This window comes from Dermacentor albipictus, chromosome 6 (genome assembly GCF_038994185.2).
Source record: "Dermacentor albipictus isolate Rhodes 1998 colony chromosome 6, USDA_Dalb.pri_finalv2, whole genome shotgun sequence".
In the NCBI taxonomy this organism is placed as follows: Eukaryota; Metazoa; Arthropoda; class Arachnida; order Ixodida; family Ixodidae; genus Dermacentor; species Dermacentor albipictus.
This window is the reverse complement of record NC_091826.1, coordinates 119,198,589-119,270,677: the sequence shown is the minus strand read 5'-3', so window position 1 is coordinate 119,270,677 and position 72,089 is coordinate 119,198,589. Positions and strand designations below refer to the sequence as shown.

Genomic DNA, 72,089 nt, shown 5'->3' with positions numbered 1-72,089 from the left:
GTCAAACTACTCGCATACAAATCATTTGTCAGGCCACAACTGGAATATGCCACCGCCATCTGGAACCCTCATCAAGCATATATCATCAATGCACTCGAGTCAGTTCAGAATCGTGCTACTAGATTCATCCATTATTCATATTCATACAACATCAGCATTTCACACTTAAAGGCACAATCTAGCTTGGCATCTTTTGCTTTTCGTTGTCGCATCGCCCCGCTCTCTCTTTATCACAAATTTTTTTACAGCTCACTAAGCCGCCCGCCTTACGTCACGCCATCATCTTCACGCATCTCACAGCGCACCAGCCATCAACTCCAAGTTTCTCGTCCTCGAACACGAACTGTCACTTTTCAATCATTTTTTCCTCGAGCTGCCAAGGACTGCAACGACCTACCCTTTAATGGCGCTGCCGTCACATGTCATTCCCAATTTCTAGAAACTGTTGAAACTTGTATTTCAATGTAACACCTGCCTTTTCTTGTGTCCACATGTTAACCACTCCTTATGTAATACCCCGACTGGGGTCTTTAAGGTAATAAAATGAAATGAAATGAAATTTGCCCAATTTGTTTTCTTGCCAATTTTCATCCTGCATCATTAGTACCTTGGACGAGGCGAGATATGTAACCTCCGAAGGAAACTTGTGCAGACGCAACCGAGTTGAGCCAACCAGAAACTAGCTATTGCCTTTGACGTGACGAGGGCCTATTTCTGCGTATTTTTTTATCCCTAGACGCCAAGATTGCCACTGGACGCTCGCTTCTATAGTCTTTTCCTTTTTCCATATACAGCTGGCGCACGACAACGAACACGGCCCGCAACGCAAGCGCTTTTTGCGTCGGCGCCTTTGATCCGACCTTCGGCCGACCAGCAACCTAGGAGCACAAACCTCCAACCGCCAAGTTTTGACCACTCACTACCGACCACGAACTCGAGCGGAAGAGTCCGAGACATCGAATTCGCTTTTGAAGACGCCTTTGTCCATTTCTGCTCTCTCTCTCTCTTACTCTCCCCTCGCCTTCTCTGCTGCGCGCGCTTCTGCGCAGCATGTGAGGCGGAGTCAGCCGAATGCTTCGCTTGAACATCTTCTTGCTTCCTACACACTCGGCCCCATGGCGTCTCAATCGAGCAGTAACCACAATACGTTTTTCAGCGTACAAGCACCAATAGCAAAAAGAAACGTAAGAAGAAGAAAAAAACGTGTCTTCATTTTTCATGGCAAACATTTATGACCAGACCCGGCGAAAAACATCAAGTAAACGAAAATGCGAAACACCACGCTCATGTTCAACATCGCAGCGTCGCCACGGAAATGAGATGTGAACGGGCTGTGAAACGCGGACCGATTTTACAATCTGTCACTCGCATAATGAGCACAAATGGGCCTTATGCATGAGAAAGGCGCCTTGAAGGCGTTTATTAAGGTGATTTTTTTTTCCGATCGTCCGATGGTTGTAAAGTGGGTTGGTCGCGGTGAAGGGCTGGATTGTATATAGACTGTTTCGCTGAGGTAAACGAAAGCATCAGTGCTGTTTCACTCTGGGAATGGGCCCAAAATCTTCGCTTACACTGTTTCTCACACTGCCACCATGGATCACTTGCTAGTACATGGTCTACTTAGTACGTGATCTAATACAAGCATAATAATGTACAGACAGATAGGTCCACAACACATACCCGAACACAAGGCGGAGCCCAACGAGGGCACTGTAGAGGTTGCGTAAGCACTATAGTTTGCGAAGTATTTTCGTTGATGGACAACGTGCATCGGCCTATCGTAGCTCAACGTCAAAGGAACCCCGACACACTGTTTTAATACTTCATATAATGGCCTAATTATTACAGGATGTCGTCTGGGGAATGTGATGCCGGAAACATTTTTCGAATTCTTCAACTATAACTGGATTTATGGCACCATAGCCGGCTTCACCGCTCTTTTGGTCTGCGCTAGCGCGCTGGAGGCTCCACAGCGAAGCCGATAAGGCACAGCCCCGGCCAGGGTTCAGTGTCGCGGCGGCGAAATAAACGGCGAAAAGACTCGTTGCGGCACCCCGTGGCGGCTGCGATAAACAACACTACGCAGCACGCCACCCCCGTTTCGCAGCTCCCGCGCAGCGCACGCAGCTGTGCGCAAAGCAAATTTGAATTTTTTTCATGTCTGTTTTAGTTGCCTGCCATATGTTTTTCAATATTTGACTCAAATTGGCAATTATGCATTACTGAGAATGCTCTCACGATCAGGAAATGAGCCAATATCATTGGCTGGTCCAGCTGCTTTCAATGACGCTGCATGACGGCAGTGCCGAAGTTAGAGCAAGCAATTTTCAGTTCTGTTTGCTTGGAGATTGCCGATTCCCTGTTACATGCAGTGCCAAAACATTTGGCTCACACAGCAGCCTTTACGACTCATTGGCAGCGTCTTCACTGTGTTCAACAAATGTTTTCGGGCAGCTTTAACAAAACTGGATAATCGGAATATGCAAAAACCCAGCTTACATTCAAGTTGGTGACGCACATCCGGGATGTGATTTAATTGCTATGTTGATCCAGCCGCAAGACAATATTCGTACCTTGTGCTTTGAATCTTCCTGCTAAAACATTTATCTAAAGTTTCGTTCAAGTTGAAGCTTGTTTATCGGAGAACATAGCTCAAGTGACTTCATGTGTTTTTGCAATGCTGCGGTGCAATTTTAAGTAATCAGCAAACAACAATAGTTAGAATCATCGATAAATACCAACAACAGTAAATGCTCATGGTTTAATTCGCGAGGTACACCCGAAGTTGAGACAAAATACCAAGACAGAAGTCTGAGAACGGGACCTTGTTTCAAAGGTCTGTTAGATAACTACGAAACCATGACGAATGAGATGAACATACACCACAGCTCTTTCATTTTAGCATTGGTATCATGTGAAACCTTGCCGAAAGCTTTCGTGATGTAAAATTTCTCAGCGTCGATTTAACGATGATTAGATATTTAGGGCTACCTATCTCATAAAAACATATTTCTTTCCACTGACCTGTTTTTCTACAGGCTGTGCTGTTGGCGTGGATCTGAGTAAATACTGCATACTGGTGCACATGCAGCTTGTCAGGGCAATGAACGCCTTGTGCTCACCGCTAGGTGTTTCTTGAGTGCTCACGGTGGGAACGTACCGGGTTAACTTGACATGTTTAACGACTGAGTGGAATACATCACGAGAAGCGCCCTGATTGGTGGTCGCCGCATTCTCAGCTGCCTAATGACAGCGCAGTAAAATGCTTGGAGCGGAAGTGTTGTGCCACGGTGAGGTCGCGTTGCCTGGACGGAGATCATGAAACACTAGGTATATGCTTGAGCTCATTGGAAAATATGCCTGCCTTACTTTCTTGTTGCAAGATACGTTTCATTCACTGGTTAAAGATAACAGTTTCGTTCAGAGTGCAGATAAATGTTCAACACCGCTATAAGTACGAACGACAATAGTACCGTAGGAATGCTCCTTTAACGATACGTTGCTCTAAGAGTTATGGATCAGCTCTGCTGTCGTGTCTTACCTGGCGTGGCGACTTTTTCGGAAAAGCAGTACGGACCTGTTCGCACTTCTCGCCATATGTGCGAGTTTCACAAGCAATGTGGCCTTAACAGGCGTGATACAGCATGCTACGCCAAGTTCGTTTAAACGTGTCAACTACGAAGTATTCCCTCTTTAATATCAGACTGGTGAGTTTATTACCACTGTACCCTGCGTGCAATGTGCATGAAGATACTGCACACCTAATCTGCGCTTGGAGGCTATATATACATTGTTCACCAACTGTCATCTTTTGAACTGAAGATAGGTCATTGAACCATAGACAAACACTGCCAGTGCATGTGACGCAACAAAATCACCTTTGTGTTTCCTTAGCGACACTGGTTTCATTGAGATGCTTTAGTTGAGCTTTAAGTGTTGTTTTGTGCATATTGTGTATCTTTGTTGTCAACCTTGCAAGCCATTTCACTTTTTTCATTATATCCATCTGGAGTAGCACGCTAGGCATGCCACGAAAGAAACTTTTCCAGGATTCATTAAATTTGTCTCTTTCTCTCCGTTAACGAACACTAAAGATACGCTCCCTAGCGCTTACTAACTGCATGCGTTCAGTTCACTGCACCAGTTCATAAGTCATACTTCGTGCAAACGTAATTTTCGGTCAATGAAATCTATGCACCCCGTCACGTGAGGAGTCCCCCGTCGCAGTTATCACATCGTTACAGTAGCAGTTTGTCACCGGAAGTTTTGAACGCGAGAGCCTTTTTCTTTTTTTGGCTACACAGTCGCACCACTTCGCCCTGTCTATGTGAACTTGATAAGACGCCCAAGTAGAAAAAAATGCTGGCTCTCCCGTAATCGAGAATATATGGAAGCATGAAGTGGCCACCGGCCAAGTAGATTGGTTGGAGATGATACTAGCCACAATCGTAAAATGTGTGTAGTGCATGGTCGCAACGGCACACCTCACCGCACCGCACCACGCCATACTATGCACTGGTACGTATGGACGCAATTGTTTTCTGTCACAGACAGTGACTGGAAGCTATTGCGTCTATATGGCTTCTTTTACTGCCTGCGGTACCGCCGCCTTCAACCGCTTTTTACTGTCGCTTCGAAGTGGTTGGCTGCAATTGTGTGGCCTCAGGCTCGTGGCCTTCGTGAACGGCCGCATAATCCTGGCGTTGTCGGCTCAGTCGAGCAGTATTCGGCTCCGGCGTATAACTCGCTAAGCTATCGGTTTGCGGAAGACGCTTCCTACATACGATTGCATTTTTCTGCATTACTCGACTTGAAAATTTGTGACCGGCGAATTCATTGAAATGAAAAACGATCAAGAGGCATATGCGGTCATGGCGCGACATAGGCCTGAAAGCTAACTGAGCCGAAATGAACCTTTTGAACTGAACCTCATTAAAAGTCTCGTCTAGGCCAAACAATCAGCAGTGGCATGCCAGACGTTGGTGCTGGTAGCAACTTTATAGTAGCAGGAAGGAAAGGAGGGGGCCTGGCCGCAGGCAGTGCTAAGGGGGGGCCCATGGGGCCGCAACTTTCACCACCCACTCTGCCAGCCTAGCTTGGAGTAGATGATTTGAAGTTCCGCGCACGCGCTCCCAGGCCTCCCCGGAGGGGGCCGATCGCATGAAGTCACCCGGGGGTGAGTTACGGGTGCACCCCAGGTTATGTGCTCTTTCCCTGCCGCCGTCAAGCCGCAATGCGCGCATCCGGACGCGCTGTCATCTTTGAAAATGGCCGCCAGCCTGCGGGCGTTCAAAACACTGTGTGTCTGAGCGCTCCGAATAGGTACCGCTTGGTGTCGTTCCAGAGCTACGTGGAGATGGATACGTGAATCGCTTCTGGCGATGTTTAAGCCTATTCTCGTAGCTCTTTGAAGCCTCTTCTCGAGCGCCCGCGCGAGCTGCCCCTTACTTCCCGGTTCGTATGTCCGCGACAGGCTAGGTGAGCGGCTTCATTGCCCGAGTTGCCTTCGTGCCCTGGGACCCAGAGAAGTCTGATGGTCTCTTGCTCTCATAGTTTTCTAGGCTATTTTTAATGGCCGTCCTTGAATCCGATACTATATACCATGTACCAGCGATGTTGGTGCCTTGAGTGGTGGCAACCCCTTCCGCTTCGAGTATGGTTTGCGCTCTGATGGTCTTTGTGTGTATGACCATCAGCTCCTGCTATAGCATGCATCCCACTGTCTCTGGATGCTGCATCCATGAATGCGGCTGGTTTGCCTGTCAGGGTGCGTCAAAGAGATTCTGCGCATGCTTGACGCCTGTCCTTGTTTTGTTCATCCATATTCGTAGGGAGCGGTGGGATAACATTCTCGTCTCTGATTTCGAGTGGTATTCTGGCCCGAGGAGTGATACCAGTGCTTGGTGAAAAGTTTAGCACCTTTAGGACATCGTGTCCATGCTGTGTTCCTGAAAGCCTCCACCACTGTGTTGAACGCTGAGCATGAATGATTTCGACAACAGTATTTTGTGTAGCCCGACGCTGAGTAACTTGTTAGGCCCACGTGTGGAATCCGGCTGCTATTCTATAAAAGGAGCAGATCATCCTGTTGATTTTGTTAAGGTGCGCTCTGCGCGGCTGCAGAAAAGGGCAGGCGTCGGCTATTCGACCGATGAAGAAGGCATGGATGAGTCTGCGTGCCTCCATTTGCTGTAGTCTGTGCTTCTTATCCGTGATTCGCCTGAGTAGGCCCTGGATTTGTCGGGCTGTGTGCTCGAGGCGGCCTTCTCTGTCTAAACGTACGACAAGGATCATTTCAGGGACCTTTGAAATCAAAAGGGAAACATCATCTTCATGCAGAGCGTGTCCAAATTAAATACAAGACAACAGACAAACGTACTTCAGCAAGTCATGTACATAATTATGACGGCTTCACGAATAAAACTAGGTAAGGAAAGAATTTATTTAAAAATCCATATAATCAAGTAAAGAAAGGTGAAATATAGTAAATTAAACACGCGGCTCCGACCAAAGTGAAGTACATACAAGCAAAAGACGTTACGGCTCTTGTACGTGAGCCTTGTTCACAATGAGAGCAAACTGTGCAGTGCACTCATTCAAGTATTGAAGTACGTGTATATATGTGCTGTAGGCATCGCGCATATACGGGTGGGTATGTGCTGCCAGTATCAGTAGTTTTGATGCCTGCACCACGTGATAACACGTTCTCAGATGAGTGTACACTTTCAAGTTAGCTATCATTGGGATTAAGGCTCCCGTACTGGAGCCGAAGCGACGTTTGCTTTATTATATCTTTGTCGCCGTTATGTGCTTCTTTGTCAGTGATCTTTGCTGACCAGGCGGGATTCCGCCAGATCTCTGATTCTAAACAGTGGACCAGGTGCACAATGCGTGGAACAACCCTAAGTCGGAAATGAAATAGTACTTTCAATTAAGACTGGGTTTAATTTAATCAGAAAGAGTCATGGAAGGATGCAGCTGCGGTTTATATTGCATAAAAGAATAAGTTCGAATACCTAACAGCTAATTTATTCCTATAAAATATCCGACAGTCACTCGTGCAGCAGTGACAGTTGAATCATTGGGATCACACGTAGTTCTGCCGAGCGAGCTTAACATTTCTTGGGGATATTAACTCTGTATGCCAAACAGTGCCTTTCGTTGAAGGCCCGTGTGGAGACGTGTCAGCTTGGCTGCCTGAAACATTTGCTGACGCATTCCACTTCGGTGGGGAACAGTGCAGCCGGGTCGACACAACGATGACCAGTGAGCGTGGACATGTCGGCACGGTAGCAGTCACCGGTTGAGCCAAGTAGCTCGCTGTAGAAGTACGCGTGCTTCATGAGGTCGGCCGAGCACGCCACCAACTCCGAGGGCCACTCGCACTGAGGTTTATGGCCTACTCTCGCGGTTGTGCACTCTCTTTCGCAGTCCGTCTGCAAGTAAAAAAATTAAGTGTCTGTAACGCTGTTTCCCCATACCCGTGTGCACTATCAGCAATGCTAGCAACAGTGCCACCATTGTTCAGATTTAATTGAAGCATAATTATCGAATGTGCATAATTTTCTGCTTAAAACACTTTACGTTTCAAATATCGGAGCTAAATGCCGTGTGAATTTGTTTTCATGAACATATACCGAAAGAATGCCAGTGTAAAATAGTCTCGTTAGGACATGGAACACCAACCTTCCTCATTGCTAGCAAGATATACGTGAAATGTTAAAAAAGAAGACACATTTAATGGCCTTCAAATTGTGCGGAGCTACCGAAGTTGAAGACGTTTCAGAGAGGTAAAATGGTGCATCACCTGAGAGTAGTTTTTGTTATCTTTCGGTCGATTACTAATTTTAGAGCGCAGCTCTGAGACGCCCGTTCCCGCGGCGAACGTCAGCGTCGGCGTAACTGAGTGAACTAACGCAACAGCAAAGCACGAAAGAGCGAACGCGGAGCGGGATATGAAAGAAGCGAGCCGCGAAAGGCGGATACCAATGAGAGCGGCCCCTTCAGCGACTTGCGCGCGAGAAACTGATATCATGCGGTCCCACCCGACCATTCGACACGTGCACGTATCTCCGCTGAGCCGGACCGCTCGTTTCGTAATATCGCCCGCTCGCGTCAGCTCTCGCTCACGCTTCTCTGTTTCGCTCGGTTTGGTCTCGTTCACGCTTGTTTCTATAATCATGGTTTGACAATGATTAGTCTAAACCGGGACGTCTTGATGGAAAGGATTTTGCATATAGTGCGATATATCCGGTTCTGTACGACAAGACGGACTCTGAATACAAGGACGCGCAGGCAACACTCTGTACCCCATTCTCTTTGACTTTGGAACGCGGCGACGCCGCTACACATGGGAGCATACCAACATCATTTGGTGGTGTTTCAATTGCGTAAACAACTTTATATATCATTGTGTTGCTACGCTTTATTGCCCTGCACTCGACGTTGCTATTTGCTAATATTTGTACAGTTCGTGCCTCTTTTCTTGTCATTTTTCTGCCTCTACAATTACTACTCTTCTTTGTTGCTAGGTATATGATACTGTTATATACTAATATTTGTACGCGTTGTTTGGATATATCTTTATGTACTTTCGCCCTTCCTGCTTGGGTCCTCTATCGGGCCTGCAGTATTCTGTAAATAAATAAATAAGTCAGTGGCAACGACGTCGTCACCTTCATAACACAAGACTTTCATTAAGAACGAAGGACAAAGATCTTAAACGACGGCGCCAACCTTTCAGTAGACAGTAGAAAAAGCAAGCGACATCTCGCACCTACAGAGAGGAGGCGAGATTTTCATGCTGTCACATGAGTGCTGCAGCGGCTCGCCGCCAGTTGGCGTGGCGGCTGTGCCGCAGCTACGTTTTATCGCCGGTGGCATGCCGTGCGCGTTTTGTCGCTAGTGTGAATGGGGCTTTTTGTGGCGACTAGAGTGTACTAAACAACAGTCCAGTGGATTGGACGGCGCTATCCCGCTGAGGCAGCGCGTATGGAAAAATTTTGCGAGGGCGCTGCGAGTGGACTAGACTGGGGCGGAGGTGCGCTTCGCGGCATAGTCAACGTAATTTTGCTGCGGACGCTGACAGCGATTGCGCGCGTGCTCTCTTGTAATGGCGCTTTATTTTACCTGCGAATTTATATCGACACCTTTTTACTACGTATACATAGTTGAGCCATGGGTTATACAGCAGGACGTCTTCAAGTTTGCCGTGCGTCGTCTGATAGCGAGCGCGTGTTCGTTCAGCGGACGCCCAGTTTCACTCGCAGAAAGTCTCTGCAGTACAATTTTTTATGGCGTTACTTGCTGTGCCCGCGACCCTTGTAGGTGGGTACCAAGTGTGCTTGTAGCCAGGTGAACTGCTTTTTCTAACACCGTTTTCTAAATGTAACACGTAACTTGTGGCAACGAAGCCGTCTATCCGCAACCTTAAGCTACGTAAGAACATTTGATTGATATCGTATCATATTACACGCGTTTCTTGCTGGTAAAATATCGATCAGGGACAATGATCAAAGGAAAAAAATTAAATTATGGGGCTTTACGTGCCAAAACCACTTTCTGATTATGAGGCACGCCGTAGTGCGGGACTCCGGAAATTTAGACCACCCGGGGTTCTTTAAAGTGCTCCTAAATCTAAGTACACCGGTGTTTTCGCATTTCGCCACCATCGAAATGCGGCCGCCATAGCCTGGATTCGATCCCGCGACCTCGTGCTCAGCAGCCCAACACCATAGCCACTAAACAACCACGGCGGGTGTGATCAAAGAAAAAAAAGAATAAATTATGGCTTTTTACACACCAGAACCACGATCTCATTATGACAGACGCCGTAATGGGGGGCTCCCGAAATTTCGACTACCTGGTGTTCTTAACGTTCACCTAAATCGGAACGTTGGCTCCCACTTTTACCTTGTTCTTGTCTTGCTCATCATCTTGAATTTCCATCTCCCGCCTTCCCCTTCTTCTCTCTGGATTTCTGGATTGCTTCATTATCGTCATTATTATAGTTTACAGCCTAACTGAAAGCAGTCGTTTATAATGTTGGCGGCTAAGATTTACGGAGTCGGCATCTGTCGGAAGCGCTGCGCTTGCGAACTGCGAGTGATAACGCGGCGCACTCCTCCTAGGTTTGGCTGTCGGAGCGTAATAATAACAGCACGCGTGAGCCCTCCTGGACATTTCTGTAAGTACTTTCAAAACGAACGAAGTTATTTAATGTCAAAATAATATCCTCAGGCCAACAGAAAGTACGGAATGGTTTACAGATGTTCTCTTTAGTCCCCCGAACCTGTTTGGCGCGTGAAAGGAAGGCAGGAAATGGCTGAAAGAAAAATACATTTTTGTTGTGCACTGCCTGTATGGCCAAATGTATCATAACACAATGAAGCCTCAATGTAGCGATCGCACGGGTTCGGAGCGACCAAGTTCGCATCCGCATGCACGTCCGCGCACAATGTGTCGCTTTCGCTGCGAGTGCGTTTTCACACCGTGCCGTGAGGTTCAGGCGGTTGAATATGAGCGTTTGACATTACACAATCAGCCATTGCCGCGCGGACGCTATCAGGAGTGGTCAAAAATAATTTCGTTACAACTAGGCACTTCGACACCACCGGCGACTTCTAATGTGCCGTCGCGACGATTCGCTCATTCTTTTTGATGTTGTAAATTTTTGGACGTTTCAGTATCAGTATTTCTCAAGTTGCATACCAATGTATGCTTATCGGCTTATTCAGCGAAAAATTTCCTGCTGCTTCTTTTTCTTTATCCAGTACATTCTTTGTTTGGTGCTAACGCAAACATCAGCCATGCCTTGTTTTAATGTGCTTCTTACCATTCCCTTTCCATGACAGTTTTCATAAATATTGAGCGCGAGCAAAGTAAACCGTCTATTTGCTGTTCTTTCGTCAGGATATTTTGGAAATTTTCAGAAAAAGTGACGCGCCAGTAAAAATAGGCTATATTTATTTTTCCAGCAATAAATAATATTTTCTCTTAAATACAGGTGATCATTACGCAGAGAACGCAAAGGCAGTGCAAGTAACACCTTTTCTCTTCCACGCGAGATTTGTCATCTGATAAATGAGGAAGAGGTCGCTCAGTTTCGAGTCACTCTCGCTGGACATCCTCATCCTCGAACACGTTTACTTGTGAGCCTGTTAAGAAGCTCGCCTCAACCTTTTGCAAACAAAAACCAGCTTCGTTCACAAGTGGCGGATGGCGCAGGTAAGTGCACCAAACTAGACGCCACGGGCGTCGGTGGCTGAGCTAGTTCCAAGGTTTTACCGCCAGGCTGACGGTTACACTTGCTTCGCGGCATAGAGTTTCTCACTAAAACACCTAGAGGGTAATTTGGCGGCACCGTCTACGGGATTTTCTTAAGGGGGCACCATGCCGTCATGGGAATGATGGTATATGTGTCTGCGAGGCTCGTGTTGGCTGGTGTTGTAAGAGGCTTCGCCTAAAACGTGGATATGGCTGCACAAATAACGCGTTTTCAAAGTAAAACTTTCATAAAATGTTTCCATTCACGCATATTACATCTTTACTCACCTACAGTGCATGACCAAGCGAAGAAAGCAAGAACAGACTACAAACTGTTTCAAAGCGAGCGCAAACCTTGTCGTCTGTCCTGCAACTTTAGCGGCCCGCTGGTACTTTTTACGTAACCTATAATCGTACACGCAATAACAAGTTGTCATAGTTAAACAAAACACGTCTTTGCGTAATACTAAAGCCAAAACAGTTTTTCACGTGCTATTTTCGTAGAAAATGAATCATTGTGACAGACGGAACGGTGCTTGCTAAGCGCGTCTTCAAGGTGTCCTGTCTCTCCCAGAATCTCCCCCCAACCAACATATGCGCAGTGGGAGGCGATCCTCCATCGCTCCGAGCCTCAGGTCTGGCTGGCCCTGATACGACGAGCACGAGCGGTAGCGACAGCCATTGGGGCCCTGGACTGAGGGCCCCAACCACATAAATCCTTTCACTTTAAAATAAAGTTTCTTCTCTCTCTCTCTTTCTCCCAGAACGATGCCAATCCGAAGTCACAATATACCGGCATTCCCATGCATACCACAGCATAGCAGCGCCAGATTTCCCTCTAGGTAATGTAGTGAGAAACTCTATGCTTCGCGGAGCCCCAAACGCCAGTGCTGAACGAAGACCCAGAAGGCGTCCAATATTGCGCAGCGTTTGAAAGCCACGCGGCTTTTCCACAATGAAAGTCAAGGCATAAAAGAGTTCAATTGAAGAACTTTCGTCATCGTTCTTGTCTTCGCTTCGAGAATTGTATGCTGCGCAGGCAAAGAATCGCAAGTATAACTCGACGTAGAAATTTTAATGGGTGTTTCATCTTAAAGCGATAGCGTCAGAGTCCGTACCACTGAAAATCCAGTATCGGCGACGGCGCTTCTCGTCTTGCGTGGCACGTCGTTTCGGCAAAAATATTTTTGCACTACCCATCCCTAGGCCTTCCATATGAGGCAGGGAATTTACTATACTAATTGAGCTTCTCAATCTAAAATATGTGGAAAAATTGTACACTACCACTTACACACAATCTACAGACATGATAGCTTTCCGATTGTAATTTGAATATACGAGGAAACAACATTCTATTACGCACAAACTCGAACAAACCGCTTTTCCTGTATTTCTACAATGCATATACTGTAGACGGCGTCCGCCATTTGCGCACGCCGGTGCGTAAATAGCTCAGAGACCATGGAGCGGCGCGCCCGCTTCCTTGAAACACTTCCAGATGGCGCTCGCCTGCGCCGCGTCGTGACGATGGAGAGGGAGCTAGAAGGAAGTAATATCGGGTTTAATCTCTCATACAAACAGGCAGGTACAGTAATAGAGCAGCAACTCCCAGGTTTATTTTATGCGGACGACATTGTGTTGCTCGCTAACAAGCAAAGTGATTTGCAACGTCTGCCTAATATCTGTGGACAGGAAGGCAACAATGTAGGTTTGAAATTTAGTGTTAGAAAATCAGGTGTTATGGTATTCAATGAAAACAGTGAACAGACAGTGGAGATACAGGGCCAAGAAATACCTCGGGTAACAGAATATAAATACCTTGGTATATGGATAAACGAAGGCAATGGATTTATGGAAGCACAGCAAAAAATCATAACAGTCAAGGGGAAGAGAAATGCAGCCATAATGAAGCACAGAGCGCTATGGGGATACAATAGGTACGAGGTCCTACGAGGTATGTGGAAAGGGATAATGGTTCCAGGACTTACTTTTGAAAATGCGGTTGTTTGCTTTAAATCAGGGGTACAATCAGGGCTCGATGGGAACCAAAGGTCAGTGGGTCGCCTCGCATTGGGCGCTCACGGGAAGGCTACAAATGAAGCTGTGGGGCTGGACTAGTTTTGAAGTGAGGGAAGCTCACAGTAAAATTGAGTATGAAGAACGGCTGAGGAATAAGGAAGAAAGTAAATGGGCTGGGAGAGTGTTCAGGTATCTGTACAGGCAAAACATTGATTCACAGTGGAGGAAGAGAACTAGAAGCTTACCAGCAAGTATGCGGCCTGTGGGGTGGGCAACACAGCAACAAAGAAGGTCAAGCGGAAAGTGAGAGAGGCTGAGGTAATCTCATGGGTGGCGGCAATGGAAAAGAAACCTGCCGTGAGTAACTACTTAAGAGGAAAAAACGAAATCAGGAAAGAAACCATTTATGATAACTCAAAGGGAAGCTCATTACTTTTCGAAGCGAGATCGGGATGCCTTAGAACACGCACCTATAAAGCGAGATATAAGAAGGAAGAAGAAGCATGTGCTTGCTGCGGTAAAGCTAGGGAAACGACGGAGCATATTTTATTAGAATGTGAAGACGTCTACCCAGCGGTCGATTTAGGCACCACTGGCCTCCTTGAAGCCCTTGGGTTCAGCGGGAGCAGTGGTAAAGCAAACAGGTCCGCAATAGACATTAGTAAGAGGCGATTGGAGGATTGGTGGAAGAAAAGTAGGGAAACGACAAACGACGGAGACGTACAAAAACACAGTTCGCAATAGGGGATCAGAAAATTTGGACGTGTTAGTTCATAGTGTTTTTTTTTTCTTTTCTTTTTTCATTGGTTAACCTAGGGAGGATATCAGGCAGCATAGTAGCAAGAGCTTGGTGGCGCAACCCACCGCCCCGTTCCAAAGGGGACGCTCATAACATCCATCCATCCATCCATCCATCCATCGGCTGGTCTGTGCGAGATTTTGTCATGAACGGACGTGTTTTTCCAGAGCTCCGTGGCGGCGACAAATCAAATTTTTTGTGCAAGCTTTGAGCTTGGTTCTGTTTTTGATTTGCAGATTTTTCAGTTTTAAAATAATAACTGGGCAGCTTTCTTTCTTTCTCTCTTTTTTTGCGTGCGCGGGTGTGTTTCGTGTATACTTGGTTTTGCAAGATAGTCAGAGCGTCCTTTCGCGCCTCGTGCTTCAACACGTGCAACCATGTGGGATGTCAAGTCTTTATAGCCTTTACATAGTAGCTTGGAAGTGGCGAGACCGGTAGCTATTAGTGGTTTCACTGTGTGTGCTTTGGTAGGAAAGTGAGAGCGTGGCCGCGAGGTTTAACACGTGCGAACACGTGTCATGCCATAAGTCTGTGCTGCATTGATTGCTTTTAATATATTGGTAAGAATTACATTGCGGCATTTTCAAAATTTAGATTCTGTGCGCATCGGTTGTTGCAGAAGGCACGTGCTCTGAAACCTTCGCTATTTGCATTAGAATAAGCCGTGCAATTCTTGGCAAGAAAGCCGGGAAAGCGTGCAGTGTGCGGAGGGTCCCTCAAGGCAGACGAGGGGATGGATGAAAATGGAGAAGGAATCGAGTCAATCGACCAACACTGTGATGTCGATGCTAGGCTGAAAAAATAGAGGTTTTCACGGTGACCTTGTCAAATAGGCCGAAGAGTTCAAAAATGAGCTAACTATAGAGCGTCATGCACAGAAGGTATGCGGGAAACGAGTTCAAGCAGCCCAAGAAACATTGAACCGCGCCGCCATTGTGATCGAGAATAGTTGTGACAATGATGGACGACAATGGGAGAATGGTCGTAACAATGGGAATGGTCCCGATGTGAGAGGAACGGGAGTGTGAGCAAAGCACATGGAATGCGTGAAACGTGGGTAAGGGGTGCAGGAGTGCAGGAGTCAATGCGCTTTTTCAAGCCTGAATCATGCGGAAAAGGACAAAGGGAAGCAGAGAGAGGTTGGAGAAAGTGAAATGGTGATTATCGCCGGTGACTCAAGCATGAAAAGGTGCTCAGAAGAATGAAAAGGTGCTCAGAAGCACTGGGTTCAGTCATGGAGCGAGCAAAAGCAAAGCTCGCGCAAAATGCCCACGTGTGCAACCTTGAGCAGGTGTGCTAAATGACGTCCTAAGCAGGAAAGTGACAGGACTAGCCCAGCACTTGGCGAAGGGAGTAGACGACTTGCGCGAGCTGTCCCTTCAGGCGCAGATCGTGGTATGCACGCTGCTGGAGGCGCCTGTACGTGGCACTCACTTACAAAGAGCTGTAGTGGCTGCTAATGAAGCGATATGGAAAATAAGCCGATAAAAAGATTTCGAGGTTGTCGAAGTAAACAGAGAACTGAGAAGTGATCACGGTGGTTTTGAACGAGACTGCATCCACTTCAATTACAGGCTTGGAAGACAAGTGGGCTGGCGGCATGCTGGTCGCATGGTTGCTTCTTTATGGGGGCCCACGGGCACTCAGGAGGCCAAATTAGGTAGTAATAAAGAAAGTACCCTAGGCAAATCTCAGAATAGCACCGCCGTCAATAGCAGAAAAAGGAGAAAAACAAGAAAGAGAGCTCGCCATGCAATAGGCTACATAAACGTGCAGGGCGGCAGAAGAAGGGAAAAGTAAGCATAGATCAAGGAGCAGCTAAACAAAGAACGAGTAGCGGTGTATTCGGTTACAGAAACGCACCTTAGACACTCTGGAGAGCTGCCAGTAAATGAGAATTGTGTTTGGGAAGGGTCCGACAGAACTAAGTCGGAAAGAATGGGAGGGGGACTCGGTATGCTCATTCACCAGGGAGCTAAATGGAAAAGAATAAATTCAAAATGTCAACAGCATCTTTCGTTTTCAGGTACAATGAGTGGAAACAAAAGTTCGCTGCGCATAACATATTTCTGGACGAGAAATAATTGCACAGAGAAGTTCGCTGCGCATAACATATTTCTGGAGGAGAAATAATTGCACAGAGAAGAATCAAGAGTTAGGGGAATGGCTAAGTGCTGATATTAAGCGTTTCGGGAATGATGACAAAATTATCCTACTAGGAGACGTGACTGCCCACATACAGTATCTAGATGGTTATACCGACAGAAAGGGGAAGTCAATGCTAGATCTTTGGGAGCAACGTAATCTCGTTTTCGTGAATACATGGCCCATGTGTGAAGGGCATATCACGTAGGTAGTGGGAAACCGGCAATCGACCATTGATTACTGTCTGATGACACAAGGAATTCATGATAAGTTGAGAGAAATGGTCAGGAAGGGTATAGCAGCGTAGGGATTGACGATAAATCCATGATTTTGAAAATGGGATATCTAGTTGGGAAAGAGAGCAAGGAGTGCAAAGTAGCTAGTCAAAATTTGACCGCTGAACAAAAAACATAGTCACAAGAGTCGAAGAAGAACTTTGCAAATGGCCAAGTAAAGAGTGGGAATATAGTGAGCTTCTAAGCGTAATAACGACATAAATACGGGAAGAGAAGCAACATGTTTGTTGGAAAGGAGAAAGAAACGGAAAAGCTGGTGGAACAGGTATATACGAGAAGCGATCGCGGAATGACAGCAAGAATCCCGAGAGCACAGGCAGGCAAAGAAGGCGCAGTTGCCGCAGGATGAATAGCCAGTAAATGGGAAATCTGCCAGGAGAAGAAATGTATGGTTCAAATACTCAAGCAAAGACAAAAGGTGAAAGTGAACGTTTGTTGTCAGTAATACGGGAAAAAAAAGAAGGCTACATCTAGAATTTTTTGGAACCACATAAATTTATTAGGCAGGAAGTCAACTACGACACATCCTAGACGAAGATAACATATCCTAGAAAAACCGGAATGCAAAGCGGCATGAAATTACATCCGAAAATTAATAGCCGAATCTTTCCAAGGCAATGACGAGGTTTTTTCGAAGAAAATGGAGCATGAAAGAGTACAAGATGAAAATGGAGCTGGTGCTGACAAATTTCAACTGGGAGAAAGCGGAAGTGCATAGTCACAGGGCTAGGCAAGGTTTCCGTTAGGCTGATTAATGAACTAGGACCAAACAATAAGGAAGCTCTGGTGAAAGAAGTGCTAAAAACTTTAATGTATACATGAATGCCAGACCATTGGCGACAAAGTAGAGTGAATTAAATTTATAAAGGTAAGGGGCCGAAAGATAGAATTCACTTGTATAGACCGTTGACCATTACATCGATAATATACAGGTTAGGAGGCAGGCAATCAAATTATTGTTGCAAGCATGGGCAGAGAATAATGCCATTTTGGGAAAACTTCAGAATAGCTTCAGAACAGGTAGGCATTCGGGTGATAACTTATTTATTCTTACTCAGTGTATTCAAATATCAAGAGTGGGAGCAGGCTGTTATATGTGGCCTTTTTAGACATTACAGGAGCGTATGACAAGGTCGATCGCTACACTTTGTGGGATATTCTTGAAGGGGGAAGCTTAGGCGACGATTGTATACAGCTTTTGAGAGATTTACTTAGAAAATACCGTTTCCGTTGAAGGGGAAGGGATGAGGAGCGAGATGAAAGTTGATATCAACAAGGGGCTGAGGTAGGGATGTGCTTTATCCCTACTGCTGTTTATGATGTACACGTTGAGGATGGAGAGGGCGCTAAAAGGAAGTAATATCGGGTTTATTGTCGCATACAAACAGGTGGGTACAGTAGTAGGGCAGCAGCTTCCAGGTTTATTTTATGCAGACGACATTGTGTTGTTAGGTGACAATCAAAATCATTTGCAACATCTGACTAATATCTGTGGAGAGGAAGGCGATAATTTAGGTTTGAAATGTAACGTTAGAAAATCAGCTGTTATGTTATGTTATGTTATCAGCTGTTATCAGCTGTTAAGGAAAACAGTAAACAGACAGTGGCTATACAGGGCCGGGAAATACATGGGGTAAAATAATACAGATACCTTGGTAAACGGACAAACGAAGAGTAATAGATGTATGAAAACACAGCACGAAACAAAAACAGTAAACGGGGAAGACAAATGCAGCCATAACGAAACACAGAGCGCTATGGGGACACAATAGATATGAGGTGTTACTGGGAATGTGGAAAGGTTTTCTGGTTCCAGGACCTATATTTCGAAATTAGGTTGTTTGCTTGAAATAATTGGTAAAATTAGGACTTGATGGCAACCAAAGGTCAGACAGACGCCTCGCATTGGGCGCTCACGGGAAGACTACAAATGAAGCTGTGCAGGGTGATATGGGCTGGAGAAGTTTTGAAGTGAAGGAAGCTCACAGTAAAAGTCATTATGTGGAACGACTGAGGTATATGGAATAAAGTAAATAGGCTGGGGAGTGTTGAAGTATTTGTAGAGAGAAAACATTGATTCACATGGAGGAAGAGAACAAGCAAACTTACCAGCAAGCATGCGGCCTGTAGGATTACCAACACAGCAACAAAGAAAGTCAAGCGGAAAGTCAGAGAGGCTGAAATAATCTTATGGGTGGCGGCAATGGAAAAGAAACCTGCCATGGGTAACTATTTAGGAGGAAAAAACGAAATCAGGAAAGAAACAATTTATGATAACTCAAAGGGATGCTCGTTACTTTTGAAGCAAGATCAGGATGCCTTAGAACACGCGCCGATAAAGCGAGATATAAGAAGGAGCATGTGCTGCTGCGATAAAGAAATGACGGAGCACGTTTTATTAGAACGTGATATCTGCCCAGCCGTCGATTGAGGCACCACTGCCATCCTTGAAGCCAATGGATTCAGCAAGAGCAGGGGGAAAGTAAACATGTCCGCAGTAGACATTAGTATAGGGCGATTGGATGATTTGTGGAAGAAAAGTAGAGAAACAAATAAAACTTAGACGTACAAAACCAAGTTCACATTAGGGGGTCAGAATATTTGGTTATGAGAATTCATCTTGGGTATTTTTTTTTCTTCTTTAGCCTGGATAGCACATTAGGCAGTATATTAGCAAGAGCTTGGTAGCGTAACCCACCACCCCGTTTAAAGGGGACGCACATAACATCCATCCATCCATTCATCGCGGCCCACGCAAGAAATACAAGAGCGCCCACCAGCACGCATGGCGTTCACCTTGAGCGCTTGCCGGTAAACATTACGGTTACATACGCTGCAGTTGCCGGGAGGCGTGAGAAGCCGTCAGGTACCTTTGAATGCTATCGCGTTCCACTGCATAAGGCGAATCTTAAGCGTCCTCCATACTGTTGCCCTTCTCTGCTGAGAAGCATGAACGAGAAGCGTTTCTCTTTTTTGCGAAATGGCTGCGCGTTTCTTTCCCGGCCCTTGCATCTCTAGACACTTGTGCGTTAGCATAGTGATGGCGACAGTCGGACGCCGACGGACGAGCTTCGAGATACAACGGCAGCGGCGGGCAGAGGATACACAGCAGGAATAATCATGTGGGCAGCGCTTCAGGCACTGTACGCTTGTCATATTTCGAAATGAAAGCGGTAGATCAGTTTTCATCTACGATTATCGTAACAACAAATAGAGTTTATAAAATTACGCAAATTGATGTCGCCTTCGGCACCGCCATCCGGCAATACTGTCCGATACATTATTCGCATGAAATACAGCAATAAGAATTTGCTTAACCAGTTTTAGATAAATAACCAACACACTGCGGCGGCTAGTCGTAAATGTAGTGTCCCCGTGCTTAACGTACGTATAGCGAAGAAATCATTCTCACGATCTCTCCAAGGTTCTTTTCTTCTACTATTTCTCCTTGCATGAAAATAGGTAGGCCAATATACATTTTCTTGTTTTGTTCTGCGCAAGCCTAACTGCATCCCACAATGCTGCGCATTGGATGCGACAACCGACAGGCTGTTACTTACTGATACTACTCACCTTGGTATTGTAGCCCGATCCTGCAGTCACATTGGGGCAGGCACCTTCGGGGTAGTCCCACTCGACGCAGTATCCGGAGGTCGCGTTCAAGAAGTACCAAGTGCGGGACAGGTCTTTGCTCGAGCACGGACGTAGCGTCGTCTGAAACCCAGCGCAGTTCTTCTTCTGGAAGAGGAAGCACCGGGATCGACACTCGCGTTCGGTGGCGAGCTGGCCGACGAACTTGGGGCATACTGCGTAGTCATCGTGCTCCGTTGAGCGGCACGTCTGGTCCCTGTAGTACCACCCGTGCACCGCCCTACGGCAAAAGAAAACATCAGTGTTCAGCTGGCACGCTGGTTCATCCGTCGCGGTCATCTCAGTCGTCATCGCAGTGGTTAGAATCGCTGGTTGTGTCTCGCCGAAGACCGGATCCCTGCGCGCAAGGTGACTTAGCTGAGCCGGCGTCAACGTCGTCTCGACGCTAACGAAGACGCTGCGCGAGAGCTCGTCGTGACGCAAGACGGCCTGGATGTTTTCCAGACGCGGAGATGATTTCTTCATGGCCTCGCGCGTGGACCACACCATGGTCGCGCCCAGAAGAAGGAGCGTCAAGCCGAGCGTGGACAGCGTGCCGACGCAGCGATATGCCAGGGTCAGCCACGGTGATCCGACGCGTGACGGCGCCCTTTCGCGTTGTGCGGGAGCAACGCTGACCATCACGTCGGCGCCATCTGAGTGCCGGCTGTTTTGAATCTCTGCACGAGCGACCTCATCCGACCTTGCTTGCGAAGCCACTGCTGGCGTTCTCGAGATGGCTCTTATGAGCGTTCGCGTCTCGCCATCCATTCCCGGCATTTTTGTTCTTGTCTCCCAAACAATGACACCTGCCCACTACGGCGGATCGGCCAGAATGCAAGTGGTTTAAAATGTGTTTCAGTGAGTAATATGGCAACCAAACTAAACTTTATAATCATAAACCATGGGTTTGCATAGTTGTTAGAGAGACATAAAAAATGGCTGTGGCTTAGCTAAGGTTAAGCCCAGGATGCGAAGCATACTAGCCTTTATTTTAACGCGACAGCGTTAAGGAGCTCGTGTCGCAGAAAAGCCGGTGTCGTCGGCGTCGGCTCAGGCGTGCGGCGCTTGCTCAGGCGCACATTTCGTTGTCGCGCCGAACGCTGCGTTGCTCGACGCTCACCGCGTCCGATGCGGGGGGCGACGGCGCGAGTTGGAGCCCCGTTGCTTCTCTGTCGTGACGTCATGGTGTCACGTGGTATTGAAGGCGACACCGCCGCGCCTGAGGAGCTGGGTTGAGCTCTCGTAATATGCTTCGCATAAAAATATTCAGCTGGGAGCATCAAGACCACGCGTCTGTCCTTCTTTCCTCCAGATAATCTAGCAACTCAGTAGACCAAAGCGGTCATATCATGTGGTGTTTTTTTTTTTGTATCGCTGGGGTCCGCAGTAAGCTGAATAGATAGAAAGAGAGAAACAGTTTATTCGGACGTTTTACAAACCGCTCTGCAACTTTCTAGTTGGAATTATTTTCCTAGCTTCGTTGCTTCAGAAGTTGCTTAATTATTCTTGAGTAATTATCTAATTAGGCCAAATACAAAAAAATTGCATGACACACTACATAGAAAAGTGAGCAACATACATTTGGTCACGCGTCTTAGAATGCATCGGCATATTTTTAAGCTTTGGCTAAAATTAGCTGAAACACCCTGCATATACGCAAGCGTATGCTCAACATTGCAAACAGCTTCAAACGCGCAGCACGCCAATCGCAGCCTGTTATCAAATATTCTAGCAATGTTTATTTACAGGTAGTGCTGACTCTCTGCTATGGATTAGCCAATAATCAGGCAATTCCAAAATTTATTCCAATATTAATACTAGGGACTCGTAAACTAATGATCACAGAACTAGGAACATTAAAATATGTGGTGCCCAGATATGGCTAATAAATTATCTTAGCAAAAGAAAGTAGGAGGACCCTTTGAAAACTTCACATTGTATTCATTTGACGCCTAAGATACAGATATAAATGTCAATACAAGCATTCATACAGCACTGTGTGCCATCGAAGATGCCCCGAGGAAGAGGATAACTAGTAGAGAAAGGGTAAGCTCAAGCTTGTGAAACGGAATTTCGAAACAACTCCTTTCTTTAGTTTGAAGATCGGCAATCGAAATTAAAAATGTCTAATCAGAATCAGAATCATCGGAATAGCAGGATAGAGGGAGAATATGGTTCCAGAACAGACTAGAGCTGCAGTCATCTGGCGTTCTGTTGTACTTAGGTGCTACTCTAAGCCAATAAAAATGCAGTGGCTCGCATGACGATGTAAACCACACTCCAAGTGTGCGGCTGCCAGTGACACAGTTTAAAGTGATAGAGATGACAATACATAGGGTCATTCATATATGTCGATATCTTTATATTATATACTTCTGTGATGTTTAGAAAAGGGGCTGAATTTTGCTTACAAGTAAATATATCTATGCAACAAATATCGACAGTCTCAGAAAGAAATGAACGACATCTTGCTTCAAAAGAATTATCACCGGAATATCGTACGCTGGAACACCGTAGGATGAAACTTTGCACTTAAAAAAAAAATTACTATCTCCGCAATCCTGATCGATTACTGTTTTGGAATGGCGTGCTCGAGCCCAGAAAAGCGAAGTCGCACTCGATCAGCACCTATACTATCTACCACTAACTTCTAGGCTCAACATCTACATCTACAGCAGCAATGATGGAATCAATCGGCACTTACAGCGCATCCATAGACGGAGGACACTTGATCGGTGACGTAGTTCACAGCGGCACGCGCGGACAGTTGTAAGTTCTGCTGCCGTAGATGTAGTAACGTTTACACTTTGAATTTAACTGTGAACTACTTCGCTGGAACGACGAAAGCGGCTGCTGTGCTGCTAGGCGAGGTCGAAATATCGGTATGTATATGTATGCGGTCTTCGTATGTCTGGTGCAGTAATAGCCGGGTCAGTTGCTTAAGAGCCAGGGCCGGAAGATGATGATCATGATCGTGTGCTGCTTACTGGCGCAAGGGCCACACATTGCCAAAGACCCCAAGGGACGGCTGACTGGTTTTTGAAATTCCGGGAATACCTAGGTACTCTTGAGCTTCTCGCAAGCACCACAGAGGAGATGAAGCCTTCGGCGCAGATGCAGCGTGTGCGCCAGCTAACAATAGCAAACCTGTTCACAGAAAAAAAAAGTATTTACAAAATTTAGTGCAAAATATGATCGTAGAATCTACGGTATTCGGTTGTCACAGCTCTCGAGCGAACACCGTAGGTTATACGATCGTATCTTGCGCCATGTTTTCTAAACCGGCACACCCTATATAATGTGACGGTATACGCTCTTGACGAGCGCTAATCACTCACGAAAATGTCGCTTGATATATCTCTTCAACAGGGAAGACATTCGTATAAAGAACGACTATACTACTTAGGTGAAAAAATTGTGTAATAAGTTATTTACTCGTTTTATGCCGACAGTATGCCCGTGGAGGGGAAAGATTACCGTATTTTTGCTCCAATTCTACGTTTCATTGGTGTTCTGAAATATTCGAAAGATATTAGCCGTTATGAATAGTGACTTTTCCGTTCGAAGACCGAATCGAATTGGACACTATTAAATTCGTTATTCGAAAGTTTCGCGTACTAGCACACTCCTAAATTATATATAACCCCTCAATTGGGGAGACATACTTCCTAAAAAAATGTGATCCTCAAGGGGTCAAACAAGAGCAGTTGGAAAGTCCATTCATAATTAGGATAAGTTAAGACGCATAGGCTACCTAGCGATGGTCTATGATAACCTTGTAAACTGAGTAGTGCTCATTTGAAGTAAGGTATCAGGAGACACTTGCACGTTCAGAATGGGAGCTGTGGACACGTCCCGTGGTCTATAAGAAGCTTTAGACAGCGGGGAAACATAATATTTATAATATAGAATAGTATAAATATTTATACATGTGGGGAAAAGCCGCATAAATATTTTTTTGCCATATCTTACAAGAAAAACTCATAACGTGCAGGCTAATAAATAGGTTAGGTGCACGGAATGAATAAGCGTGTTCTAAACATATTGTTGACAGAGATATCGACAACTCTGTCCCTACTATTGCTTTGAAATACCAAAGAAAAATGTCACACACTGAAAAGCTACTGTCTAGCATCACTTGAATCTCCTTCAAGACAGTGGCAACTTCAATTCAATGTCGCCTGTTGAAATTGGTGAAACTACTTTGTTTTGCGTTACAGAACCTGGTGGGCCATTTAAATTGCTCAAATCGGGTGCAAGTGCCGTCCCTCGAGTTAAACAGTAACTGCACTTGAGCATAGCTCCTCCACAATTCCTGTATTATAATAACACTTTCAGGCAACTTAAGCATGTCTGCCATGCCACTAGATTGGTAGCATGATTCACAGACAACTATTCATTACAATGACAGCCAAGTAGCACTTGTAATGCACCTCATTCTGTCTTGTGGATCCCCGAATGAACTTCTGGCAGTGAAGGCAACTTTTAAAGTTTATATGCAGCTGATCGCGAAGGTGTTATGCTATGTTCAGACTACGTTCGTAAGGCGCCGATTTTTCGTAACATACGTAAGCGGAAGCGCAACAAGCGTATGCGTCTAGTTCAGACTGCGAACGTAAAGGTACGAACGTGCGCAATTCTCGCAAAAATCGTGGGTGAGAGTGTTGAAGGGTCGGCAACATTTACGACTGTTATGTTACGACCGTTGCGACACAGCCAATGACCGATAAGCTTTCGGCTTTCAACAACCGGTGACGACACTTCCGTCCTCCCGTCTGCAGACAGCTCCGGGCGCGGGAAGTGCCATTCCGCCATTCCGTGCGCACGATTGGCTGTGTTCGTGAAAATTTTTGCAGTGCGCCTTGCGAGACCGTTTTCAGTTCATCTGGTTTATCCGCCGAGGAAATCGATGGCCGCAGATGCGTGCTCCGAACTTCGATGAGTGGTCTCATTAGGTTTTCAAGGAAGCGGAACTGCTGGGGCGACATGCGCATGATTTTATGAAACATTGCAGCGTCACCAACTCGGAGCTTGGCGAAAAGGTTGTGAAAATCGCCGTCCGCGGCCCTGTCGATAAATACTTGCCGCACCCAAACCCTTCTGCGTCGCCTTCGTCGTCTTTGGGCGATTGAATACATGACTATAAGTTTGTTTTGAGCGTGAATTTCTTCGATCTCGGCCAGCGCTCGCATGTTGGCAGGAGCCATATTGGACCGCTGGTGACGTCCATTCTGCAGCTCCAAATTTGATTGGCCTGTTGTAAAAGCCGTAATTTAAGCAGCAGTAAATGTGAACAAAGGTGCCGGCTTAACTGCCGTAACGTTTTTTACAGCCGTTACGTTCGATACGCCAAAAGAGCTGTTACGCGCGTTAAGACCGTAGTGTGAACATAGCATTACGCACTTAATATCATATTAACAGTCTTTCCAAACGGTAGGCTATTGTAGCACACAGTTACACACACAGGCAACCTAAAATTGATTTGTTATGTTAATGGCAAGTTGCTAATTTATTATATAAAATGTGAATTCAAAAATTCTAAAGGAAAGCATGTACAATACTTGCCTATAACAGCATTCACCTCGATGGTGTAAACAGCCTCTTTTAGCCCCTTGGTGTGGTTATTTCCAAAGGGTAAATGACCCATGAGCTCCTCCTCTGAGAACATACGGTGAAGCAAGGCCCTTGCAAACTTTCCTGGTCTACCATGGCAGGCCATAAGAAATTGCGCCAGGGTAACCTCCTGAATGCGCACTCCTCCAACCTGCCTGAACCTGAAAGTTTAATTATATGTTAGCAAGGCATTTTTAAGCCGTTTCAGCACATTTACAGAACAGCCGTTACGCAAATAAATCACAACGCTAGAGCCTGTGGCAAATCTAGAATGGTAATCTTACTTGACTAGTTTCATAGCTTCTTGGGCTCGAAGAGGAAGATGACTGTCGATGTTAATAAGATTGCCACTACACATCAGATTCGCTTGCTCTGTTCTAGAAGTAATCTGCGAGATTCCACTCTGCTGTATGAAGTGTAAATCAGTCACAAAGACAGCGTGCACCGACCACCACCTCATAAATTAAATTAATTGACTCGCAAAGCCCAGGCTGAAAAAGATCACGGAGCAGACTCAGAAGTCTCAGAAGTATGTGGACAAGCACAACTTCGAGACGCACACAACCCTTGCCGCCATCAACTTGCAGTCGGTCGATGTCCACGCCAGGGACTTCGAAGGAGACTCAGCCATCTCCTCGACGCGCGTCATCCTGCCCTGTATCACAATTCTCTCTGTCTCGTCAGTTCCACCATCATAACCATGCTCATAACGTATCACCACTAATAACAAGTAGACACTTATATCTAGCATATTAATTACATATCTATGGAGAATGCTTTGAGCAAGAATTTTTTCAGAGAAAATGAATGCTACAGCTTTAAAAAGCACTAAAGAAAAATTAAATTAGACACTTTCTGAGGTTTTATGTGCCAAAACGACAATCTGATTCTGAGGCACGCCGTGGTAGGGAACTCCGGAATAATTTTGACCACCTAGGGTTGCACAGTACACGGTAGATTTCCATTCCACCTCCATAAATATGCGGTTGTTTTATTCCATGACCTCGTGCTTAGCGGCACCATATCAACACCGCTAAGCAACCGCGGCAAGTGAGCTCTTAAGAGAAAAATAATTTCAGATGTATCTGTAAATTATCTTTCAACAATACAAAAAGTATTCACCCATACCGTGACAAGAGGCAGAGTAAACTGTAAAAGACTCAAGAGGAAATATTTGCACCACTGCTGCCTTGACGTTCCCGGACAAGCTTGCTTTGACGTCACGGATTTTGATAGTGTCTGCTCTGGTATAGGTAAATTTTTGTAAATAAAATTGTTCTTCATTGTACTCCAAAAAAGCCAGAGACGGAAAATAAAGCAGCAGGCGCCGTGTCGCGTCATCAGAAGCCCCTTCATCACACGAAGTGCGCATGCTCGACCAAATGCGCACTGCATAAAAGCAGCCACGCTGTCTTCAATAAACCATTCTTTGGCTTCCGCCTGCTGTGTTTGTTGCTGTCACTTACGTTTTTTTTTTCATTTATTTACCCTAAAGGCCCAGCTTGGGCATTACATAGGCGGGGGGGGAGAACAATTGATATACAATATAAAATGATATACAATATACATTGTAAGTCGACTATCCTTATATGAAGTAGTACATGCTATACAACCTTTACATCACTTCTAATTCGACAACATCATACGCCAATAATTATTAAAATCTGAAGAAAGGCAGGAAGAAATGTTAATGTTATTAATTCACGAATGTTTCATTAAGCGCTTGTTTGAATATAATATGGTCAGTTATTTCAGCTATATTACTTGGGAGATGATTCCATTCCGAAATGGCTAAGTGCAGACACGAAAACTGCAATAGTTTAGTACATGCAAATGGTTGTTCGACCTTAAATTCGTGATCAATTCGTGAGAATTTTCTTTTGGCTGGTAAGATGTGTGCCTGAGAGAATATATTTGGGTTATGAAAAAGCTGGTGGAAAAATGTTAGCCGAGATATCTTTCTTCTAGTCTGCAATGGGATGAGTCCTAGGTCATGTTTTATTTTGGTGATACTTAAGTGTTGTGAATAGTTACCTGTAATAAATCGCGCTGCTTTGTTCTGAAAAGATTCTAATTTGTTAATAAGATGCGTTTGGTGCGGGCTCCATATAAATGAGGCATACTCAATCTTTGAATGAAGTACGGTGGTATATGCAAGAAGTTTAGTATCACTATTAGCCTAACGAAGCGTTCGACGAATGAAGCCAAGAGATTTGCATGCAGCGGAAACAATACAACCCACGTGATTATGCCAATCATAACGTTACTACAGCAGCAACTTTTACTGAACCAAACTACCCAAGTTTAGAAGCAGTTGAAATACATGATGCCACAGTAGGCTATCAGCTCGGAAGTTTTGGGATGATAGTCAGAAAATTCAACTTTGAGTTGCATTTATTTTAATAATCAACCTACTACCAGAAAAGTAAATGAATTAGATATTTAAAATGATGCTTTACATTGATTTAGGATACTTACTGTATCCTTAATACAAAACAAGGACTGCACTTGACCGAATAATAAAATGACATGCATCACTGGTTCTCGTTAAGGTAGGGTTACCAGTATAGCGGACAGCATGCACTTGCTTATCCAGAAGGGAGCCCTGCCACTTCCCCCCAACTTCCGAATTTCCAATTGTTTTATGAGCATTGATCTCGTTTCTGCATCTTAAAGAGACACAGTGCTAAAGAGGTTCATACCGCGTTGGCTAGAGTATGACCGGCATAATGCACACCGTTCAGCTTGGCAGAAACCTATTCCGAATTTGGCCCTTGAAATGCAGAAATCCAGGATCAATTCGCACACGCTCCGATGCGCGTGGCGGAGATAGTGCATCCCCACCCCGAAAGCGTCGCAATGGTAACGAGCAAGGAAGTGTATCGTTGTCGAAGCGCCCTACTAACGCTAGCTTAGGGGTGGTCGCGAGCTGTGCGCGTTCCCGCAGCAGCGCGAGCGCACGAGCTAAACCACTCGTCACTGCAGCGGTGGTCGCAGAACGCCAGGGAAGAGGCTGGCGACCAAAGCGGCGTGATCGAGGCATGCAGAGCGTTCACCAGATCATCACCAACGCGCTGAAGAAACTGACGTATGCAAAGTATATTACTGAAAAGGTACGCCGTTTCGCCCTACATTTCCCGAGTCTTGGGTTGTGCGCGGCATTATTTAATAAGGAAGCGTTATAACATTGCGGCTCTTGGAGCTCTCTATCGGTTGTTCTATCGGTTGCATGTACCGGTAGTGCCCATGCGTGCACCTTAGTTGGTTTTTGCTTTCTACTTGGGACAGCGCTGTTGCATCGGTAATATACCTCTTCCCAGCAACCCGTCCATGCTTGAGAGAGCCACACAGGCACGATTAAAGAAAGGTGGGTTTCAGTGATGCCAATGTTATTTGCAAAGAAAGCGGATGAACGCAGTGCTCTTTAGCTTATGAGCGCTGCAAGCGACTGCCTTGCCGGAGAGCCCAATGGCTTGACTTAACGTACAATTGTACCGTTACGGCATATTTCGTTCAGCGCGGCCACTGAACACTTATCTTATGAACCATGCACTGAATGTACTCCACGGAGGCTCAGATCAGCAACATTTACTATGCAGTGCGCACCATGGCAACGTCCACGTCTCCTACTTTCCTTCGTTGTCAAGCTCATCACCGCAAAGATTTTTCTTATTCCTCGTTTACGTAAGTTGTCGGTGAAAATATATGGCCAGAAGACCTGGATGATATTGACGGAAATTTAGAGGCACCTCACGCAGCAAGCGACGAAACGGACATTGTGTGCTTCGTGTCGTTCATGCAAGCAGTGCGACCGAGTCAAATGTCAACTGGCGAGAACTTGTCCCCGTGGTTTATTTGCTGCTGAATTTATTCACTACCGGTAGGACAGGGAACATGCTTAAAGAGCGTTCCGAAGGCACGTGTTGTGAAGGCGCTGTCGGGGGTCAAGCGCAATGACAGCAACCACTTGAACATGTGGTTTAAGTGTGTGGAATTAAGTGTACACCGTTCCTGTTTTTTTTTTTTCGTTTCGCGCTAAAAACCTTTCTGCTTATTATAAATTTCATTCGCTCCAATTGTAAAGGATCCCAAAAATGCAAACGGTTTTGCGCTCCGTACTACTGGAAAATGACTATCCGATTATTATTATTATTATTATTATTATTATTATTATTATTATTATTATTATTATTATTATTATTATTATTATTATTATTATTATTATTATTATATTATTATTATTATATTATTAGTCGGCAGCGATACAGTGGCCTGTTAAACTGATCGCCTGTACTTCCACAGATCACCTGGCCTGCTGAAGGTTTTCCCGCTGGATTGGCAGAAGTACGCCCATCGACGCCTACCGACACTGCTCGGCTGATTTCATCGCCTGGATTCTGCTCTTCTGGCAACGCTGACCCGGCGTTTCAGCATAAAACGCCCACTCAACCCAGACCGCTTCGCAGTCGGCAGCGATACAGTGGCCTGTTAAACTGATCGCCTGTACTTCCACAGATCACCTGGCCTGCTGAAGGTTTTCCCGCTGGATTGGCAGAAGTACGCCCATCGACGCCTACCGACACTGCTCGGCTGATTTCATCGCCTGGATTCTGCTCTTCTGGCAACGCTGACCCGGCGTTTCAGCATAAAACGCCCACTCAACCCAGACCGCTTCGCAGTCGGCAGCGATACAGTGGCCTGTTAAACTGATCGCCTGTACTTCCACAGGTATATTTTCCTTTGTAATCTTTTGCTTCCCATTGTATGTGAAGTGCTGCCGACTGCCAAGCGTTGCTCTTATAACGTGTTGCGATGTCCGAAGACAGCCTTTGTATTGCCTGTCAAAAAAGTCTGCCTAGTGATGGGCGTATTATGGCGTGTTGTGAATGCAAATATTCATATCATCTCGGACAGACTTGCTCGGGTATTGCCCCTAATACCTTTAACACTATGGGACTGGCGAAACGTGAGGGTTGGGTATGCAAGACCTGCAGAGCGAACAAAAAGCAACCTTCTTCATCCCAGTCGGATTCAGCGCAGGCGGCAGGCAACAACGACGCTATTTTAGCTCTTGTTGCGGAAATCAAGGACGTAAAAAAAAGCTTAGAAGTACTACCGGCACTGCATTCTAAGGTTGACTCGCTCTTGTTTCTGAAAGCCGAATTCTTAAATCTGTCGAAGACCGTCTCTGACCTTGAAGACGCCGTCACTTTCTTGTCAAAGCAGTACGAGACTACACGTGAACAGCTCAAGTTGTCTGAAGAAGCAGCCAGGACCAGAGACAGAGAAATTCAGAAGTTAAATGAGACTGTCCGTGTTCAGGCTGAGATTTTGCAACGATTGCAGCACGATCAAAATGAATCTGAACAGCACAGCAGAAAGGCAAATTTGGAAATTCGTGGCATGCCAGTTGCTGATAAGGAAGACTTGAAAAAAATACTGCATGATCTGGCTGATAAAATTGATTTACCCGAATTTTCTGTGGATACTGACGTCGTTGCTGTCCACCGACTTTCTGGCAAAACAGACACTGTCCCTACAGTCTTGGTTCGTTTCTCAACGGTAAACATGAAAGAAAACTGGATGAGGGCTCGTGGAAAGCTTCGACAGCTCTGTGAATCCAAAGTACTTCCGAAGCTCTACTTTAATGACAATCTAACCAAGGCAAATCGGCATCTGTTCTGGCTTGCCCGGGCCGCGGGCAAGCTACACAAGTACAAGTTCGTGTGGGTGAGAGCAGGCAAAATCTTCGCTAAGAAGGACGAAGTCTCTCCACTCATTCGCATTACCAATGAAATGGATGTTGAAAAAATCCAATGAATATGTATCCGTCTGTTTTGCTTGATTTTCCGAGCTTTCGAGCTTTTAAGGACAGCTTCGGTCCGAATTCCGAATCAGACTTTACTTTGGTCAATATAAATATTCGCAGTCTACGTAAATACTGGGACGAGTTTAAACATATTGCAGAAGATGCCAGAAATTTTGTAGATGTATTTGTGCTAACCGAAATAAATATTCCCGAATCAAGCACACAATTTTTTGCCATAAAAGGTTATAGTGAAAAATTTATCACTCGTTTACACCGTCGAGGGGGTGGAATTGCAGTTTTTGTGAATGAAAAGTACACAGTATCATGCATTGATGTAGATCTGGCTCATGCTGAATGCCTGTGTTTAAATGTAAGCTTTCTTCAGACCACTCTTACTTTGTTAGCGATCTATCGGCCTCCTGCAAACAGCGTTAGTCGCTTTATAATAGAATTAGAGACTGTTTTGAAGCGTTTCAGTTATGAGGAGGTGTTTTGCCTCACCGGTGATTTAAATATTGACGTATTATGCCCAGGTAAAGCTCAAGTGTCAGACTATTTATCTGCCCTTTCTGCTTTTGGCCTCGAAAGCATGGTCACCACCTTCACACGTGAAGAAATTGTGAATGGCCGAATAACGCATTCTTGTTTAGACCACATCGCCGCACGGGCGCCTAATCATGATCTGCATTCATGCGTGATTACGCAACGCTTAGCAGACCACTATTTCACTGTCTGTCGTTTCAGCTTGAGGCGTCTTTTTAACACACCTCAACGTTGGAAAGTAAATAGCTCAGATAGGCGGACGCGCGTTATCGTTGTTGATCAACGCAAATTGGATGAAATGATTGGCAGGTTCGACTGGTCTTCACTGATTGTTTCCGGAGTGCCAGTGTTTATTTATGAACAATTCAGTTCGAAAATACGCAGCTTTCAAGAAGCCTGCACTCGAATTGTTCTAACTAAACAGAGAAGAAATCATAACTGGCTTACCGTGGATATAATGAATGCAATCGCCTACCGAGACTTGCTGTGGAAACGCCTTAAACGAACTCCTAACAATGCTGAGCTTCGCGCTAGCTACAGAAGCGCAAGGAATAAAGTCGTCGCCCTTATACGATGCGCAAAACGCCGCTACTTTCAACGTCAGTTTCAATTATCCGTTCGAAATCCGGCAAAGACGTGGTCACTGATAAATCACCTACGCGGGAAAGACACTAATAATTCAAAGCTAGCTGACACTTTCCCATGTGATCTTGCACAGACAGCCGCAATCTTTAATCAACATTTCGCGCGCGCTTCGGGAGCAACTTCAATGGTGCCAGCTGGCCGCTCTGGAAAAGAAAAAATCTTATCGGCTTCCGCGTTCTTACCAACGATAACATTCGACACACTCGCAAGAATAGTTGCTGGGTTTAGGCGACATAAGCCAGCTGGTATAGACGGTATATCGGCATCTTTGCTCCAACGAAACTTCAACGCACTATCGCGTATTCTTCTTGTCATACTTAATGGATTCCTAGAGACGGCTACAATGCCGGCGGAATTAAAAACGGCTATTGTATCTCCATTATTTAAAGGAGGAAAGAAAGGTATTGTGGACAGTTACCGACCTATTTCAATCTTGCCTATCATGTCACAAATAATAGAAAAATTTCTCTTAGAAACTATGACGTCATTTCTAGATAAGTTTTCAGTTATATCGAGTCGTCAGTTCGGCTTTGTCGCGGGACGGGGCACCATTGCTCTGCTCGAGGAATTTTCCGATGAATTGAACACAGCTTTAGAACAAAACATGTTTGCATGCGCGTTGTTTCTCGATACTTCTAAAGCCTTTGATACTGTGAACCACGAACTCCTGCTTGAAAAACTATACCTGCTCGGCTTCAGGGGTCCATTTTACCAGTTCCTAAAAAACTATTTGTCCGGCCGCTCGCAGGTGATATCTTTAGACAACGAGTTATTCATAAATAACAAACTACCCTTGAAAGCTGGAGTGCCTCAGGGCTCTATATTGTCTCCTCTTCTCTTTAACATATTTATAAATGACTTTTCTTCAGCTGTTTCGAAGTGTATGATATTTCAGTACGCAGATGACACTGTCCTTTTAACTAAACATATCTGTTACTCAAAAGCAATTGCATTACTTCAAGAGAGTGTGTACGACGCAGTGACCTGGTTTGCTAACAACTGTTTGTCAATAAACAAAGAAAAAACAAAACTGTTATGTTTTAGAAATCCACTTAAAGCAACGGTTACAAATTTACCCTTGTTTCTACACTGTCGTACTTGCCAATCGTGTCAGTGTGCCCCTGTAGAATATGTTAACTCCATTAAATACCTTGGTGTTTTCTTTGACAGTGACCTCTCATGGAATGATCACATGACGTATCTTTGCGGCAGGCTCAGAAGTGTTTCCTCGCTGCTTTTTAATATTAAATCCATTGTTCCGATGCCTGTAAAAATCACTATCATGCACGCCTTAGCATACAGTGTGTTACGTTATGGCATTACACTGTTCGGGTTTTGCTCATCTCGATGGCTTTGTCGAATTGACAGTATTCTAAAAAATATGTTGAAGTCCATTGTTTATAACTCTTCCTCGGCCGACAATGTGAACTTATTTATACATCTGGGTCTTCCGTCATTTCAAACTTTGTTCACTCAAACGGTTGTGGTGAGACATTTTTGGAACCCTGATTTCAAACAAGAATATGTTGCTCCCCGTGCACTGCGGAAAACATTGCGTTTTGTAGTACCGCACTGCAACACAAGATTTGGTAAGGCTAGTAGGTATGCTTATGTCCCAATAATATTCAATGATCTTCCTGATCATATATTTACTGCAACTTCGAAACGAAACTTGAAAAAAATTTTGAAGGCACTGTAAGATATGTATAATACTGCATTTCTCTTTTCTTGTATTTCTTTTGTCACTGATTTCAGCTGATTTTCTGTTTCATTTTGTGTGATGAACTTCACGAGCTTGTCATTTCTGTACATGTTGCCATTTTGACTTTGTTTGCCGACATGCCGGGCCAAGTCACGCAAGCCACTTCGTTGGCTTTGACGGGCCCGCCTTCTGATGTACGATTATTGTAAGATGGCAACAATAAATATTATTATTATTATTATTATTATTATTATTATTAATATTGTTATTATTATTGTTGTTTTTATTATTATTATTATTATTATTATTATTATTATTATTATTATTATTATTATTATTATTATTATTATTATTATTATTATTATTATTATTATTATAATTTCGTGGGCCTTTCGTGGGCCTTTTTACAAAGTCCTCGAAAATTATTTGAGCAACAGATTTCAGGTGGTCTCTACCGATGATAAGGGTATATTTAGTTCTAAGCTGTCGGTAAAAGCTGGAGTTCCTCAGGGGTCCATTTTGTCACCATTGTTGTTTAATATCTTTGTTAACGACTTCCCTTTGGCAATTTCGAAATGTTCAGTATTCCAGTATGCTGACGACACTGTATTATTAGCGAAACACCTTTCTTATAAAACATCCACTGAAATGTTGCAAAATGACGTGCACAAGGCAATGCTTTGGTTCTCTAATAATGGAATTGTTGTAAATGCCCAAAAAACAAAACTTGTTTGTTTTCGCTCCCCACTTAAGACTACTGTTATTAACTTGCCTCTCTACCTGCATGAGTCAGACTGTGTTCATTGTAAATGCCCACCTATTCCATACGTGGATTGTGTGAAATATCTCGGAATCTATTTCGATAGTAATTTATCGTGGCAACATCACTTATCACTTATTTGTTCCAAACTGAGGTCAGTAGCCTGGCTGTTATTTAATATCAAAAGTATTGCACCCTTGTGTGTAAAAAAGATTATAGCACAGGCACTAGGTTACAGTGTGTTAAGGTATGGCATTACAGTCTTTGGCTTTTGCTCGGATCGTTGGAGATGTAGAGTTGACCGGATTCTAAAAAACATTCTTAGAAACGTTGCGTACAATTCCCCAATAGTAACATCTGCAAACATCTTCCGTGAACTTGGGCTACCAAACTTCCATTCATTACATATAGAAACAGTTGTCGTTAAACATTTCTGGACTTCCGATATCAAACAAAAACGTGCCGCCGCAAGGGAGCTAAGAAAACATGTCCGTTATGTTGTTCCACGTTCAGCCACAAGGTATGGCGTGGCCAGACGCTGTGCTTATGTGCCTGACATATTTAACAAACTACCAGAAGAGTTATTTAACGCGACATCAAAAAGAACGCTCAAACACATCTTAAAACAGCTAGAGTAAAATTACCCTCTTGTACATCGCTTTTTTTTTTCATCGCAATATTTACCTCTTCAATTTTTGTTATATGTAGATAAACAAATGTTATCTTGTTCTTAATTTCTTGCCTTTCATTTTTTTTTCATCTCTCATCAATTTTTGTACATCTTTTGCCTTGTCTATCATATTCATTGGCACGGTCCTACAAGCCAACTAAGGCTTAGACCGGCCTGCTTGTGTTCTTTTGTATATTGTGTGGCAATAAACATTATTATTATTATTATTATTATTATTATTATTATTATTATTATTATTATTATTATTATTATTATTATTATTATTATTATTATTGCTTAAAATTGGCATATGGACTTGGGGTACGCGGTGTGGCATTTCTGAAACCTTTCCACCGCAGGCAAAAATGGAACTTAAAGAAGGGACTTGCGCTAAAAAAGACACGGACGAGTAAGGACATGGACGGGCGCAAACTCGCGACTGATTTTATTCAGAAGGAACACAAATATATATATACCTAGATTCTTATTGCCTAATCATTGCCTAAGCGCACATGCCAAGAACGTTTTTTCTTTCTTATACAAATTTATACTGGAATCGCTTACACAATCATCACCTGACTTATCAATGTAAAAAAGCTTCTGCGAGTTCACGTGCTACCTGGTTACGACTGCGCCTTAAGATTTTGGTTCTAGCCAGCAAAGGCTGGCATGCTTTATCAGGCGTAGCCAAAGGGCATGCGCCGCAATGTAAGGGCAAATTTGACCCTTTTTCGTTAACCATAGAGAGCTTGTGTTCCCTTAGTCGTTCATTTATACAACGGCCCGTCTGGCCAATGTAAACTTTTCCACATGTCAGGGGAATTTCATACACAACCCCGACCGAACACCTGACAAACTGGGTGGCGTGACGTTTGGTGCAGTCTCGCACGCATTCATCGCCGGAGACAATCCGGGGGCACAAAGAGGCCAACTTGCGCGGGGCAGAAAATACCATAAATACCATACCATAAATAGTCCATACCATAAATACCGTAAGCCATAGCCGCTTGGCGGTAGCCAAGCGGCTATGGTGTTGCACTGCTGACCTCGAGGACGCTGGTTCGATTCCGGCCGCGGCGACCACATTCCGATGGCAGCGGAATGCAAAAAATGGCTGTGGCTTAGCTAAGGTTAAGCCCAGGATGCGAAGCATACTAGCCTTTATTTTAGTTGTTGAACCACTGTTTAGCCTGGTGAACTGCTGTTGCTTGGCTATATTTGGTTCGGCTAGACGAAGAAACAACTCATGCGTTACTCTGCTTCGCCTTCAAGAGTGGAACGCGACAGCGTTCCCGTCGACCCGCCAAGGGGTGTAAGACAATGGGCTACGGCGCAGCGAATACGCGCCCCGCATTGGACGCGGTGAGCGTCGAGCAACGCAGCGTTCGGCGCGGCAACGAAATGTGCGCCTGAGCAAGCGACGCACGCCTGAGCCTTAGAAACAGCTCGTTTCTAAGGCAACACCGCATTCACTAGAGGCGCTTTTGTACCGCTTTGAAGCATTGTACTCGTGGCTCAGTGGTAGCGTCTCCGTCTGACACTCCGGAGACCCTGGTTCGATTCCCACCCAGCCCATCTTGCAAGAGTTGAGCCAAAGCCACCTAGAAACAAGCGCAGCTGCTTAACCGCCGCGACGCCGCGAGCGACGGCGCGAATTCGAGCACCGTTTCTCCTCTGTCGTGACGTCACGGTGTCACGTGGTCAGCCTTGCAGGCGACGGCGCGAGTTGGAGCCCCGTTTCTCCTCTGTCGTGACGTCACGGTGTCACGTGGTATGGCATGGGGTCAAAGGTCATTGAAGGCGACACCGCCGCGCCTGAGGAGCTGGGTTGAGCTCTCGTAATATGCTTCGGATAAAAGCTAGTGCGTACCGTGCTTCGGGTGCCCGTTGAAGAACCAACAACACCTGAGAAAAACTAACCTTCCCCACTCGCGCTCTCTCCTACTTGCCCCATGCGCTAACAAGCTCTTCGCTGTACCGGAAAAGCTACCGTTGGCGTGGGCGCACAAGAACAAACGCTGCTCCTCTGCCCGTCCCTAGCCGCCCACCGCGTGAAGCTAACTGAACGGAAGAAGCTTCATAAAAGGTTTGGTGGCGCAGAATCGGCTAGCCTCTCTCCAGTCTCGCAACGCACAGTCGACACTCGTAATGTGATGCTCTCGTCTCAAGACGACCGACTAATTGGCAGCTTTTATTCTACTGAAGTCACTTGCAAACTTTGTTGACATGACGACGTGTGAAGGATGGCACCAAAAAGGCCAAGAAAGAGAGACGGGATTCTATTTTCTTTTTTTTTTTTTGCCTATGGCGTTCCTGCTGTGTGGAGCACGGCCGCATTCCCCAAAGATGATGTTCATGGCATCGTCTAGATGGTGTGCGCATTTATTTTATATGTTCACAAAATGGCAGAGGTTGTTTAAGGGCCCTTTAAGACAAGGTTTCCAAGTTATATGTAAAAGAAAAGACGTGAAACAATATATAGGGGAAGTTACAGCCCGGTACAGAGCACGCTAATCACGTCACAAGATTCTTCTCACAAAGAGAGAGAAGAGCTTTATGAGTAATGCCTTTAGTTGGGCCGGAGTACTTCAATGCAGTCGAACAATACTGTCGAAGACTAACGTCGTTCTCGGTGGACGAGGGAGATGAGCACAGAATTCGCCATTCCGCGGTGTTTCTTCACGAACCTTTTAGTGACGTAAATCGACGATCAGTTGTCGGCTGTCTATGGAAGAGGTGCTCCCGTACGTCTAATGCTATGATACGTCAGCTGAACTACATTCGCGCGCACTGTGCGTGTACCGGGAAGGGGCGGTTAAACCGACAGCCGCATTAAAACGTATTACTTCAAAGGTCTACCAGTTAGGTGTCTGCTTCACGGCACCTAATACCGACCTTTATGCAAGCCATCTTTATTTACGACCTGAAATGCTTGAGTGCGCTCGTTGAATCGCTGTTCAACCATGTCGCAGTAACTTCTGCCGCGATATACACATGGAATCGCGCGCCCTAAAACTTATGCATCGATCGCAACCACCAGAAATATATTCCTGAAATACGCCCGGCGTAGTAGCCTCGGTGACGATGCTCATACAAAAGCTCCGTTTATTCATTTCTTAATTTATTTATTCATTTTCGCGTGAACATACTGCGAGTCATTCTCGGACCAAGCAGGAGTATGAGCTCGTAAACAAGACAAAATTCATCGTGACCATTTTGCAAACGGGAACATTGCGGACGCTTCGGCAGCCCAGTCAGTTTGAAGTTATGGAGTTGGTGGCTGTTGTTGTGTTGCCCAGTTTATGCGAGTACAGCAAAGTGCAGGACGATTTCACAAGGTGCTGTATCGGCCAACGACCGGAAACGAAGGACACGGGTCGGTTCCGCAAAGAGGGGATGTGGCAGACACCCACGCGTGGAAAGAAATCGGATCAGTGGCCGCGCCGTAGAACAGCAGCCAAGTCTGCACCCTAGCTCGGAACAAAAGGGGAGACGGTCCGAGCTGAATAGGAGCGTTCGGGAAGACGAGCGTGAAGATAAGAGCATGGGCTGTGCTCGAGGTCACCGCAACTGCTAATGCTCACGCGCCTCCCACATGTCCCGTTGACCTTCTCGGTCACGCCTACGCGTTGCCTACACGTTGTAAGTAGAGTCACGGATGGTAGGAGACGCGACACATGCCCATCCGGCTTCAGTGCCATTGTTTGGCATCCGCGCACGCCTTTTGAGCACGCCTTGTGAGAACGGCGGTATTTTTACGACCACTAACCCGGCTACCACCGATGGATGCTTTTGTGTGCGATCGTCATCGGGCCCCAATTACGGTGTTTGGAGCATTCAAGCGAACCGGCCTACAGCTGCACGGGGGACTGAGTTGTATTAGTACTGGTAGGGCAGCGCACTGTCCGGCAGACATGCCGTCAATAAGCGGTGGTTTCGTGGGAACATTCTCGGGCAGCTTGCGTGGCGGCTTCTTGCAGGAGAACAATGGAGGACATCAAGGCTGATACTCGGATCCTAACGTAGGGCAGAGAGAGATGACACGTCTCTTTGAGCAAATCTACCCTCTTGCGTGCTGTAAAGTGTGCCACTGTTTCCAGCAATGTCGTAACTGTCACAAAAGTTTTTTTGCTATTGGTTGCAATGGTGTGAACCCGAATGTGTGATTGACCGGTTTGTGACTCTTTTGTGAAACTGAAGGTTTAAAAAGTCATGTTTTGGTTGTGTGGGAGAGCACACCTTCGGTTTGGACCATGACAGACGCTTTGACGTTTGATTAAAGCGTCTCTTTACCGGGCAATGGCTCTTCCTTCGCGCTGCCACCGTGCACTCGAGTCATAGAGGCGCACCGACATAGAACCTTAAACACATTTCCTCCTTAACTAGTGTTGAAGCTAGCAGAGGAAAAAGAGGAAAGGAAATTAACTGGCATGGCCCCACCTAAACTTTGCAAATACACTTTGTTGTCACGGTGCTTGACTACACACGCAGACATAACTTCCATCCTCTTCTTTCTATTCCCCCTTTCCCTCGTCCCCAGTGTATAGTAGCAAACAGGACGCTCGTCTAGTTGACCTCCCTGCCTTACCTCTCATGGCTATCTTTCTCTATCGACACAAACGGAAGCACCACCGCCGCGCTCGCAGGTCGAGATCGTGGCGGCCACTCAAAAGGGAGTCGCCCAGTTCGAACTTTTACTAAGGAAGGAGCACTGCGACCTGCACGGCACCCTACACAACGGCACGACAATCGCCCTCGTGGACCTGTACACATGGGCGACGGCTTGTACGCTGTACGATGAAGGGACGCCTTTCATGAGCCTGAACATCAAGGCCAGGTATGAAGAATCAAGTTTTTATTTTCTATTTATTGATCGATTGTATTCAATGTCCCAAAGCCAAACTATAGGGCTATGAGAGCCGTCGTAGTGGAGGGATCCGGGTTAATTTTCACCACCTACACTCGTTAACTTTGCAATCATTGCAGGGTACACGGGCTTTTTTTTGCATACCGCCTCCACCCAAATGCGACCTTCGAGGCCGGGAATCGAGTGCGCGAACTCGTCCTCAGCAGCATATTACCATAAAGTAAACACCATGGCCAGTGCGTACCGTGGCAGCGGCTATATTATTCTCCATATGCTGCTACTACTTATAGTTGCATACAGAAGGAGGTCCCAGGGAGAGAGTTATCAGAAACTTGGCCACCGGTCCAAGAGTAACAGACTGAATTGACACCTGCTGTATGCATAGTAGAATATAGCTAGCGTGGTCAACCCGCGATGGTATGCAGCTGCATTAACTCTTCGATCATGAACATCAAATTCATGGAGATCACAATACCGAGTTTCACAAGATGTAGATATGAATTGATCAACAGCTGCCGAACAAGAAACGTTTCTGTCTTAGGCCGACATTCCTCCTCGAAAGGTTCCTTAGACAAATGCCCTGAGAAGTCTCCTGAATTTTCGGAATGTTCCAGCATCAGACATCCTTGTTCGGCAAATGCTGGTTAAATACACGCAGACGAAGATGAACCAACCACTGTTCAGAAAGGACTTTGAAGGCTACCGTAGAGGCCCACCGTGGTAGCCCACTGAAGTTTAGCAGGCAAGAAATTATATCACAAACCGCAGCACTGAACCAGCACAGAGAAGCCTACAGATATCTGACACCCTTTTTTTCAGCTTACCACACTTTTGGTAATCATTTTTGTCGTGTATTACACGATAAATTATACATACATGCGCTTGAGGAATGACAGTAATCGGTATAATAGCAATGCTAAAATACTCCAGTTATCATGCATGAAAAATACAGCAGGTTATAATTTACTCTCGATGGCCTGGGGAAAATGCCATGATTAGTTGTTGATAACATATGATAACGACAGACACCATTTCACAGCTACGATATATGTTTTAGCCTCGTAGGGCACTTTAGTGAAGGGCTCCAGATGCACTCATAGTGTGTAACGTATACAGAAATCACGCTCGTTTATGCATTCTGGTCGTATCGGAATGCCACAGCTGGGTTTCGACAGACGACCAGAACACGCCACAGACCGTACTCTGTTTTATACCTAGTGCGCAACGATCTTGAAGCAACGCGAAAAATTCGGTAATCAAAAGGTATAACTCCGCGCGTTTCGTAGTAACATACGTAGGCGCGATACCAGCGCGAGCCTGGGCGCGAGGCTGCAATATGCAAGCCGGAAACCTGAAAAAGGAAAACAACGCAAAGCAACGTGATCTGAAACAACGTATAAACCAACGTATAACACGGTTTGTCAATTTTAATGGTTTAAAACCTGTTTCATTTATTACTGTGCGATAATAAAGAAAGATTTCAGAAAACTGGTGCAGGTGAAAACACGGAACTAGTTCTTGGTGCGAACACAGCTATACTGCAAGAAGTCTTCCTTGCCTCCACAGTGTAGCACGCTAAATGTAAAAAGGAATACAGACACCGCGTATGCTTGAGCGTGTGGCTGTATGGGGGCACCCTAAGCACAGAACAGTCAGTGTAGTGAACAAAAGCCTTGTTTGATCTTATTTCATATATGTTTTTTTTGTTATTTCAAATGCCTACTCCTGCCTAAGGCCTGGTAACAAGGCTGGCAGTACTTGTAAAATAAATAAATAAATAAATAAATAAATAAATAAAAGATGCTAAGGAAACAACTTAGCTAGACATCTATGTTCGCCACTCTTGGTTACATCTCTGAATAATATTAGCACATTTTCAGTGGTGTTATTACCCCACTAATGCGAATCCCTCTTTAGAAAAAAAAACTCCATTGAGTACGCGACAATTTTACACATTTCTTCCTAATCGTCTTTAATAATTCTTTTACTTTAAGCAAAAAGAAAAAGAAGCAACGTGGCTTATCTGAATTTTAACGCCTCTTCTTTTCCATACTTTTGACACTCAACTATGGTAATCTACATATTGGATATTTTTTTGTACACACGTGAAGAAAGAAAGTTAGTGTAACAGAATGGACATCTGGGCTAGCTGGTTTACTTCCATCTTGAAATTGCGAAAGCGCACAAAGACGAGAACGAGAAGAGCGGACACGACGAGGCGCCTCGTCTCCTTTCCACTTTCCGTTCTCATCTTTGTGCGTTTTGGCACTTTCAAGATGCAAGGCCGAAAGTGGAAGGAAACATGGCGAGACAAACGTCAGTTTTAATTAGCTCCTTCGTTTCTGAACCAAGAGCACATGTATTGCCCGTCACAGCACTTGAATAGTAGTCGTTTCAGTTACGATACGAACATGAACGAACATACGAACATACGAACGTTACGATCCATGTAACATGCATAGTTCTTGAAAAGTGAGCGTTAGAGAAAAAGAACAAAGTCATATGCGCGGCGTGCGCACATTCGTGCCTCTGTGGTATTACACGTGATCTACTGCCCGATCTATTCTTGCTGGCATACTAAGTGCCTCTGAACAATGCAGCTACCCGGGACCGATTTTTCTTAGCTGCAGTAGCCCACAGTATAGCTTCAAGAAAAAGAAGGAAACGCAGACCATTTTGATCAAGTTTGAAACATTCTTACACATCGCAGTTAGTTTCATGGTCGATATTGTCGCTTCATCATTTTATGCTCGAACCATTACTGTGTGCTCTATGAATAACTTAAGTATGTACTAACAATATGAGGTTCCCTGACAGTTTCTACTTTGGTACCTCCTGATAGTCCATAAAACTTCCGTGCCCGTTTAGGTTATAAGTACGTGCGATGAACAACATTAAACTTGAACTCGTCACAGCTTGAGTTGTTTTTCGTAGGTTTCTGGCCCCAGCAATGCTGGGAAACATCATCGTAATGAACTCTCGAGTGACCCAGCCCGGTGGAAGGATTGCTTTCGCAGAAATGAACATTCTCGACAAGACCACGAAGCGGATTCTTATCCAAGGAACTCACACTTTTTTAAACCTTTCCAGATGAACTCACCGAAGTTTTCGACATAATGTTCGATGAACGCACAATTTAAAACTGCAATAAATAACTTTTTGTTCCAACATTTGGTCGCTGGGTTTAGCCTGAGTCATACCGATCAAGCAATATGGAGCAGCGGATGTGGCCGCAAGCAAAAATAAACATTACTAATAATCTGGACAATATATTTGCATGTAATATTCCTTATCTGTACGTATCATCATCACTAGGAGCCGCTACTTTTTTGACGTCGTGGCTCGTAATCCTTGCGAATAATGTAGTTTCTCGGAAGTTCTACAGGTTCCTTCTCGTTGCCCAAGTCATGTCTACCGTTTCTCCATGGAGTTCCGCTCGGGTCGTCGCATAAGTCCCCCCGTTTGCTGCAACATCCAGTCAAGAAGAAGCCTCTACAACTGACGCCGCCATCTTTGGGTGACCTTCTTCCGTTTGGGCCATCTGCAGCCATCAACGAAACCCCCAAATGTTCGCTGGCTTACGCGGTGAAGACGTCAAAGACTGGGTCGAGAACTACGATCGAGTCAGCGACTACAATAGGGTGGAAAATTCTCGTAAACTCCGCAACAGCCCTTCCTACTTCTCCAACGCCACTAAAGCTTGCTTCTTGAACGAGGAGTCTGACAAGGAAAAAATGACATTTGCCAGCCCGGACGGGCTCTGTGACTTCAACGTGATGCCTTTCGGACTGTGCACCCTATCTGCGACATTCGAGCACGTGATAGACAGTGTATTACGGGGTCTCACATGGAAGCTGTGCCTTTGCTATCTTCTTTGTATACTTGTTCGTCTGTAACATTCTCACAGCACCTCAGCCGCCTTGCTTAAGTTCTAACCTGTCGTGCCAAGGCTGGACTGCAACTGAACAGAAAAAATGACACTTCGTCTGCAAAATCATCAAGGCTCTGGAACACGTAGCCACGTAGTTAGTAAAGAAGTAATTTGACCGGACAAGGAGAAAATGGCTTCAGTCCACAACTGCAACTGCACAATTGCAACGGCAGTGGGCCTTGCCCACTGCCGCCACCTCATCCAAGTAACACCCATATCCCCCAGGATGCTCGCAAGCGTCGCTACGGCTCGACTCACAGTAGTGTGACTTCCTGCACTGGCGATCAAATGTTACTCTGGACACCTGTACGTGTGTGCGGTTTAAGCGAAAAATCCCGCAGTCGTTTTCTTCTATCGTACCGGATTTTTGCGTGAACTTCACCTGATGATAATCGCATCTCGCCTCTTTATAGACCAGCACACGATAGTCTCGCACCCAGACTAACCGAACGCATACTCTCGCACCCGGGTTGCCCTGTCGACCAGCACCATTTTGTACTGGGCTGCCAAAGTGTGTTCGCCAGCGAACGGTAGACATTGCAAGCGCCAGCTCTAGGACTCCAAAATGCGGAAATGTGCCCGTTCACGCGGATCCTAAGTACAAGAAGTCATCTGGGCATCATTGCGTCGTGTTTGGATGCCAAAACAACCAGCGCCAAAGGAGCAGGTTGCTTAGCGCTATTTGCGAAGGGCGCAACACACGTAGGGAATCGTGCTGGTGCGGTGTTTTCAGCCTGCACCGATTTCCATCCGCAACGAAGAATGCCAAGCTGCGCCACCGGTGGATAGCTACAGTGAATAGGAAGAACTGCCAACCCAGTCAAGATGCACGAGTGAGCATTCGATCTGTGTATATTTGGGTGCCACGTTCATCTTTGCGACCTACGAACGTAATATGTGTAACACGCAGATTTGCTCCGAGCACTTTCTGGACAACAAGCCTACAGAGCAGAATCCCGTGCCGGTGCTTCGCCTTGGTTATAACAAAAAGGCAAGCCTTTTCGTGTTTTCATTCATGCAGAGCTCCCGACGGTTAAGCGGAACAGTTGAGTTTGCGGTTAGCGATACCTGCAGCTGGTGCACGGCAGGACCATTATGCGTGAACGACAAGTTGTAGGCAATAGAATGTTGCCCTGCTGGTGAGCGTTATTGCTATTAAAGTAAACCGAAGTCTGCTCGTCACGTAGCAGGCGTCCGCAAAAACGTAAACGACAACTGCTCGTCGCCGAGGGTGTTCTTGCAGTGCGCCTCTCTTTACGAGCTGGTGTTGCAGAGGTCATTCGTAACGAATTCATTTGAGCCTCCTGATCTCTAAACTGCGTGCGGGCTGTTATGCGGGGCAAAGCGCAAAATTTTTCCGTTTATATAGTGAGGAAAATAAGGTGGTTAATTACTGTTGTATTTTGTAACAAAACTTTGCTCATTCTGGCCAGTTTTTTTTCTTTTTTTTTACTGTTTTCTTTTCTAAGGAAGCACCAACAATCTGATATGGCCTCGCGCAAGCGAAACAGGTCTGATACTAGGTAGTTACAGTTGGTGAGGCTATTTTCTTGGAATGCAGGTGCGGTTGTCTTGTACCAAAGGGGTCCCTGATGATGCAGCTTTAAGTAGGGATGGTAATTTTATTTACCCTGTCATGGTTTGTGCGACAACTGTACAACACCTGCATCTGTCATGCTCACCCTGTTATGCAGGCTTTGACTGCACATGTAGTTGAACATTATAACTACTGTAGTTCATTTTCCAATGAGTGCAGGTTTAGCTTCATGTGCTGCTTGTTCGAGTGCTGTAGGCTTGTGTTCTGAATGTTGCACTCTTAAGTGGTAACACGATACAATTGGCCTGGTTTATTTTCTATTTCATTTTGACAGGACTTTATATCTTCGCAACAGTGATGGCATGGGAAAGAACTACAGCTCTTCTTACTATAACATATATTTTGTTTTCAATGTGCAGGTGGTGAAGGGCAGGCGTCTACTAATCAGACAGGCTATAAGCCCAATCAAACGACCTCGCCAGTTGGTTCCCAAACGCGGCCAACCCAGTAGTGACCATCACAAACGACCAAACTGAAAGTGCAGAGGACAATGTTCTGCGTGCTTTAATAATATATGGCACCAACACAGTGCTGTATATTCCTTCAAAGGTTACGTGCCCAAAATGCGCAGATATTACAGCTCACACATGTTCTAGCATATAGCGCGCGGTTTGTACAAACGTAATAGCGTACTTCCCCGATGTATTCGCTTCTGCAGTCTGCACAGCACTCAGTGTGGCCATTGCGGACTTGCATGAGGCCTTGAAGTTTGATTGGATCGAGACAGCGAAAATGACAGGTTAGAAAAAATGCGAAACACGCCTTCCGCCCAGCTAAAATGCCCAAGTTTCGCTTTTGCGCCGGGTCGCATCTCCCGGCGTGGCAGCCCAGGCCTGCTACTTCGCGGCGCTTGGGATAGATGGCGCGACCGGCGCTCATCAATATGGCGGCGCGCTTTGAATTTACGGTTTTCTGGTGTATAGTCCCTCCGATTTTCGTTGTCGTGAGACAGAGATTGTGCACGTGTCTTGTTTGAAACCTTATGTTCGACCTATTTCATAGTAGTCTTCTGCAGCCAGGCTGTCCACTTCCGCCAAGAGGGGGGCAATTAGCTTTCGAGAGATGGCTATATCCTCAAAGATTCCGAGCCACGATGACAAAGTCGCGGCTTGTAGTGATTATGATATGTACAGATGACGAAGCTGGGATGCAAGTATGATGCTCTCACAGTTATAATAATAATCAATCGATCAAAGGTGCCAGATATTATGACAATAATAATATTGTTTTTTTTAATTTTGGGTTTTACGTGCCAAAGCCACTTTCTGATTATGAGGCACGCCGTAGTGGAGGACGACGGAAATTTCGACCACCTGGGGTTCTTTAACATGCACCTAAATCTAAGTACACGGGTGTTTTCGCATTTCGCCCCCATCTAAATGTGGCCGCCGTGGCCAGGATTCGATCCCGCAACCTCGTGCTCAGCAGACTAACACCATAGCCACAATAATATTGTTTAAAACTTCATAATATATGAAAATGGTATGCCTTTTTTCTAAGCACTAAAAATAGATATATTTAGAGCCTGAATATTAATCTTGGTTATAATATTACCGCTACGGACATGCAGCCTCAATGATCTCGAAAGATCTCAAAGCATATAAGTTTTATGTGGTGCACGGAGTCATGCTTACGACAATTATTCCCTCAAAATTGGTAATAAATAGTGCACACGAGTGCCGCAAAGATGTTAACGCTTGGTTTTATTTTGAATGGGTCGACCAGTGTGTTCATCTCAATCGCAATCTGGAACCTAATTAGGCCATACGAAAAAGTGCGTGCTTTGGCTGAATGACATTTTCGTTTATGCGTTTTCTTTAAGTAAGCGCTTGTGCATTAGTAAAAATTCGAGGCGCTTACATTCAACAAAAAAAAATTCGTTAAGGTAAGCTAAGTTAATATAAGAAGTTAATAAGGAGTTAATAAGAAGACATTGTTGATGCAAAGCTTGCAGTTGGCATTTATAACTTATCTGGGACCCGAAGCGACTACCAAGTTAAGTTCTCAAGAGCATCCCTCGTTTCTTTCATTAATTATTATTCTTCATCATCTGTTAAAGGAACACTGACGCGTCATTGAATGAAGGTCCTATACCTCTAAAGCTCAGAGAAAAAAATTGCGGCACAACCCATCTCACAATGACTGTCGATGGTACGCGTCAGCATTGAATCAGTACAACGTCTCAACGTATTGCCACCGTCGAAACGAGCTCTCTATGACGCGTGCACTGGAGCAGCATTCCTCTTTCACGTTTCCCTGGGAACACGCGAGTCCATCTAGCGCCGCCGCCACCACGAAGCCTGCGAGTGGCATCCGAAATGCATGTCACCCCAGTCCGTGCGAACGCTGAGAAACGCGTCATGCGGCAATCCGACTCCTGTCTCGCGCTTCTTTCTGAACACGCTGCGCCATCTAGCGGCACTGCCGCGCAACCTGCGCGTAGCCTTCGAGGCGAGAATCGTGGCCGGCCGGTGCCTGCGAACACCAGAGAATTGCTCCCTCACTTGCCTCTCTCGGTGGCACAAACTCACTGATCCATGTTGGCGAGTGGTTCATTGGAGAGCGGCGCGTACCTATAGTCAATTGATGGCGCAGCTCGCTAAAGCGTTGCCGTGAAAGGCGCTCTCTGAAATGCTGCAAATACCCAGTGCATTTGGGGCGCAGCCTGCTAATACGTCGGGTTGCTTTCCTTGAGGAGTGCTTGCGAGGAGGGTTTGATTCTGCCCAGCATCGGAGAAGTTTAACGGATCGTTTTCGTCACTGGAGAACGGGAAATTCGCAGTTGAACACACCTAGTTAACCTCGTCGGCGTCCAACGCGTTCATTGAAGAGTGGCACACGCCTACCGACACATGCCGAGTGAGCCAAGCTGGTATCGAAGAGCTACATTGGAAATCAGCACCAACTAAGTGACATATACCTATAGTCGGATACAACTTTAGAAAAAAGGGGAGGCCCCGCCCAGATGACCGAAGCGGCGAAGTCACCGGCCGTCCGGCGCATGACGTCGGTCCAGAGTGCGCGCCCATTGGTGGATCTGCCTCGGAGGAGTAAACGCCCCCTTTTTTCTAAAGTTGTATCCGACTATAGAGCTACAAGCCGGCGTCAATCGGTTTCTTCGAACAGTGGTACCTGCCCAGTCCCCCGTCTACAGTGACCCATGTCGACGTGAAAGAGTTTTGCTGAAGAGCGGCACGCACGTACAAATTTCCACATATGCACTGACCCAAGTTGGTCCAGTGGTCGGTTTTGGGCCCTGTTACTTCCACACAGACAATTTGTAGTGCATCCTGCTAATGCGTACGGTTGCCCTCCTTGATAATCGGTGAACCTGTGTGACGAGGGCCCGATGCCGCTCATCATTGAAGAAGTTTAAGCGATCTTTTTCGTCATTGTATAGCGCACACACCTACCGGCATATATCCAGTGATCCAAGTTGGCACCAAAGAGGTTCATCGAAAACCAGCACATACCCCATAACACATACCCAGTGCTCCATGTCGGTGTCGAAGAGTTTATTCTAACCGCAGTTCCAACCATTCTCGCATCTACGATCCTCTTCAGCCTCAAAAGTGACCGAAGTTGGTCCGATGGTTGGTTTAGAACCTTGGTGCCTGATCACAGCAGCCCGATGCGCTTACAATTCGACAACGGGCTACCCAGCGACCCAGGTAAGCGGCAAAACAGTTAGACGCAAACATACATAGAGAGATAGATAGATACAGATATAGATAGATAACCCCTGAAAAGAGCGTGAAGTACTCTAAGATTGCGAGCGCATTAAAATTTTGCGACTCATCTTACGATGACTGTCGATTGTAACGCGATTATCATTTGAGCAATATAGCAACACACCGTTGAAGGCAAATTCTTTTATCATCTGTAGTTTGTGGAGATGGGTCTGCGCGAGGTTCACCATACAAGCGACAGTCCGGAAAGGGCACGATGCTCCTCCAGTCCGTAACGAACATAGGCTCTAGATACGGCAGGGTTCGTCGACTCTCGGACACGGCGCAAGGCAGGCTCCGGAACATATCGCCAACAAACGCGTGTTAATTAACCCAAGATACAGCACAGAATGACAGTCACGGCGCTTACAGGCACAGACCTAACGCAAGAATGATCGAGTACGGGTGACCGATGCGCTAGGTACAACCGGGTAGTGGTCCACCAACCGCGAGAACGAGAAACCGTAGGAGCAAAGGCCCCACGTAACTAACTCCTTGCGGGCTTATGAGCATCTGCCGCGGCACGGAAGCGCTCAGCAGAAGACAGCACGGGTAGCGAGTGCGCCTGAGGGCCGCTACACGGACGAGACGTTCGTTTGAGGGATCGCCAGCCGTTTGTGCGCAGGCGCGAGTAAGAGCGGGCGTGAGAGAGAAAATCTGGGGGCTTTTGCTGCTTTGATGGAGATTCTTAAATAAGGAAGGTGAAAGTGGGGTAAAGTGCAGCGCAGTGACTGTCTCTCAGTAAATGAATATACGACTCTGCCTATGCGCTACGGGGCAGGTTTCTTAGCACGTGTTGTATGCGCTTGTCCCCTAGACATGCCGGCATTGTGGTGTGCGATAGAGTTTGCTTACGCGCCGCCGCAGGCTGCCCCCAAAGTCAGGCAGTGGGCATGGACGCCCCATGTGGTGATCGCTGTGTCTGAAGGGGCAAGGTTCTGAGAGGTGCTGCATAAGTCGCGGGCAGCTTTTTTAGTCGCGACGATAGATTGGATTTTTTATAAGCACTGCTCCAGGAGGGCACATGTAACCGGCAAACGGAGGCCTCAAGAGAGTACCTGAGGTTATAATAAATCAGGTGGTGCAGGATCTCCAGGGCACCCAAGACGTAGCTGGGAGATCAAAGCTGAAAGCAGGCCGGCCCATGGGTTGGGGCCGCGCAGGCCGATACCATTTGCGTGAGAAATTAGCTCCCACGCTAGCCGTTTCTAGCATGTGGTCACTGGTGCGGGAACCGTGGCACTAGTGGCCACATGGATTACAAAAAACAACAGATATTGCCTTGAATCATTCCCGAAATCGCGTGTCACTATGAGTGACGTCAGAGCACAGCCATGCACGTAGGCGCACTTTGCGATATGCGTCGATTCTCCGGCTGGTAGCGCCGTGCCCGCGAGAGGCGCAAACGGCGTTCGGTTTGAAATTCCAGTTCTTTCCACGGCGCGTAGCGATGTAATACTTAGCAGACGCGATTGCAGGCGCGCAATGTATGCACGGTGCTTGTAAGCACAAAATGGGCAAACCTGGTGAGGGGCGTTTTAAAATTAAAATTAAAGTACACGGTTTTACCTATCAAAACACCACCTAAATAATAAGCACGCCGTACTCAAGGAGAACCGAACAATTTGGACTTCCTGAGGCTCTTTAGCGTGCACCTAAATCTAAGCACTCGGGTGCTTTCTCATTTCGCCCCCATCGAATAGTTGCCCACTTTCTTGCTTGTGTTCTTCTTTCTTATGTGTTACTGTTTTACCCCAACAAACGTTACACCAAGCACATCTCGCGGTGTCCGTCTGCATCCAGCTGTTGCTCAAGGTGCATTAAGAGCTGGTGTGCAGTGATTTGCTCACCTTCTTTTCTGTGTTCTTGTATATGTGCTACTGCTCTGCCCCAACGAAGCCTACACCAAACATGTCCTGGTTCTCACAGGAACCCCCATCTACACCAACCGGAAGGGGCTAGAGCCAAACTCACAAAGTTTTTACACCACGAACAAAGCGAATATGGAAGTATTTAGATGAGATATCAATTAGCATACACTTAGGTTGCCCAAACTTCGCGAAACGGAAGAGCGAAAAACGGAGACACACATAAAGCGTTATATGTGGTGTAGCACTTGTGCGTGTCTTCTTTCTTCATTTTTTTTTGCAGCGAAGCTGTTAAGGGCTTGTTCTTGCAGGATCGTGTCCATGTGTAGACACAAAATTCCAAAGCTAATTCAATGCAAACCCGCGGCGGAGGTCATGAAGCAGGCGTTAAGCACTAAGCATACGTGGGCCGATCCCGCAGATAGTGAAATGCCCGGCTGACCTGCGGGGGACGTGCAGTTCACCATTGAGGGGCCAACACGCACATTTTCGTTTGTCATCCTTCTTCACAGAGTGGAAGGGCACTGAGTTTTTTGGTTTCTTGAAGTTAGCGCTACGTAAGAACATGCTGAGTTGAAGCTAACTAGCCTAATCTTCCGTTCTGCTATGAGATGTCAAGTGCACGCACAACTTTCGCAAGACTGAAGAGAACCACAGCCGTCATTCCTTGTAGCACGGATATTGCCCGAGTCATGCAAGTACCTCAAGAAACTGTTTCTAGAAATTTTTGGTGTTCCGATGCACCTCTGTACAGTCGCCCAAATCTTTAACTGGTGTGCGGGAGCGGCGACTTTTCTGGGCGTCAGCGCCGTATGACGCGGCGAGGCTGGAAACAGCCTAGTAGACGATGGGCCCAGCTGAGCGCGCTTTGTCCGCATGCGCTTAGCCTCAGACTGTTTCCAGCCTCGCCCGGTCAAACGGCGCTGACGCACGGAAAAGTCGCCGCTCCCGCACACCAGTTAAAGATTTGGGCGACTGTACAAGCACGGACGATGTGTGCCAGAAGTGTTACGACAGTTTGCCCTGAACTTCTATCTCACTAGCCCAAAAGCGTACAGGTGCCTTTGAAAAACCTGGAGCCTTCCAACAGCAGAAACGTTAAGCACCTGGTTGTCCACAATATTGCTACGGGGTAGTATTCCCAATGACAAAGAACCGCGCAGGAAGAAGACAAAGACGACGATTGGAAGCTAGCGCGGGCTGTTGCCTCTTGGTCAACTGCGGCGTATTGCCTTGTAAATATACTTGTAAATAGCTTTTCGTCGGTGTCTTCCTACGTAACATATTTGGTGGAGGTGGACGTTCCCTGTACCTCGTCACGGAGCTTCGCAGTGGACGGTACGTCGAGCCTACCTTCATGGCTCCCGCCGACGCCAACCCGACTCCACCGGCTCCGACACCTGCTGCCCCTTCGACGACCTACATCACCCTCTCCGCTCCCCGTGATCCTGGCGTATTCTCGGCAAAAGATGGGGAAGACGTCGAGGACTGGATCAGCCTTTACGAACACGTCAGCCGCAATAACCGGTGGGACCCAACTATCATGCTCGCCAACGTCGTCTTTTACCTCGGCGGCACACCTCGAGTTTGGTATCGGACGCACGAAGATGAGCTGACCAGTTGGGATTCGCTTAAGCAAAAGCATCGAGACTTGTTCGGCAACCCCTACGGTCACCAACTTGCCGCGCAGAAGGCGCTTTCCGGTCGTGTGCAGACGTCAACGGAGCCCTACGTCACGTACATTCAGGACGTCTTGGCTCTATGCCGCAAAGTTGACGCACACATGACTGAGTCCGACAAGGTCTCCCACATCCTCAAAGGCATTGCCGATGACGCCTTCAACTTGCTCGTATTTAACAACGTCGCGACGGTGGATGCAGTTATAAAAGAGTGCCGCCGCCTGGAATTCGCTAAAAGCCGACGTATCGACCAACAGTTTGCCCGTCTGCCCAACACCCCAGCGACATCTTCCTGTGCCGACGCTCCTCGTCCCAACAACACTGGCGATGTTACCAGGATTGTCCGGCGCGAGATCGAGGCCGCCTATCCGGCTGCGTTCGACTCCAGCCCCTCCAATGCACCCGCAGTCACTGTTTCCCTGATCCAGGCAGTTGTCCGCCAGGAGTTCGCCAACATGGGTATTCACACCATCTGCTCGGCCCATCGCCCTGATCCCCACCCGGCATCTTCGATTCCACCCCGTCCCGCACCTTCTTAGCCACCACGTTTCCGCAACCCCTCTGAATGGCGCACTGCAGACGACAAGCCAATTTGTTTTCACTGCCATCGAATTGGGCACATTTCTCGGCACTGCCGCAGTCGCTGGAGTTCCCTGAACCAGTCTACATATACTGCCTACTCTCGCCCCCCAGGTGGCCTTTCTCGTCCCTATGCTGCCCGCTCAGATAATGCCGCCACCGATTCTCCTGCGCCGAACCGCCCCTATTCTCGTTCGCCTTCGCCCCAACGACGACAATCTCGCTCTCCCCAGCCCCGTCGTTCCTACTCGCCGACTCCCTTCGGACGCCGCTCCCAGCCGGAAAACTAGACGATGCAGCGACTCGAGGTGACGCTGCATTGCTCCCTACGCCGCCAAATCCTCTCCTGACGTTGCCCACTCATATGAACCTTCTTGACGTGCAAGTCGACGGTGTTCCTGTATCAGCTCTCATAGACACTGGGGCGCATTTGTCGGTAATGAGCGCGGATCTTCGTAACCGGCTGAGGAAAATAATCACGCCCGCCACGACGCCTGTTGTCCGTGTCGCCGATGGCGGAACAGCCCCCGTAATTGGTATGTGTGCCACCCGCGTCTCCTTCGCCGATCGCTCCACTACCGTGCTATTCACAGTCATCGCTCACTGTCCCCACGACATCATCCTCGGCCTCGACTTCCTCTCCGCACATTCTGCTCTCATCGATTGCTCCGCCAGTACTCTCCGCCTCGACCTGCCTGTTCTGGATCCCGCTGAACAACACCTTCCTCGCCTCAGTTCCGTCGACTTCGTTCGCTTGCCACCTTCGGCAATGACTTACGTTGACTTCGTGTCATCCCCACCAGTGCCCGACGGTCACTACATCGCGGCTCCTATGCAAGACGTCCTCCTTACACACGGGATCACACTACCTCATACTATTTTATCTATTACGGCGAATTGCGTCTGCCTGCCAGTGGTCAATTTTGCCTTGACGCCACAAGTGCTGCCACGCGGGATGTCTCTGGCCCAACTTTGCTCATTCGAGGATCAGTCTGTAGCATCGATTTCAGTAGACGACAATTCAACCGATCCTCCTCTACCATCGCAGTCGGCAACTTACAGAAACTGATTGCACCCGACATGCCCTCCGAGCACGCTCGTGCGCTCTACCGCGTTCTGATTTCCTACCAAGATATTTTTGACTTTAACGATCGTCCTTTGGCCCAAACAACAGCTGTTAAACATCGCATTAATACCGGCGATGCTCTTCCTATTCATCGCCGCCCGTATCGAGTATCACCGGCTGAGCGTCAAGTGATTCACACCGAAGTTCGCAAAATGCTTGCCAAGAACATTATTGAACCGTCATGTAGTCCATGGGCGTCACCGGTTGTGCTGGTAAAAAAGAAGGATGGCTCATGGCGCTTTTGCGTGGATTATCGGCACCTTAACAGGGTTACCAAAAAGTACGTGTATCCCCTACCTCGGATTGATGACGCCCTTGACTGCCTCCACGGTGCTCGCTATTTCTCCTCTATTGACCTTCGCTCCGGCTATTGGCAGATTGCCGTGGACGATCTCGACCACGAGAAGACTGCCTTTGTAACACCCGACGGTCTTTATCAATTCAAGGTGATGCCGTTCGGCCTATGTAACGCTCCTGCCACTTTTGAACGCATGATGGACTCCCTTCTTCACGGTTTCAAATGGTCCACGTGCCTGTGCTACTTGGACGACGTTATAGTATTCTCCCCAACATTCGCTACGCACCTCGAGCGCCTCTCAGCAGTCCTGGACGTTTTTCGGCGAGCCGGTCTGCAACTCAACGCATCGAAGTGCCAATTCGGCCGTCGCCAGATTACCGTCCTTGGGCATCTCGTTGACGCGAACGGAGTGCAACCGGACCCTGGTAAGATCCATGCTGTTACGCACTTCCCTGTTCCGAAGTGTGTCAAGGATGTGCGCAGCTTCATCGGCCTTTGCTCGTACTTTCGCCGTATCGTCAAAAATTTCGCGGCCATAGCACGACCACTAACCGAGCTTTTGAAAAAAGACGCCCCTTTCCAGTGGGGCGATAACGAGGCCTCTGCATTCTCGCTTCTCATCGATCTTCTCACAACGCCTCCCGTTCTGGCCCATTTCGATCTTTCTGCGCCTACCGAAGTCCGTACTGATGCCAGCGGTCACGGAATTGGCGCAGTACTGGCACAAGGCCAGCGTGGCCACGACCGTGTTATCGCTTACGCCAGCAGGCTCCTCTCACCCGCGGAGCGCAACTATTCCATCACTGAGCGTGAGTGTCTGGCCCTAGTTTGGGCGGTTGTGAAGTTCCGCCCATACTTATATGGCCGACCCTTTTCCGTTATCAGAGACCATCACGCGCTTTGTTGGTTATGCTCCTTGAAAGACCCTTCAGGAAGACTTGGTCGCTGGGCCTTACGCCTCCAAGAATATTCGTTCTCTGTCACCTACAAATCTGGCCGACTCCACAAGGACGCTGACTGCCTGTCTCGCTACCCGGTAGACGAGCCTGACGACGCCGACAGTAGTACCACCAACGGCATTTTCTCTGTGTCTGCCTTCGCTAACATCGCCGATGAGCAGTACCGAGACCTATCGCTGCGAGTACTCATCGAGCGTCTGCGCTCTACACCTACCGACGCATCCGTTCGCCGATAGGTCCTCCAGGGCGGCATTCTGTACCGAAGGAGCTTCCTCCCTGATGGCCCTGATCTTCTTCTTGTCGTACCAAAACATCTACGACAAACTGTGCTCTTTCAGATGCATGACGCACCCACTGCAGGACATCTTGGCGTAACCCGCACGTACGACCGCGTCCGCCGCCGCTTCTAATGGCCTGGTCTTGCTCGCTCCGTCCGACGCTATGTTGCTGCCTGTGATCCCTGCCAGCGTCGGAAAACACCTCAGGTGCTACCTTCCGGTCATCTCCAGCCGATCACCGTCCCTGTAGAACCGTTTTTTCGTGTTGGATTAGACCTCCTCGGTCCCTTTCCCACGTCATCCTCTGAGAACAAATGGGTAGCCGTCGCAACTGATTACGCCACCCGATACGCTATCACGCGGGCTCTACCTACCAGTTGCGCCACTGACGTCGCCGACTTTCTCTTGCGTTACATTATCTTAGTGCATGGCGCCCCGCGACAGCTGCTTACTGACCGTGGTCGTAACTTCCTCTCGAAAGTTATCGCCGACATTGTGCGTTCCTGCTCTATTCAACACAAGCTGACTACCTCATACCATCCTCAAACCAATGGCCTGACAGAACGCTTAAACCGTACTCTTACCGACATGCTGTCCCAGTACGTTTCGAAGGACCACCACGACTGGGACGTTGCCCTTCCTTACGTCACCTTTGCTTACAATTCTTCCCGGCACGACACCGCCGGATTTTCTCCATTTTATCTACTCTACGGTCGCGAACCGACCTTGCCCCTTGACACGGTACTTCCTCCTGGTGCGACCTCAACAACCGAGTATGCACGCGACGCCATCGCCCTCGCCGATCATGCATGCCAGCTTGCCCGTGCTCGACTGACGGACTCGCAAACCACGCAGCAGCGTCGGTACAACGCCCGCCACCGTGACGTACAGTTTTCGCCTGGTGCACTCGTGCTCCTGTGGTCGCCCTGTCGTCACGTTGGACTTTCCGAAAAGCTCCTTTCGCGGTACACAGGGCCCTACCGCGTGCTGCGCCAGGTGACGCCTGTGACTTATGAAATTGCTCCTGTGAGCTCAACCTCGTCATCTACTCTGGCATCTAGTGATGTTGTGCACGTTAGTAGGCTCAAGAGCTACTACACTGCTTCAGAGTCCAGCCTTTAGTCGCTCCGGGACGGCGCTTTTGCCGCCGGGGGTAGTGCTACGGGGTAGTATTCCCAATGACAAAGAACCGCGCAGGAAGAAGACACAGACGACGATTGGAAGCTAGCGCGGGCTGTTGCCTCTTGGTCAACTGCGGCGTATTGCCTTTTAAATATACTTGTAAATAGCTTTTCGTCGGTGTCTTCCTACGTAACAATATTATTCCTACCTGGTATAATGACACAGATCTTGAATTTGGCAAAATAAAAGAGAAATAGTAAATTAGTATGTTATAAACAAGACATGTGTCCGCATCTTTGAGGAAATTTCTCTAAAACTGAGGCTGCAATATTACGCTAAACATAATATTTTTGTCTATGTTCGCGGCAGCACAGGAAGGTCTGGCCTTTTATTATGGCATTTCATTCTGGAACCGTTTTCAGTTTACTGAGAGAATTAGGGAGCAACCTGAAGGACCGTGGTCTCTATTTAGAGGCACTGCCCTGCGATCAAGCTAGCAACATATACAGGGTGTCTCAGCGAACTATTTCAAAAATCTTTAAAAGTTGCTTGCGATAGATGTCACAATTCTAGTTCATGAGCTGGTCTACTCGAAGCGGTGGGCAATACTTGCATAAAAAATCGAGATGCTAGATTGACTAATTATTAAAAAATCACTAATTAGGTTTCTAACTAATTACATTATGGCCCATATTGCAATTTACAAAATCGAGCCGTGCCGCAAGGCGGATCCACTTGGAACGAATTTTCAAGATGACACCAGTCTCGCAATATAAATTCCCGAACTTTGCGGAGAAATGGATTGTCGTTCCAGTTAATTCGTTAACAAAACGTCGTTTCATGCACTGAAGCACACAAGTAGCTGGAACGCCAATGCATTTCTCCGCAAATTTCGGGAACTTATATTTCGAAACTGGTGTCGTCCGGAGAATTCGTTCCAAGTGGATGCATCTTCGGAAGTCCACTGGTAGAAATTATAAATTGTAATATGGGTCATAAGATAATTAGCTAAAGAGTAAATTAGTAAATTCTTGTTATTTAGACGATTTTGCATTTCAGGTGTTTATGCAAGTAGTGTCCGCCGCTTCGAGTAGACCGGCTCCTAAACTAGAATTGAGCTGTCTGCCACAGGCAACCTTTAAACAAATTTTAAAGTGTTCGCTGAAACACCCTGTATGGTGTTGGGACAGCGCTTGGAATGATCCCACTGCATCCTTGTTTTTAAATGAATTGGGGAAAATACTTCATTTTTGAACCACCGCGGCGGAAGTGAAACAAGCGTTGCCCACTCCCCATACGTGGGTCGATAACGAAGATGGTGAGATGCCCGGCCGACCCGCGGGGAAGGTGCATTTTTGCCACTTAGGAGCCGACACGCACAGCTTCACTGGTCATCCTTATTCACGGAGTGGAAGGGCACTGATTTTTCACCCACATAAGCAATCGAAAGCGAATATTCTCATGATATTCACATTTCAGGCTTAAAGGCTCTTTATCAATGACTAAAGTAGTTCTCGTTAAAAAAATGTATTCCCTTAGGTACAAGTAGTTTCCCCTATGTTGTCTATGGTGTCTTTGTTTGATGGCTTCTTATGATATGATAAATAACAACCGGGCCCCTCGGTACCCTTTCTCCTCCTTCACTCTAAAGTAACTCATATGTCCAAAGCATACAGACTCTTCCTTGTTTTCTAAGTGGCGAAATCATTTTGCAAGCTGTCACGGAAATGGCATCCATGCCTCCTTAGTAGAGTAGGTTACTATCTTAGTAGCTGCTAAGAAGGACTTGCACTCTATGTATAATGCAGTCATGCCCAAGAGCTGCAGCAGGCAGACAATATACCTGACCTAGCTCCAACGTGGCTGTCTATCTGTACCTATTACAACAGCTTGTTGTACGAGGAAAAGTCTGAGACTATCTTCTCAAACTGTTTACAATTCTTCTAGTGATCCTGTAAAAATTCTACTCCATTTCACTTGCATCAAAATGAGTGCGTCTACGAATAAATTTCATCAGAAAAACTTTCCTGACGCAAAAGTACGTAAATATCACATGCTGGCACTCGCTCTTGCAGAAATGGTTTAAACTTTCCCTGCCATACTCTCCTTTCATGTGCTCGAGGATACAATTGAATGCAGCCGCATACATTTCATTCAGAGTCGTTAAAAATTTCAGCCTGTAGTGATACGCAGAGGTTCTCGCTTTGTAGCTTTCTTCCGGCTATATTGTGTTAACAGAGCTCAGATAAGGGCAGCAAGGGTTACGTTCCTTTAAGCGAAATATAAAATCCCGTTTCGTTTCGCTATCTCTACGACTGAACAAACATTGGCTGCTACAACATTTTACAAAGGTACAGTAATAGAACGCAGACATTCTCTATACTTAGGGTTGAAAGCAACAGTTTTCATTAGTCTTGCGAATAAAGTGGGCAAGCTAGCCACCTCAAAGTGAAAAGTAAGATTATCAACCTTTGAGGCAGGTAAACTGTAGAGGAAGACCAGGTAAATATTGCGCTCGAGGACACGAACACAAAGTTTATGCCTTGCAAGATTCTTTGGAACTTTCTTTGCCATATCATTGTCAACCCATGCGTGCCTAAATTCAGTGTTCAAAAACTATTCCAAATGGCTCAAAGTGGTGAGACTCTTATACGTATTTGCTCTCTGGTTAATTTTTGACGCGGTTTCTAAATTACTATTCACGCGCCCGAACACAACTACAACAACGTGTGCATAAGGCGACACCCAATATTTCCTTCTTCGCGTCCACCTGATCTTAATTTTTCTCCATTGATGAAGGAAGGAGAGTGCGAAAGGGGTACCTTGCTCTTGAGTCAGCGACGCTTCGAAGTAGTGAGTGAGCGTAATTAACAATCTCGCCAAACTCAGACCTGCAGCATGACGGCCTTCTCTCTTTTCTATCTTCTATCCAAAAAAAAAACAACATTATATAGGCCGCTCAAAAAAGATCGAATTCAAGCTTAACGATGGCTTGAAGTGCTGCGCCATCTCACGAACGAAGAGTAATACGCCTAGCTCGACTGGCTACACTACACAGCCTCCGAGATTACCAGCGTAGCGCGGTGTCGTCAAGCTTGGAGATCGCGCTTGTGACTCTCGTTCACTCTAGTACGGTGTAGCTTGGAGCGATGGCGCGGTTGCGCTTTGCGTGGTGAACTTAAAGTGGGCGCTTGAAACGGCATGAATCTAGTCTCAAGTTATGTACAACTTGTAAAGCAAATCTGTTAACATTTCGATGTATTTTCTGCGGTTCTCATGAACGGGGGCAGCTTTCTTTGGTGACTACATTGTGCAAATGAGACCGTAAGCCTTTTCTCGGCAACTATTTTTGCTGATTGGGCTAGTTTACCGCACCTGGACGATTGAACGAACCATCAAAAGTATTCAACTATTCAATAAATGTCTCAACAATAGTTTTTCGTCAGGTCTACGATGCTTCAGGCATAAAAGCCTCTTGTGGCCCTCCGGTAATTTTTCTCCAACATAGCTGCAATTCGGACCAGAAACCATACAATGCAATCAAGGTGGTACGGCTATAGGAAGCAAGTAAACAAGTGTCCTGAGATCACGACTAAGTGACTTGATGAGCAGGTAAGGTTGCAGCATTAAGCATTACTATGTCACGACGGGCTTACTTCACTAAATTATGAGCTTGCCGATTTTCGATGAGCATTTCAATCAATTATTGCGCTTGCCCTAGACCAACGAAAAGGTAAAGAAAATTTATTTAAACTAAGTGTATGCACGTGTTGAAAGTGATGCACTCAACAACAATCGTGAAGAAGAAGCCTTCATATTTTACTATGCATCCTAACGCAAAAATGCAAGGAAGATGCGAAAGGGATTAAGCGGCAGGCAAACCAAGGGAGGAGGTGTGAAGAATAATAGCAGAAAGGGGAAGAAAAGCACAGTTCTTGTGATCCAGCTCAAGAAGGTTAGAGTTCATATGTTTGTGCAAAAATCAATACAACCATTATTCACAGTTTCGTTATTTTTTGGTACTACGGAAACTTTACGCACAAGCTCATGCCAATCATCGTAGGTGTACTTCAGCGGTGACTTAAACTGGTATGGACGCGGGACCTGCGTTAAAGTTCCCTCCATTGATATGATCAATCACAGAAAGGAGCTGCTTCGATCGTCTCTCAAGAGGCAATAATATTTCATTGCCTATTTTCATCACACTACCCTCGATAATTTCTCCCAGCAACAAAGTAGAGTACAGTTGGTTACTGCAATATTAGCTGTGGTTGCCTGGTTGTGCGCCGTACCGCCAGGTGGCACCACCACTCTTACTGCTGTCGTGTACGCCTCTAATAACCCGGTAATCCGTTGCGTATACCGCAATACCTGACACGCTCAACTCCTTCTTCGTTCTTTATTTACCTAAACTAATCGCAATGTTATTGAGGCCTTACACAAAGGCGCGGGAGTTGAAAACTTGTTCGGAATAGCAGTCTTGAATTAAATAGTTTGTTTGTTTGCAGGACTGGAAGTACGCTCGCGAGAAAGACAACACGAGTCACTCTGATGGCAAGCTTTGACATTCTATACATCAGCGTAAAGTCAGTTTGTTTTGCAGCTAAGTAGTGGCAATGTTTTAACCTCACTCATGGAAGACATATTACTTAGGCGAAGGTGTTACTTTCTTTTGTTCGTTTCATTTCAGAGCGCAGCCCTTAGGTACCCGTTCCTGCGTTGAGCGAGGGCCTACCTCGTAACCGAGCGAACGAGCACAGGGAAGGGTGAAAGAGCGAATGCGGAGCGCAGCGGGGTTTGAAAGCCGGCGATAGCAAAGAGAGGGCGAGGAAGAAAGCGGAGGAGGAGGGTAGGGTGAAAGGGTTCTTCTTTCAGCTAACCTGAATGTTTTAGATTGGAATGATGAGTCACTGGGTCGCCTATCTGCTGCGTTGTCCTAACAACCAGTTTGTGATAATCCGCAGAATTAACGAAACATGCAAACACAATAACTTGAACATGCTCGGTCAGTAACCGTGTTCTACTTCTCTGTCCCACGCATTGGCTTGCGAACAAGCTGTGAACACAAACGCACATGATTTAAAGCAATATCGAGGTTGACCATTAGAACTCCTACATGCAACTTCCAAATGTATGAGCAAAACGCCCCCATATCGAACGTCTGCCGAATCATACTCCCACGAGTTTACAATATCCGCGCCGTCCCAAACTGCCGAGCTTTGCGTGTGGGACTCTACGAAAGACAACTCTTACTCTACGCTAGAAATAGAGCGTTAGGTATGGTGGGTGGTGGTGATAACTTTATTGCACACAGGGAAGTTGCGGACACGTAGGTCTTTGGGCCCCCGTACGACCCCACTGCACTCAAACGTTCATGTCCCGGAGGCTCATGACGCTGGCATCCCGGCCTGTGGCGATGGCTTGCTTGGCCGGGTCCTCGGAGCGCAATAGGGTCTCCCAAGCCTCCCAAGTAGTACGGTGCTCCAGGCCCCGCGGGGGAGGATCCGCCGGGCAGAGTATTTTCGCCTACGAAACATAACCGCTAGGAAGTTTACTTTTGCGGAAGTGTTCAATTAAAAACCAACATGACGCGCTAGAGGAAACGCATTTCAGTTCGGCGTAGAAATTTAGCTGTTTGATGGCATTTGTAAAGAAAAATGTTGTGCACGGCCTTGCGTTCGTGACGATTGACGAACGCAGACAGACATAAAGGAAAGCTACTTGCTATTCCAATAACATTGTGCGCAAACTCCACTGCTACATTTTGGAAAACGTACAATGACGGATTATCAGGAGTACAGACGCTCTTTTAAAGCGAAAGCTTTACTGGCCGCGAACTTGCGATTTCGCCGTGGCCGTGCTCCGAGGAGGCACATGACGTCACAGCACGTTTTCGTCACACGCGTTCTTCGTCGTTGCATTCGCCTCCGCTCGCTTCGCCAGCTGAGTCGCATGCCTGATAACATGTCGGAGGATTGAAAAGGAGAGCTCGCGTGCGCCGCAACCACAGTTGAGGCGGCAGTATGGACGGCGACAATTCTCATAAGCAGGAGGAGGCCTGGAATCGACATCAGAACGAGGTGAAGAGGGAACGAATCACCCAGGAAACAGACGAACAGCGCGCCGAACGACTGGCTAAACGCCGCAACCTAGATAGACAACCATACTAACATGGACTTGCATTCAAGATTAACCAAGGCTAACGTACCATGCTATGTCTTAGCTTTCACTACGTATATCCTGGCATAGCCGAGCTAAGCCACTGCCAATTTTTTATACTTCGTGTCTTCCCTCTGAAGCTCGTGAACCAGCTGTCACCTTTCCACCACAAGGTGGCGAGGCTTCTCTTAGCTGGCTATCTTGTAAACTGACTATCGCTGCTGCAGAAACCATGCTTCAGAAACTCAAGGCATGAGATAACGTGAAGAGTGTGATGAAAGATCAAAGACGTGTAGTGATACCTACATTTGAATACTGTAACGAAAAAGAAAGAATGCGACCGCTCCTCTGCTCCCTCCACCCTTTTTTTTTCAACCGGTATGTGATACACCACCAACATTCTGGCGTTGTAGACATTGGCTAGACTGGGTCCCCATATCACAAGCTCTCGGGAAACGGCAAAGGGTTTTGACGTGAAGCCTATCAAGCGATACGTAATATGCGACGTCATAGTAGCATTAAATATCGCGCTGACCTGTGTAAAATGTTTGTAATGCAAAGGAGCCGCTAGGTAAGCGAAATAGAGACAAGAAATGTCCATAAATTACGAACTGGGATTGCATCTGTCAGCTAACGCAGATGATGATGAAAAGCTTTATTGAATCAGAATAAGGGCTATCCCTTCCCCTTGCAAGGGGAGGGGCATTCAACTTAGACGTCCGCCACTATCCCGTGGCGACTGGCGGCTCTTCGGCCTGCCGGATTAAGCATGCCTGTTCTTGTGGATTGTGATCACAAGAATATAAGCAAGACCCAGAAAAATAGTAGAATACTGGGCAAAATAGCAACATTGTGTTTTGTATACCAGTTGATGATCGAGTATATCGTCAAGAAAATGTGAAACATACGCATCATTGAACGTCTGGTGTACCTTACGGCCCTTAATTGAATTGCATGCGCACCGTGATTTCAAAGGTGGGTATATAGTAGTGGTAATTGATTTATTTCTATACCTTGCCCTTTCTATAGAAGAATTGAACGCTATAATCGTGGTCATACACTTACCTAGTATTATTTCAGCATAAATTCATAAAAAAATCTCTTTCTTTGCATTTGGAGACTGGAACACATCGATTACTAGTGCCAATAGATTATCGCTACGCAACTTTGCTCCAAATATTTAAAATGACTTGCTCACTTTACAATTATAGCCTGACGGACGTTGTATAGGCTGCGAAATTTGTTTTAAGTTATACCCCGTACTTGTTTTTCTTTGTGAATAGTGCACAGATGTTCCGTTTAGTCATTTTTTCCTTTTGTGTGCATATTTTCTAATCGCAAAATCTCTGAAGTTGGGCTACACTTCTTTTATTTTAAGATGTCCTTTTGGCTGAATTGTGCTCTTCTGCAGTTGTTATTAAAATGTAGTTTTAGTATTTAAAGTCAAATTGTTATCATTGCAGTTAATCGAACTCGCATTGTTGTTTTTATTTCAACTTGTTTTAGTGGGATTACATAATAAGTCATATTCGAAACTATAACGTGAGAAAGACTGAAGAAGCCGTAAAGAATTAACGCAGCCTGAAATCAATGAGAAGGAAACTTGGCATAGGACAAACCAAGATGTATGTACTGAAATATAAGCAGAGTAATATCATCAGCAATCCCGAAGGTATAGTAAAAGCAGCGGAAAAATTCTATACCGACCTGTACAGCACCCAGAGGAGTCAGGATACCTAAATCAGAAACAGTAATGAATAGGATGCAGAAACTCCTCCTATAACTAGCGATGAGGTCCGAGGGGCCTTGCAAGACATGAAATTAGGAAGAGTGGCAGGAGAAGATGGAATAGCAGTCGATTTAATCAAAGATGGAGCAGACGTATTGCTTGGAAAACTGGCGGCTCTGTATACGAAGTGTCTATCGACTGTAATGGTCCCAGAAAACTGGAGGAATGCAAACATTATACATAGTAAAATATTCTTGCGCGCACAATTGACAAGGACACAGTGAAGGGGACACACGAGCGCTTACTCACAACTATTTTTATTTTCGGAAAGATACAGAACATATATACCTTAGCTATCAGCACTGAGCATGTGCAAGAAGAGTGGTCAGTAAAACATAAACAGATTAAACACAGATAAAGAAGGTTCAACCAGTATTTATGAAAGCGAATTCATTTTCAGTGATTACAACCGATGGTTGGCTTATGCATCTTTCAGCGCACTTTTTGATATGAAATGCTTCTGCGATTTCACGTGTTAGTTTATTATTATCTGAAAACAAAATGTCAGTGTTAAAAAATATCGGATCACAATGACATAGAATGCAGTGGTTCGACAAGTGCGAATGATTTTCTTTACCAAGGGAACGATCATGTTCTTTTTGACGGGTGTTTATGCACCGACCGGTTTGTCCTATGTACATGCTATGTTTGTCCTATGTGTCAAGCTATTTCCAGAAAATTAGACAATAAGGTAAAAAAATGCAGCTGCGGTATAAAAGACGATAAAAAATTCACAAAATGCAGAATAGGTGTTGTGTACCGGCTTCCATTGACCTGTGGCAGCATGTACATAGGACATACCGGTCGGTGTATAAACACCCGTCTAAAAGAACATGAGCGTTCCCTTGGTAAAGAAAATCATTCGCACTTGTCGAACCACTGCATTCTATGTCATTGTGATCCGATATTTTTTAACACTGACATTTTGTTTTCAGATAATAATAAACTAACACGTGAAATCGCAGAAGCATTTCATATCAAAAAGTGCGCTGAAAGATGCATAAGCCAACCATCGGTTGTAATCACTGAAAATGAATTCGCTTTCTTAAATACTGGTTGAACCTTCTTAATCTGTGTTTAATCTGTTTATGTTTTACTGACCACTCTTCTTGCACATGCTCAGTGCTGATAGCTAAGGTATATATGTTCTGTATCTTTCCGAAAATAAAAATAGTTGTGAGTAAGCGCTCGTGTGTCCCCTTCACTGTGTCCTTGTCAATTGTGCGCGCAAGAATATTTTACTATGAATTCGTACCAACTCGCCCAACTATCAGTTCTGAAACATTATACTAATCCACAATAAGGGAGATGTTAAGGAATTGAAAAATTATAGGCCCATTAGCTTACTCCCAGTATTACATAAAACGTTTACCAAATAATTCTCCTATAGTATAAGGGCAACACTGGACTTGCAAGACATAACGTTAAGAAACAGAAGGAGAGCGGTTAGGATCAGAGCAAACGGGTATAGCTGATATTCTAATTGACATTAAGAGAATAAAAGGAGGCTGGACAGGCCGCTTAGGTAACCGTTGGAGCATTCGGGTTACAGAATGGGTACCAAGAGAAGGGAAATGCAGTCGAGGATCGCAGAAGACAAGGTGGAGCGATGAAATTAGGAAATTCGCGGGCGCTAGTTGGAATAGGTTGGTGCAGGACAGGGGCAATCGTAGATCGCAGAGAGAGGCCTTCGTCCTGTAGTAGACATAAAACAGGTTGGTGATTATTATTATTATTATTATTATTATTATTATTATTATTATTATTATTATTATTATTATTATTACATAATAATATGTTTAAGTAGTGTGTCGGCAACCTCTACAGAAGCAATATCTATGCGCGATCGAGCCTTGATGAGGACGTTCTCTTGATGCTCGCCCAACTGTGAGGCGCAAGCAGTCGCGTCACGCATGGATGGACGTCTGCTGAGGACGTGACAGTTGCGCTCTTCGACTGTGCAGGTTTGATTTTCTGTGTGAAAGTAGCCGGAATTAGTTATGCTCTGAAAAAGCAGCAGCGCCAGCTTTTTTCCACTGCTCGAAACCATTATGAGCTCCTGAATGTGGCACGCTATAGACCGTTCGTTGCGACCACTCGCATGGCTCATTTGTTTTGGAATGTAATTAGTCTAATCTGCATATTTATCAGTCCAAATATTACATCGAATAATTTTCATATTTGTGCCTCTGAGGGGAAAGTAATCCAGAGGAAATTTCTACTTATCTCGGCTTTCCGCAATGTTTGAGTGCTTTCTAACGAATTTCGTAAAAAACGCGGAATATTCGGGAAACGTGAGCGCCTGCTTGCATCCCTTACAATTTCTCCCTTTAGATACAAATATCTATCGAGTGAAGCACACCGACAGGTGCTCCAGGAGATGTTGTCCTACGCATGGAACGGGCTCTGCTATGACTCGATAGTCATGGCCGCTTCGGTTGTTTTTGATGTCAGGAAATCAGCTAAGGATTATTTTTGAAAATATCAGGAGCCCCTTCTCGGGAACTGCAGCAAAAAAATGAACCGTATTGCCAGAAATAACACGTAGACGCGAGCATTACCGCACTGCGTAAATATATTTTTGTGAACAATGGGCTTATATATTATATAACACCAGCAAATAATGCAGTGTGCTCATCGTGCAAGTTCTCATTGTTTGCGAGTTGCAAGTTCCTATTTAATAGCTGCCACAAACGGGGAAGTCGCTGATTCCATTTACGATTTCTAGATGTCACTACGAGTACCGCAGAACGGCGTTTCGTGTCTCGCAAACATGAATTTTACCTGTGGCCGGCTAAGACGGTGAGTGTACGACTTTTTCTTCCTTCTGTGTGCTTATTTCTTGGAATATAAAGTTGAAAACACCGGGATTTTCTTCTACGAAGTGTGCGGAACGCGCCTATGTAGTCTTGTTATTGCAGCACTTGTTGTTGCTTACTTTTGGTGTAGTTTGGGCTTCCATACACATTTGTAGCCCTCAGGACCACGAGGTCCCGTTTTGCCGAGAAGTGTAACGCTGTGTTTTGTGCTGCGTGATAGGTTTTCCATTCGTTTGCCGTAAAATAACTTTCGCACTTGTTGTTAGCTGCCTTCATAGTTTACGTTGACACGTGAAAAAAAAATAATTTCTGAATAATAAATAATAGGTCTGAATATCCAAGTGGAAGCGACAATGAAAACTTGGAGGGAACTGACTGCGGCGAATCGCACACACTACCGCAGAGACAGTCGCACAATGACAGCCGAAGTTCTACAGAGAAAGAAGTGTACGTAATGTCGGCTCAAAAGAACAACCAGAAGCAGAGAAAATATGGCACGGGGAAAAATGGCATTAACATCAACTGCGGTGAAGAACAGACAATTCTAAGGCCAGCAGATGGCTTGGAGAAAGGGGGAAGTCCTTCGCAGATGTTTCTGAGGCTGGTTGATTATGACATGTTTGAATTCTTTACTTTTGAGTCAAACAATACCACTTGGTTGATGTGCTCGCAAGACGGCATGCCGAAATCGAACTATGAACTCGCTGATCTGTCACCCGTCATGGTTAATTCAGTGGCACCTTCACCAGAGGCATCAGTCTCAGGTAATGCCGTTGTAATAAAAAATATCTCCCCACGTAGTGCTCTCTGTGAGGCACGACAATGTCGGCCGCTGTGAAAGTGGCTCTAAAACACCCGCTTGTGCAAGTTGAGATCGTGCACAAAGTGCACCCAATTTTTCTGCAAATCATTGTCGGTCTATTTATGAGTACATAATCAAAAGATGAACTGCTTCGAAGATTTCCAAACCTCTTGAGAGGCGCTAGAAATCAAGTCTGTTTGCGTATTTTCACCTTCTCTTTCCCGACTGCCGCATATGTGGCAGTAATAAAACTTCTATAAAATGTGTATGTATTCTTGCGCGTTTTTTTTTTCACTCTTCGAACAAAAAAAAAAAGCCTAGAAATGTCAGTTTTGGTTACGTGCAATATGTTCAAAGCCCGTGGAAAACATAGGGTTAGTGTATATATAGCATTTTATCGCACTATATATTTTAGCACAATATATTACAGCTCCCATGTCCATGGAAGCAATCAGGCTATCGCATGTTTAGAAAAACGAATGGTTCGAAAAGACAGTGGAAACAATATATAGTAATTTTTATGTCGCTTAAAGGAATATTACTGACAGATTGCTCGCGCATAAACACCCTAACTAAAGATTACATAGTACTGGGGTTTAAGATCTTCCTGCCGTGATGAGAGGAACACAACAGAAAAAGTGGCACATGCAATCAAATGAAGCTTCATGAGAGATGCACACATGCCGGCTTGGAACATCGACTCACCGCCATGGATGTAAATCAAAACCGCGTGTATTTATTAGCAGCACTAACTTGTGCTTTTGGTTTTAAAAAATTGTATTACCGGCAAGCAATCATTTACCTAGAAAGCGAGAAGTGTCTTTTTTGTTTTTTTTACTTAGCACCAGGTCCGCGATCACCATGGGGAGGACAGAAAGTGCTGAAGGACGATGTAATCACGTGGTCACAGAAGGCACAGCCCAAGCAGCGCCGCTGTAAACGGTTCATATATCTGCTTAATCTAGTCAGGGTTGATAACGAAACTTCGTTACAGAGTGTAGGCGATATATGCAGGTTTACCTGCAGCTGGCCTTTTCAGACAAATATATAATGAATTTTTTCTTGCTTTCTGTTTTTTAAATGTTGAAGAATCTATGAGCAGCTTGCTTATGTGCAGCATGTCGTGAAAAACCGACAGAAATCACCTAATGATTTATGTATTTATATTGATTCTTCAAAGAAATACTTTCTTTTACATATAAGTGTAGTAAAGTAGCCGGAGGCGTAAGTCTTCCATGCCTGTCCAATTATACGCCTGTAGCCCTACCTTCTCCATCCGTGACAGCAACAGGGTCTGACGTAGAACACCGTCATGTTCTGAATAACAAGTTCTTTGCCATTCACACAACGCGTCGTCCCCGTGCGCTACAGTATTAGGGAGCATTAGAAATACTGTACCCAAAGGTCCTTGCACACCAAAGCACCATGCCCTAGTTTCGTTGTTTGTATACCATTTTGCGTCCTTCGTTATGCATGGCGGTTTGCGTCCCCTAACTCCGGGCGCGCAAAACCGAATCCTCCCTGTTGCCTATTGGGGCTTGCCAAGACACACACAAGACACACACCGACAGCACATTTCTCCGAGCCTGCGGGCAGCTCGAAGACGCCCATAAATTACCCTCCGGCAAAGTCACTCGGTAGTGTAGTGGATAACGCTTCCCTAGCTCTCACAACTATACAGTCATGAGCAAAAGCAATAGACTCCTGTGAGCGTGTGCCTAAGTGAATACCAGCGTCATCTGGCGGTGCGTCGCTCAGGCGATCGTGACGTCGATTCCAGCGCAGTTGGCACTTACGAAAGTCATGTCGATGACTAATAGAGGAGCACACACGCCAGCAGCGCCGGTATCAATCTCACGCGAGCTTGTGTGTGAAGCGGCAGGTGGCGCTGGCCGTCTCTTCAGTGCGTGTTTGTAGGGGTCCGTTACTTTTGCTCACGCCTATTGACTGCCGCAAGGTATGAGTTCAAATCGCCGTGGTGGTGAACGGTCGAGCGTTGCTTCCCTTCGCACTGTGGCGAGAGTGAAGCTGTGGAAGTGGCCTGCCGACAACGGCTGTCGGCGTGAAGGAAGGGACGAACTGAGACGACAGACGGTTTTACCCCTAATGGGACACCAAGGACACCAAAAAAAACACGCTCAGTTAGTTTAAGTTAACCATTTTTCAAATGCTCTATTTTCGAGAATTTCGCGCAGATTAATTGTTTATCAGAAGAGTAAATGTAGGTGACTTTTCTTGTTATGATGTCGCGCCAGCACCCCAGAGCGCTGATAGGTATCATATCCTAGTATCCTACTAACATACCTTCAACTTTTCTTTCTGTTCCTGTTTTACTAAAGAGTAGGCAGGCGCTGTGCCACTCTAGACAGCAGTTGCCAGCCTGCTCCCTTCTCTCTCCATTGTGTTGTGTTTTAATGTAGTATAATAATAGGATTATTATTATTATTATTATTATTATTATTATTATTATTATTATTATTATTATTATTATTATTATTATATGCTAACATTCTCACTACTATGGGGCAAGCTAAAAGAGATGCGTGGGTGTGTAAAACGTGCCGAAGTAACGAAGAGCGGAATTAAGTA

General features: G+C 46.0%; 2 protein-coding genes across 2 annotated transcripts; one reads left to right on the top strand and one right to left on the bottom strand.

Annotated features, from left to right (window-relative positions):
* Positions 1-6,931: 6,931 nt before the first annotated feature.
* On the bottom strand, positions 6,932-21,051 carry LOC135916258 (uncharacterized). The gene is made up of 2 exons (XM_065449579.2): positions 20,098-21,051; positions 6,932-7,436 (listed from the first exon to the last, which is right to left on the bottom strand). Exons 1-2 carry the CDS (start codon positions 20,932-20,934, stop codon positions 7,185-7,187), a joined length of 1,089 nt encoding a protein of 362 aa, XP_065305651.1. The 5' UTR covers positions 20,935-21,051; the 3' UTR covers positions 6,932-7,184.
* A 7,661-nt stretch (positions 21,052-28,712) lies between these two features.
* LOC135916272 (acyl-coenzyme A thioesterase 13-like) lies at positions 28,713-43,936 on the top strand. The gene is made up of 3 exons (XM_065449597.2): positions 28,713-28,883; positions 40,546-40,736; positions 43,701-43,936. Exons 1-3 carry the CDS (start codon positions 28,812-28,814, stop codon positions 43,858-43,860), a joined length of 423 nt encoding a protein of 140 aa, XP_065305669.1. The 5' UTR covers positions 28,713-28,811; the 3' UTR covers positions 43,861-43,936.
* The last annotated feature ends 28,153 nt before the right edge of the window (positions 43,937-72,089 follow it).

Excerpts from the sequence above, each read along its gene's own strand:
- LOC135916258 (XM_065449579.2), bottom strand. The coding sequence starts at position 20,934 with ATGCCGGGAATGGATGGCGAGACGCGAACGCTCATAAGAGCCATCTCG. Across the intron at positions 7,437-20,097 it reads GATCGGGCTACAATACCAAG|ACGGACTGCGAAAGAGAGTG; the intron begins GTGAGTAGTATC and ends TTTTACTTGCAG.
- LOC135916272 (XM_065449597.2), top strand. The coding sequence starts at position 28,812 with ATGCAGAGCGTTCACCAGATCATCACCAACGCGCTGAAGAAACTGACG. Across the intron at positions 28,884-40,545 it reads CAAAGTATATTACTGAAAAG|GTCGAGATCGTGGCGGCCAC; the intron begins GTACGCCGTTTC and ends CCGCGCTCGCAG. Across the intron at positions 40,737-43,700 it reads AGCCTGAACATCAAGGCCAG|GTTTCTGGCCCCAGCAATGC; the intron begins GTATGAAGAATC and ends TGTTTTTCGTAG.